We start from the raw sequence: 64531 nt of genomic DNA, 5'->3' as shown, positions 1-64531 counted from the left end.
TATGTGTATTCAACTATCAGTATTCAACCAAATAGTCAAGCAAAACAACAACAACAACAACAAAGCCTTTAAGTCCCAAATAAATTAGGGTAAACTAGAGTTGAAACCCAACATAAACAATCAAGGTTCAGGCACGTGAATAGCTGTCTTCCAAGCACTCATATCTAAGGATAAGTCTTTGGGTATATTCCATCCTTTCAAGTCTCCTTTTATTGTCTCTACCCAAGTCAACTTCGGTCTTCCTCTCCCTCTCTTCACGTTACTATCATGGTTTAGGATTTCACTACGCATCGGTGCCTCTAGAGGTCTCCGTTGGACATGTCCAAACTATCTCAACCAGTGTTGGACAAGCTTTTCTTCAATTGGTGCTACCCCTAATCTATCATGTATATCATCGTTTTGAACTCGATCCCTTCTTGTATGACCGCAAATCTAACGCAACATACGTATTTCCGCGACACTTATCTGTTGAACATGTCATCTTTTCGTAGACCAATATTCTGCACCATACAACATAGCATGTTTAATCGACGTCCTATAAAACTTGCCTTTTAGCTTCTGTGGTACCATTTTGTCACATAGGACACCAGATGCTTGTCGCCACTTCACACAACCTGCTTTGATTCTATGGCTCACATCTTCATCAATATCCCCGTCTTTCTGTAGCATTGATCCTAAATATCGAAAGGTATCCTTTCTAGGCACTACTTGACCTTCCAAACTAATATCTTCCTTCTCCCGAGTAGTAGTGCCGAAGTCACATCTCATATACTCAGTTTTAGTTCTACTGAGTTTAAAACCTTTGGACTCTAAAGTCTTCCGTCATAACTTTAGTTTCTGATTCACTCATGTTCGGCTTTCATCAACTAGCACTACATCGTCCGCAAAAAACATACACCAAGGGATGTCCCATTGTATGTCCCTTGTGACCTCATCCATCACAAAGGCAAACAAATAAGGGCTTAAAGCGGACCCTTGATATAGTCCTATCCTAATCGGAAAGTCATCCGTGTCTCCATCACTTGTTCGAACTCTAGTCACAACATTGTTGTACATGTCCTTAATGAGCCCGACGTACTTCATTGGGACTTTATGTTTGTCCAAAGCCCACCACATAATATTCCTTGGTATTTTATCATAAGCCTTCTTCAAGTCAATAAAAACCATGTGTAGGTCCTTCTTCTTCTTCCTATACCGCTCTATAACTTGTCTTATTAAAAAATGGCTTTCATGGTTGATCTTTCGGGCATGAAACTAAATTGGTTCATAGAGACCCGCGTTATTGCTCTCAAGCGATGCTCGATAACTCTCTCCCATAGCTTTATAGTATGGTTCATCAACTTAACTCCCCAGTAATTAGTACAACTTTGAATATCCCCTTTATTCTTGTAGATCGGTGTCGATGCGGGACCCACAGGATACCCTACAAGGGAGAGAGAAGATCTAGTCCAACTAGAATTCTTCCCATGTAATCTTAGTAGTAGTATTATTCAGTAATCCTACTAGGAAATCTCATTGTAAACCGACTAGGACTCTGGCCTCCTGACTATATAAAGGAGGGCAGGGCTCCTAAGAGTTCAGAGAACAATTGTACACGATACTTCATAATCAATCCAACGCAGAGGCTAACGCCGGCTGGACGTAGGGTCGTTACTCGACTATAGTCGAGGGCCTGAACCAGGATAAATCGACTGTCTCTCGCATTCACCGTCGAGTTCCACATACGCTGAAGCCCGAACATACTGCCTTGGGTATCCCCGTGGCAGGCTATCGGTGGTGAAACATCGACAGCTGGCACGCCAGGTAGGGGCTTTCGACGACTTTGCATCCGAGAGCTCGATGGACCTCGATAACATGATCTTCCCAACGGGATCAACTTTCATCTTCGGCTCATGGATCTGCGAGGCGGACAACTACGGCAAGCTTCAAAGCCATCTCCTCAAAGATTCGGATCATCATGAAGAATTTCCTATTTCGATAACTACGACGGATCAGCTTACCAGAAGATTCGCGCAGCTCATAATATCCGATTCGAATAAGATTTCACGGCTACGCGCATCCGACTCGAATTCAAGTTTCGTGTCCAAGGTGAAGTCTTATTCGAGTGCTTTCAAGAAACCGAGTTCTTTTGGGACAGGATTCCAGAGCACAACCCAAAACAACTCAGATTACCCTCAGAGTTCTTTCAAGAAGTCGAGTTCTTTTCCATTTGGGCTCGACAACATGGCAAAATCCTATCAGGGACATTTCGAAATGTCTTTCAATCCAATGCTTGGGATACCACTGGTAGGAGCCCAGGAGGGTCTCGTGCTAACGATAACATCGCAAGATTGTATCATCCACTGGCCAAGTTCCGTTCCTGAAGATAGCTGAACCCAACTAGTCGGCACAACAACAACTATTCTACCTTACCAAGAAGGAGACTCGATCTGCGAACATCGAAACATCTACTTAAGTCATTAGCAACTCCGACAGTATGAAAGCTAACACCAATAACAGAACAGCTCACGCACGAGAAGTACTCATGGTTCGACGTCCTCGGTCACCATTAAATCCCCCAGAAGCACCCAATGTTAGGTCATCGGATGAATCAGAATCCAACATATCACCATTTGTCCAGGGCTACGATGGAGAAACAGAGAGTCAGAAACAAGCTAGAGAAAGGAAAAACAAGTTGAAGCAAGGACGCCAACACCATGCTAGGCAGCGCAGGGAAGCCTGGATCAGATATGAGTCAGAGTTGACTGAATACAACAGAAGAAAATCACGACGAGAAGTCGAAGGAAGATGCACGGCAAATACGCCTTACGATAAGATCCGAGAAGCATTAGAAGAACTCAGAGCAACTTCACATCTCGATGAGAAGTACGAACAGCTCCAAGACTTACTCCGGTCAACGATCCCAAGAACGCATGAAGATAGAGACCAATCAAGACTACCCGCCAGATCAACAACCCACAGGCAAGAAGATCAAAATCAAAGGAAGTCCGCCTTCAAAAGACTTAGGCCAGGTGGAAGCCATAACGGAGGAAGTAGGAAGGAACATAATCAAGGCCACCAATTTGAACAACCAAGAAAGACCAGGAGTAAGGTGCCTACCCGGACAGCCTCGCAGAGTTATTCCCATCAAAACAATAGTTGGCCAGAAGGAGGTGTCAAATCCGAATTCAAGGAAGCCGGAACACACGACAGATTCCCCTGTTTCGCGAACAAGCTTGCATCGGTACGATTACCCTATAAGTTTAAACCATCTAACCACTCCAAGTACGATGGCAAAACTAAACCAAGGCAATGGCTCAGAATATATTCACAATCAATTGAACTAGCCGGAGGAGACGACGATATCAAGACCCTGTTCTTTCCCATGGCACTAGAAACGATGCCCCTCCAATGGTTCGATAAATTAAACCCAGGGTCGATCAGAAATTGGGAAGACTTGCAAAGAGCTTTCTGTGAAAATTTCGCGGGTATCATCACACACCCGATCACTCATGCAGAACTGAAAGGACTCAAGCAAAAGGGAGGCGAAAGTCTCAGAAATTACTATCGACGATTCGGCGAACTATGGGCTCAAGTGCATGACATCACCGAACGAGAAGTAATTGAAGCTTTCTCTCACAGAATCATGGCTAGGTGGCAATTTCAAGACTTCTGCAAAGAAAATCCGAGAAACAATGAAGAGTTCAGACGAACAGTAGAAAAGATGATTACTGTAGAAGAAAAAACACGAGAGAGGTTCCCGGATAGAAGCAACCAGGACAACCCGGACAAGCAAAATCATCGAAATAGCAGACATCAAGAAAGAAAACGTAGACCAGACAATACCGTGGCAATGGCCGACAAATCAAAGAAGTTTTCCAAACCCAGAAGGATATGATGACATTGAAAACATACGTTGCCCATTGCACCCTAATGGGAGACACACCATCAGAAATTGCTACACTTTCAATGATCGATACACAAGAAAAGATAGTAAGGAGAACACCAAAGAGGACAATCAGAAAAAAGATGAAGACAACCTACGAGGACAAAGGATTCCAAAAACCCAAGGGGAACGGTAGCAGTGATCTTCTCAGGGGCTCCAGATTGCAGAAGCAAACATCAAGAAAAACTAGCACTACGGACTATCATGACAGCAGAACCGGCTACACCAAGATATCTCAATTGGTCACAATATCCAATCCAATTTTCAAGAGAAGACCAATGGACTAGCGTAGGGAACGCAGGCCACTACCCACTAGTTCTAGACCCAACTATTGTCCGGTATGACTGTCACCAAAGTACTAATCGACTGGGGAGCTGGACTCAACATCATCTTTTCGGAAACACTAAGGAAGATGGGACTACAACTCGCCGGGATGATTACACCAACAAGCACACCTTTCTACGGAATAGTACCCGGCAAAGCAGCCATGCCACTCGGACAAGTTACTTTACCCGTTACTTTTGGAACTCCTTCGAACTACCGAACAGAGTTTATCAAATTTGAGGTCGCAGACTTCGATTCGTCATATCATGCAATCCTCGGACGCCCAGCACTGGCAAAATTCATGGCAATACCACATTATCCGTACTTATTGCTTAAGATGCCAGGACCCAACGGTGTCCTTTCTCTTCGAAGTGATTTAAAGCGTGCTTTTGACTGCGACGTTCAGGCAATCCAAATTGCAGCCAGAGCACAAGCCGACAATGGAAGAAAAGAAATAGCCACAATTGCTGCAGAGATGAGCCAAGAAGAATTAGAAATACCGGCTAAAAAGCCCAGCATCATCACACCACCAAAAGAAGCCGACGTCAAGCAAATCGACTTGGGCACTGGCGATACCTCCAAAACAGCAACCATCAGTGCTCACCTCTCGGCAAAATAGGAACTCGCGCTCACCAACTTTCTTCGGGACAACAAAGATATCTTCGCTTGGAAGCCGGCCGACATGCCAGGTGTCCCAAGAGAGTTGGCTGAGCACAGAATTGATGTTAATGAAAGCTCCAAGCCTGTAAAGCAACGGCTACGACGATTCTCACCCGACAAAAAGGCAGCGATTAAAAAGGAAATCACAAAACTGATGGCAGCCGGATTCATCAGAGAAATCCTTCATCCAGACTGGCTAGCTAACCCGGTCCTTGTGCAGAAGAAGAACACGGACGAGTGGCGCATGTGCAGTCGACTACACAGATCTCAACAAACATTGCCCAAAAGATCCGTTCGGGCTACCACGCATTGACCAGATAGTCGACTCAACAGCAGGGTCTGCACTATTATCCTTTCTCGATTGCTATTCAGGGTATCACCAGATCGCATTAAAAGAACAAGACCAGAGCAAGACGTCTTTCATTACTCCGTTCGGTGCTTACTGTTACAAGACCATGTCGTTTGGACTAAAGAACGCTGGCGCCACATACCAAAGAGCTATCCAAACTTGCCTTGGGGATCAAATCGGTGAAAATGTGGAGGCATACGTGGATGATGTAGTGGTGAAAACAAAGAACCCAGACACTCTGATTGAAGATTTAAAGCAAACCTTCGAAAACTTGAAGAGATGGAGATGGAAGTTGAACCCAAATAAATGTGTATTCGGAGTTCCCTCAGGACAACTACTCGGATTTTTGGTCAGTCAGCGCGGGATTGAAGCCAGCACCAAGCAAATTCGAGCTATAACAGAGATGGGCCCACCTAGAAGTATCAAAGATGTGCAGAAACTAACAGGATGCATGGCGGCCCTCAACCGTTTCATATCAAGACTCGGCGAAAAGGGGTTACCTTTCTTTAAACTACTAAAGAAGACAGAAAAGTTTGAGTGGACAAAAGAGGCCGACGAAGCTTTCAAGAAACTTAAGGCATACCTCACATCCTCACCAATTCTCACACCCCCAAGGAAAGACGAAGATATGATGCTATACATTGCGGCGACTACTGCTGTGGTCAGCACGACAATAGTCATAGAAAGAGAAGAAGAAGGACGCGTGTATAAAGTACAACGACCCGTATACTACATCAGCGAAGTATTATCTGAATCAAAAATCCGGTACCCGCATGTACAAAAACTACTCTACGCTCTACTTATCACCTCACGCAAGCTTCGCCACTATTTCGAAAGCCACAAGATTACCGTGGTGACAGACTTCCCGCTCGGAGACATCTTACACAACAGAGATGCGACGGGACGCATATCAAAGTGGGCAGTTGAACTCGGAGCTCTTAACATCGATTTCACCCCGCGGAAAGCAATCAAATCTCAAGCCCTTGCCGATTTTGTGGCCGAGTGGACAGAGATTCAACAGCCTTTATCAGATACAATCCTTGACCACTGGAAGATGTACTTTGATGGGTCACTCAAACTAGGCGGAGCCGGCTGCAGGCGTTCTCCTCATTTCTCCAGAAGGAAAACAACTCAAGTACGTCCTTCAGATATTGTGGCAAGCTACAAATAACGAAGCAGAATATGAAGCCCTCATCCACTGGGCTACGAGTGGCAATTACCCTCGGAATAAAGAGATTACTCGTATATGGCGATTCAGCAGTAGTCATCAACCAAGTCAACAAAGATTGGGATTGCACAAAAGAAAACATGGGTGCTTACTGTGCTGAAATACGGAAACTTGAAAAACATTTCCAAGGATTAGAAATTTTACACGTCCTGCGCGATTCCAACATTGCAGCAGATGTCCTTGCCAAGCTCGGATCAGACAGAGCGAAGGTTCCACCCGGCGTATTTATAGAAGAGCTATCAGTTCCCTCTATCAAACAACCCGGTGAAACAACCCATGAAATTCAGGCTAAAGGCGTTCAGATCTTGGTAATCAACACTTCATGGAGCCAAGTTTTCATCGACTATATCAAAGAAAATAAATTGCCAGCAGATAAAGCAGAAGCCACCCAAGTTGTTCGCAGAAGCAAAAACTACGTTCTAGTAGGAGATAGACTTTACAGAAGAGCAGCATCATCAGGAGTACTCCTAAAATGTGTCTCATTTGAAGAAGGCAAAGAGATCCTAGACTGAAATACACTCAGGTTGCTGTGGAAATCATGCCGCTTCAAGGACACTGGTTGGCAAAGCATTTCGCACCGGATTCTACTGGCCAACCGCTTTGAAAGACGCAGAAGAACTTGTCAGAAAATGCAAAGGTTGCCAAATGTTTGCAAGACAAGCCCATGTACCAGCTCACAATCTTATCTGCATCCCACCCGCTTGGCCCTTTTCCTGCTGGGGGCTGGATCAAGTAGGACCCCTGAAGAAAGCAAAAGGCGGCTTCGAGTACATCTTCATAGCAATCGACAAGTTCACCAAGTGGATTGAATACAAACCACTCGCGAAATACAGCGCAACCAAAGCAGTCGAGTTCATCCAAGACATTACACACCGCTTCGGCATGCCCAATCGAATCATCACAGATCTAGGCTCCCCCTTCACAGCTACAGAATTCAAAAGCTGGGCACAAGACTATGGTTTCAGTATAGACTATGCGTCTGTTGCACATCCAGAAGCCAACGGACAAGTAGAAAGGGCTAATGGACTCATACTAGCCGGATTAAAACCAAGGTTATACGAAGAACTAGTGGACTATGGGTCCAAATGGATTGAAGAATTACCTAAAGTAGTATGGGGGCTACGAACTCAAATAAGCAGAGCAACAGGCTACTCACCCTTCTTCCTAGTATACGGGTCAGAGGCCGTACTGCCTGCCGACTTGATCTGGACATCACCAAAGATAGAACAATACGATGAAGGAGAAGCAGAACACACAAGAAGATTAGAACTCGACAGCTCAGAAGAAGTCAGAGTAAACGCTACCCTCCAATCAGCCAGATACCTACAAGGTTTAAGACGACACTACAACAAGAGTACCCATCCTCGATCATTACAAGTCGGAGACTTAGTGCTAAGAAGGATACAAAAGACTGACGGACGACATAAGCTACTCAGTCCATGGGAAGGTACCGTTCATTGTCACAAAAGTCACCGGACCAGGCACATACAAGTTAATAACCGAAGATGGAAGAGAAGTCAGCAATACATGGCACATCAGCCAGCTAAGAAGATTCTACAGCGTAAAAACAACTCAAGAAAAAACAGATATGCAAGCCACAAGGGACCAACGTTCACAATCGACGAAGGACAATATTCTTCGACAACATATGTATTAGTTTATATTCATGATCAATAAAGATGATATTCATCCACAGCATGTCTTGTCATGACTTTCAACGAGTTGTTTTCACGAAACAAAAAGCAAAATGGCTGAAAACATGCCTGAGCATCCCGGCCGAGAGCAAAATAGCTGAAAAGACGCTTGAGCCCGCCGATGAGGGTAGCTAAAAGCTAACACCCGAAACAAAAAGCAAAATGGCTGAAAACATGCCTGAGCATCCCGGCCGAGAGCAAAATAGCTGAAAAGACGCTTGAGCCCGCCGATGAGGGTAGCTAAAAGCTAACACCCGAAACAAAAAGCAAAATGGCTGAAAACATGCCTGAGCATCCCGGCCGAGAGCAAAATAGCTGAAAAGACGCTTGAGCCCGCCGATGAGGGTAGCTAAAAGCTAACACCCGAAACAAAAAGCAAAATGGCTGAAAACATGCCTGAGCATCCCGGCCGAGAGCAAAATAGCTGAAAAAGACGCTTGAGCCCGCCGATGAGGGTAGCTAAAAGCTAACACCCGAAACAAAAAGCAAAATGGCTGAAAACATGCCTGAGCATCCCGGCCGAGAGCAAAATAGCTGAAAAGACGCTTGAGCCCGCCGATGAGGGTAGCTAAAAGCTAACACCCGAAACCAAAAGCAAAATGGCTGAAAACATGCCTGAGCATCCCGGCCGAGAGCAAAATAGCTGAAAACACGCTTGAGCCCGCCGACGAGGGTAGCTAAAAGCTAACACCTAAAACTAGTCGACCGAAATTGAGCTTCAAAAGACCCTCCAGCTCTTCGTTCCGAAAAGCAAGAGGCTCGGGGGCTACATCCAGATAGGAATACTTTTTCCTCAGAAAAGCACAAGCGCCACTCAAAAAAGCACTCGGATGCCGAAGTTTGTCAAAGCAACATTCCATGCCGAGTCGTTTTACATAGCGCAGACGAAAGGTTGTCAACACAAAGATCTACATCTAACAAGTCATAGGCACGGACAAAGCACTCGATGGGTCACAAAAGAGGAAGAGAAAGAAAAGTACTCGACAAATCGAGGGATTTCGTCAGGATAACGCACAGAGTTGTTTACAGAGCAGAGACGAAAACGGGACAAAGTACTCAGCAAGTCAAGTGACTCCAACCACACCCGAGCAAAGAATACATCAACGAAAATAAAGAATCTTCATTTAAAGAGGAGTATAATATTACAAGAGGCTGGTCAATTGGATCAGGCATTGTCATCAGGAAGGGAAATATCAATATTAAGACTGTCTACAACCCTACTGGCTAAATCTTCGACTTCAGGCTCCATCCTCTCAACGGCATCAAGGTATTCTTGACTATCAGCTTCCTCCGCTATCTTGGACAGAGGCGCCTCTGGAGCAAGAACCCGGACCTGGGCCAGCACATTCTTGGTACATACTTGAGCGCACTTCTTCGCGAACTCTTGGAAACGAGCCGGAATCCGAGGAATGAACTGAGCCCAAGATTGCCCGTCATCCGCTGGAGTCCGGAGAACATCAGCTACTGAACGGAAAGATTTCCACAAAACGTTCCAATTTTCAGTAGCCGTCGCCAGCTTCCCAGGACAAGCCTTCAATAGTTTTTTGGGCCTGCACAAGATCTCTGTCAGCTCCACGCCTAATCAGCTTAGCAAGGGCGAGTTCTTCCTCAGCATGAGTAATTACCTCCTCAGCCTTGTTATGACTAGAGCGGACAAGAGCCTTCATTTCATCGATACTCTCCGAGAGCTTCTGCTTTTCAGCTCGGAGAACTAGACAAGACACCGAAAAACAAGTCAGCGAAAAAAGGAGTCAAAATACAAGAAGAAACAAGCAGAACCCGCGGCACCTTTGCATTCTTTCTTCGCAGATTCCACCGCGGCATCCCTCTGCTTCTCCGTCTCTACTACCCGGGCACGAAGGGTCTTCTCCTCCTTTTGGTAGCATTTGACGCTCTGTCTCCAACTCAGCCCGGAGGAGGTCAAGATCGGCTTTCAGAGCGTTCACCTCAGAAGACAACTTTCTCTCATTTTCAGATGAGAAAAAGAAGCCAGAATGATCACGAGAGAAAGACTGAGCAAAAAGAGACAAAGAGAAAACAAGGCGTAAGGACAGAAGAAAAACGAGCATGCAAAAGAGGAGTGGCAGTAAAACTTACCTGGAGCTTTTCACCAAAAGAAGTCGCGAGGGTACGACAAGCTCCCCCAGGCTGCGGTCAGCTCCGATAACCGATGGGTGGCATCGAACTGTTGCACCACGTCACCGGAAAAAGAGGGACCGCCGGAAGCAAGAGAAGGGGAAGGAGAGGCCGGCTGGGGCGAAGAAGGAAAGACCAAAGCAACCTCCAGGGAAGCCGGAGCCAAACCCTCAGAAGGACCCGGCGCGACGGCTACAGTCACCTCCGGGGCGGCCAAGTCCGCAACTTCGCCAGGTAGCTCCGAAGCCCCCGCAGCAACTTCATCAACAGTATGTTGTGAGTCCTAGGCTCGGAACTCGATGGCACGGCGGAAGGCTGAGAAGAAGTCGATGAAGAAACGAAAGAAGACGAAACACTGAAAATTGATAAAAGGAAGCACCGATGAGAACCAGAAGAAGGAAGATAAAAGCAAAAAAGATGAAGCCAGAATCTACTCACCCAACCACTTTCTTCTTCGTGAAACCAAAAGAAGGCCTCGCAGGGGGAACCACGACGGCGAAAAACATCCCCGCCACCCGGCGACGGGAGCAGGGATAGCAGGATAACGGAGCCACGGAAGAAGCCGGGGCTGGAGCCGCGGAAGAACTCCGCACTGGAGGAGCGGTAGAGCTAGGTACCGAGGCTACCAAAGAACTCGACACCGGAGCTTCAGAAGAAGTCGGCGCGGGAGCCTCAGAAGAACTCATACCCGACGTTCGATTACTTCAAAAAAGTTCAAGACTAAAAGTCAAGACAAAGAAGAGAAATTCAATGCAACAGGAATATGAAAAACAACTCACCGCCGCATGATGAGGGGTACTTCATCATCCTCCTCTTCCTCAGCCAAGGAAACCAGAGCACCTGCTGAAAAAAGAATAAAAAGTACTCGGTTCAAGAGAGAAACAGGAAAACAAAGGAACAAAGAGTATTAAATGTGCTCACCTAAGAGCATGCTAGCAACAACTGGAGTACCTGAGGGAGTACTTGGTTTGCGAGGCTTCTTGGAGACAGGCAGGCCAGATGAAGACCCATCCGTTCGCCCCCTCTTCGGGACACTGCGAGGACCGCGAGGGACTAGACGAGGAACATATTCTTCATATACATCAACAAATCCGGAAGAAACCCCAGGAAGGGCTGTAGAGGTTTGGGACTTACTAGTTGCAGAAGTTCCAGCAAGTTTTTCCCCAATCTCCGCCGCGGCGGGGAGAACATCAAGAGGGATTGGGTCGACAAAGTTCCGCCCAAGCTCCTGCGAAAAAGGATAAAACACCAAGACAAGGAAAAGCTAAGCAAAAATGAATGCAGCGAGAGTACATAAAGTACCCAAACAAAGAGATAGACAACTCACAGCTGGGGGCGGGTTGTTGGCAGAGAACTCGAGACAGCAGGAGGAATAACGCTCACTCCTTTCAGCATCTTCTGGAGACGCTCGAGTACCTCCTCACCGGTCAGCTCAAGAGCTGGGACCATGCGTGAAGGATCCTCGGCCCCAGAATACTCGAAGCCAAGGTGCTCCCGCTCTTTCAAAGGCTGAACTCGGCGACGAAGAAAGCTCGAAACAATACCGAAGCCGGTTAAACCCTGCTGTTTCAGCATACTAATCCTATCAAGGAGTGGCTGGATCACTTGAATCTCAGCAGGTGACTCAAGTTTCTTGTCCCATCGGTCATTCACCACAGGACCAGATCCAGAGTGGACGACAAGGGAAGGGATCAAATTGGCAGCGTAAAACCACTCGGCACGCCAATCTTTTACAGAATCGACCAGGTCATAGTCAAAAAACTTAATCTTAAGACCCTGGCGAAACTGAATCCCGCAACCGCCAAGAACGCTGGTTTCTTCGCGGCGGGGTTGAGGGTTTCAGACGAAGAAAAAGCGAAAAAGAGATAGAGAAGGAGGGATTCCAAGGAAAGCTTCACAAAGATGAACGAAAACGGAAAGATGGAGAACGGCATTAGGGGTTAGATGGTTCAGACTAACCCCAAAATAACCAAGAAACTGATGAAGGAAGGCGGAAGCAGGAAGGCAAAGTCCGGCGCGGACAAAGGAAACGAAGAGGACAATCTCACCAGGACCCGGAGCTGGAACCCGATGCTCGCCCGGAACTCTCCATTCAGCGATGACTTTACTTTGGATCAAGCCGTCGCTGACGAGCTCGCGCAGCTGATCTTCGCTTGTTGTTGGAGCCGGCCAAACCTTCTGAGCAGCCCTCATGGCCACGAATTCCTGGTTTTCGATCAAAGAAAGGGATGACTCCTCGTCCACGAAGGTCGCCTAGGGACTTGCTTGCGGTTTTCTTTTTTCCCATGAACTAGCGGAAGCAAAAAGGCACTGGGGAAGATGAAGCTAGGATGGTGGTGCTCGGGTGACAGCGACGATGACGGCGGCGGATTTCTGAAAGCTAGGGTTTAAAGGCAAGAGCTGGGCAGCAAAGGAAAGGAAGATAAAAGGTCTTTAAATAGATTTTTCAGTAATAAAAACGGCCCACAAGGCCCGTTAAAACACAGTGTGAGAACGCAACGGTCCATTTACCGACGCAGCTAAAACGACGGAGGGCACAAATCCACACAACGGTACAAACCAACGGGCAGATTTCAGACTTATCCGTCCAGCACCACGGCAGGGTTATCAGATCGCTACAAGAACAACTCGTCAAACCAAGAAGAAAGAAAGAAGCTACCTCGCAAGGAACAAAGAACCCGGTTATTTAGGAAAGAACTCGGTAATCTCATGAATGACAGGGATCACAGCAGAAAAGTAAAGGACAACTCAGAAGACAAGATTCGTTCCATTACAAGCGGACTTCAAAAATAGAAGATTACAAATCTTACAAGACCCAACGAACTCGGCACCACGAAAAGCAAAGTAGCAAAGAGGAACACGGACACGGCTAGGCTCTGGAACGACTACGTGTCCCAAATTGCTACTCGGAAGGACAAACCGCCATCGGCTACACTGTTTTCTTCAAAGGACGGACGCAGTGCATCCCAAGGCAGGAAATCGGCAGCACGGCAAGGACAACATGGAGCAGAGAAGGCCGGCGGGCATCTGTCTACCCAAGACCGATGTGATGCTGGATATGGTGTTGATCTGCACCGGACAGTCTCAAGACAGGCGACGAGGATCAACCCAGAACTGCCAGATGAAGGAACGAAGCCCACATCACAAGACTTCCTCCAACTACCGCCACGTACATCCTGGCACAATGCTGTCGCGGGATTAGCCTACCTCTAATCCCTATCACAAGACTTCCTCCAGCTACGACAAGACACACAGGAACTACAAAATATGCCCGGGGGCTGCTCTACTTCACAAACTACCATATTCATGACCACGAAGGTTTCAACAGAATGTCCAATGGATGAAAACAAGCACTCCGGGACAGTATTTATAGATCAAAGGAGCGGCGCACATGGACTAGGAGTACCAACGAAATAAGACTAACCAAGGACACAGTGAAAAGACAGGACTCAATAATGGATGACTCAGGCGAGAAGGAACAGTACTCGAAGACGGGCATATTCGGAAGAATATACCAGCACAGTACAACCCGTGAACAAAAGGCATTTACACTCAACTACCACCATACAACTACATCTGACAACAGCAGACTATCAAAGAATACGCCAAGACCTCGCGTCCGAGTTCTTCCTGAACAAAACAACAAGGATATACGCTCGGAAGCTGCATGCTGCGAAACTACTCGGATGATGGTTTAATCCAACTAAGGGCTGCTTCGGAAAGATGCCGCAAAACTACTCAGATGATGACATAATCCAACTCTCAGGGACTACTTCAGAACACAAATTTTCGAACAACATAAAGATTCAAGACCCTCCAACTTTTTGTTCCAAATAGCAAGAGGCTCGGGGGCTACACTCAGTGAGTGCACTTTTTCTTCGAAAAAGCGCACGTCACCAAAAGACTTCCTCAACGCAGACCACTTCAAGACATTACGACAAAAAGAACCCGGAACGAGCCATATTCGAGTTCTTTTTGATAAAACTTCAACGAACAAACAGAGCAACTTCAAGACAAGATCCTCCAGCTCCTTGTTCCAAATAGCAAGAGGCTCGGGGGCTACAACCAGATGGATGTACTTTTTCTTCAAAAAAGCACTCACCACTCGAAGGTCCCAAGAAGCGCTACAAGGTTTCACTCCAGAAAGCACTCGGATGACATTTGTTCCTACTCAACAAGACTTGAAGGAGCAAAACGAGACTTTCGGAGCTCAACCATGAAGTGCTCGGGGGCTTGTCGATGCGGGACCCACAGGATACCCTGCAAGGGAGAGAGAAGATCTAGTCCAACTAGGATTCTTCCCATGTAATCTTAGTAGTAGTATTATTCAGTAATCCTACTAGGAAATCTCATTGTAAATCCGACTAGGACTCTGGCCTCCTGACTATATAAAGGAGGGCAGGGCTCCTAAGAGTATAGAGAACAATTGTACACGATACTTCATAATCAATCCAACGCAGAGGCTAACGCCGGCTGGACGTAGGGTCGTTACTCGACTATAGTCGAGGGCCTGAACCAGGATAAATCGACTGTCTCTCGCGTTCACCGTCGAGTTCCGCATACGCTGAAGCCCGAACATACTGCCTCGGGTATCTCCGTGGTAGGCTATCGGTGGTGAAACATCAACAATCGATGCCAATATACTTCTCCTTTACTCATCAGACATCTTGTTTGATTGAAAGATATGGTTGAACAGCTTGGTTAGCCATACTATAGCTATGTCCCCGAGGTATCTCCACACCTCGATTGGGATACCATCCGGTCCCATCGCCTTACCTCCTTTCATCCTTTTCAATGCCTCTCTGATATCAGATTCTTGGATTCTCCGCACAAAGCGCCTATTGGTGTCATCGAAAGAGTCATCCAACTTAAAGGTTATGTCCATATTCTCACCATTGAACAATTTGTCAAAATACTCTTGCCATCGATGTCGGATCTCATCCTCCTTCACCAAGAGATGCTCTCTTTCATCCTTAATGCACTTAACTTGGTTGAAGTCCCATGTCTTTCTCTCACGAACACTAGCCATCCTATAAATGTTCTTCTCTCCTTCCTTCGTACTCAAATATTGGTAAAGATTCTCGTACGTTCTACCCTTTGCCACACTTACAGTTCGTTTTGTAGTCTTCTTTGCCACCTTGTACTTCTCTATGTTATCCACACTCCTGTCATGGTACAAGCGTCTATAGCATTCTTTCTTCTCCTTAATAGCCCTTTGGACTTTCTTGTTCCACCACCAAGTATCTTTAGCCTCGCCTCCACTTCCTTTGGTTACTCCACACACCTCTGAGGCCACCTTCTGAATGTTGGTTGCCATCTTCTCCCACATGTTGTTTATGTCCTCTTCTTTCTTCCAAGAGCCCTCTTTGATAACCCTTTCCCTGAATATCTCTGACGTCTCCCCTTTTAGTTTTTATCACTTTATTCTTTCAATCTTAGCTTGTTTATTCCTACGAGCATGCACCTGAAAACAAAAGTCTACCACCAAAAGCTTTTGTTGAGAAACAACACACTCCCCTGGTATCACCTTGCAACCCAAGCATGTTCGTTTGTCCTTTCTTCTTACGAGGACAAAGTCAATCTGGCTAAAGTGTTGTCCGCTACTGAAGGTCACTAGACGAGATTCTCTCTTTTCTAAAGAAAGTGTTGGCTATCATCAGGTCAAAAGCTACCGCGAAGTCTAGAACTTCCTCTCCCTCCTGATTCCTACTACCATACCCAAAACCTCCATGAACTGTCTCAAAACCTGCGCTTGTAGTACCTACATGCCTATTAAGATCTTCTCCTATAAAAAGCTTCTCACTACTAGGTACAGCTCTAATCAGGTCATCTAAGTCTTTCCAGAACTGTCTCTTAGCACTCTCGTCGAGGCCTACTTGGAAGGCATACGCACTAATTACGTTCAAGACCATATCACCAATGACAAGCTTGACTAAGATAATCCTATCTCCTTGCCTTCTCACTTCCACCACACTATTCTTGAGGCTCTTATCAATCAAAACTTCTACTCCATTTCTATTCGCGACTGTCCCTGTGTACCAAAGCTTGAAACCTATATTGTCCAACTCCTTCGCCTTCTGACCCTTCCATTTAGTCTCTTGAACGCATAATATATTTACACGCCTCCTAGTCGCGGTATCAACTAATTCTCTTAACTTACCTGTAAGCGACCCTACATTCTAATTACCTAAACGGATCCTAGTTGGTTCGACTAGCTTCCTTATCTTTCGCACCCGTCGACTCAGATGCGAAGACCCTCGCTCATTTTTCACTACACCTTGACGCCGATGTAGTGCGCCACTAAGGATGCGATGACCCGATCCTTGCTCTGTTGCTCACTTGACACCGTACCCAGATCGCGACACGGCGCGTCACGGGCCATGTTTCAAAGGCGTCGCCTAGGCGTCCAGGCGTACCCAGCTCGCCTTGGGAAACAGTGGCGCCTTGTCGCCTAGGCGTCGCCTAGGCGTACCAAGCACTCGCCTGGACGTCTAGCCGCCTTTAAAACATGGGTCACGGGGGTGACGGCCCGGCCCTTGCTCATTTAACACCATACCCGGGTTCCGATATGGCGCGTCGCTAAGAGGGTTACGCCCTAACGGTTTTCTTTCGGGTTTCATCTCCATTAGAATGACTAGATTTAATATTGGCTCGCCACGCCTATCACAATCCTCCTCCTTTACCAAGGCTTGAGACCTGCTATGTTGAGACAACGTAGACGGAGTTCAAAGTCAAGCAAAACAATAAAAAAAATGGTGCTTGTTACCAATTGCTAATGAAAGCAATAGCACTATGTGTATATCGGAATTAATATAGTGGAGCCGCCACTACGCTTGCTTATGTATAGAGAACACTACCTCAGCCGCTACCTGTGCAAACGGCAAAAATGCAACCGTGCAAACAGATCAGCTGCTCAGACATTGCAGTCGATTAAAACAAAGACCCATACGCCTAGGACACAAATATGCGATAAGTTCCATTCATTTCATAGATTTAAAGCTAACGATGACAGATAACTTGTCGAGTATTTCATAGATTTAAAGCTAACGATGACAGATAAGGCCGCATTTAGTTCTCAAAATCCAAAAATTTTTGCGCAGTCTTGTGCTACGTGCATAGAATACTAAATATAGACGGAAAAAAAAACTAATTGCACAGTTGGGTGAGAAATCGCGAGACGAAACTTTCGAACCTAATTAGTCCATAATTAGACACTAATTACCAAGTACAAACGAAATTGCTACAGTACCCAAAACAAAAAAAATCGAATCTAAACACGCCCTAACTTGTCGAGTTCACAGGCACGACAAATGCCTTGTTTAGCTCGCGAAAATTTGTAGGAAAGGGTACTGTAACACTTTCGTTGTTATTTGGCAATTAGTATCTAATCATAGTCTAATTAGACTTAAAAGATTTGTCTCGTGAATTTCGTCTAAACTGTGTAATTAGTTTTATTTTTTATTTATATTTAATGCTTCATGTATTCGTCTAAAGATTCGATGTGACGAAAAATCTTGAAAATTTTTACAAAATGAAGTGCAACTAAACAGCACCAAAGCCAACGACGAACACCTTAGCACCATCAAGGCAAGTTCCATCCCACTACACTAAACTAGACAAACGGCAAATGCTAAACTTGGAACGATAGAGGACCAGACACTACTGATAATCTGATATAGATAACTGGCCCGCCGTAAGCCTGACGCCCTGACCACGGCCAGGAGCCGGCCTGCTCGGCGCGGCTCACGCCCTCCAGCGGCGGGAGCGCTGGTTCGCCTCGCTGACGGATATGGTGCGTCCGCCAACCTGCTGGCCGTTCATGCTCTGGATGGCGTTGTCCATTGACTTCTTGTCATCGAACTGCACGAACCCGTAGCCTTTTGACCTCCCCGTGTCACGGTCATACGCGACCTGCAAACAAAAAGTGCAGATTTTAGCAGCAATACAGCACGTATATATCCAAGTAAAATGAACACACTGCCCTGGAAACAAGTACAGATCTAAACGATCGACCCAAAATTAAATGAAGTTCAGAACTTTTAATCTGTATGTAGTACTACAGTAAGTACTGTATTTAGCAGACGAAGCAAAAGGGGAAACAGCTGAAGACAAGCAGATCTGAAACCGACATGGGCTGGACCGCAGGAGGACAGATCTAAACGATCGGGATTAAATTAATTAAAGTTTAGAACTTTTAATACTAGGTATTTAGCAGGCGACGAACAGCTGCATATGAGCAGATCTAAAACCGACATGGGCAGGGGGATATAAAATTTGAGACATCAATATTCAATATTTAATACTAACAACAGAAAAGGCACAAATATAAAATATAGGTTCAAATTTAGTGTTGGGGATAGGGGAACACAGATCCAAAACACATGCCGAGACAGGGACCAACAAAGAGAGAGCGACACCCAAAGACTTGAAAAGGAAAAAGTCTACTGGACCCCCCACCTATCATACTTGGTCTACTTCACCCCCTCAACTATGAAACCGTCTGTTTTACCTCTGAACTTTTCAAAACCGCCTATTTTACCCTCTGGGCGGTTTTTTCAGCGGCGGTTTTACTACAGTAACGGCGGGTTGCTACAGTAATGCCAGGATTGCTACAGTACCCGTGTTTTGAATTTTTTTTAATTTATTTTCGATGAATTTTTGAAAAATCATAGTAAATCATAGAAAAATCATAAAATAAAAAATCTAATTTTATTGGACTCCACATGAGTAGATCTACACAGTGAATATATAATACGGTATGCTTTAGTACAAATTTTTTTTGTAGCTTTAGATTAATTGGAAAATCTAATTTTTTCTGTAATTAATTGGAATAATTCATAACTGCAGCTTCTATGGTCCAATTGTGGTGAAATTTTTATGGTACACTAATTATTGTATGCTTGAACTATAGTAAAAATTTCGTACTCATTGGACTATGTATAACTTAGTTATAGATAAATTCTAATTAATTACAGACAAAATTGGATTTTCCAATTAATCTAAAGCTAAAAAAAAAATTGTACTAAAGCATACCGTATTATATATTCACTGTGTAGATCTACTCATGTGGAGTCCAATAAAATTAGATTTTTCATTTTATGATTTTCTATGATTTACTATGATTTTTCAAAAATTCACCGAAAATAAATAAATAAAAAAGAAAATTCAAAACAATGGTACTGTAGCAAACCGGCGTTACTGTAGCAAACCCGCCGCTGAAAACCGCCAGGGGGTAAAATAGACGGTTTTGGAAAGTTCAGGGGGTAAAACAGACGGTTTCATAGTTGAGGGGGTGAAGTAGACTAAGTATGATAGGTGGGGGGGTCAAGTAGACTTTTTCCGACTTGAAAACGACACCCAAACACGTGTAGATTCATCCGAGCCCTTGTTTAGTTGGACCCTAAAATCCAAAAAGTTGCTACAGTACCTGTCACATCGAATGTTTGCGGCCCGTGCATGGAGCATTAAATGTAGACGAAAAGAAAAACTAATTGCACAGTTTGGTGAGAAATTGCGAGACGAACGTTTTAAGCCTAATTAGTCAATGTTTGGACACTATTTGCCAAATAAAAACGAAGGTGCTACAGTAGCCCCAAAATCCAAATTTCGCGAACTAAACAAGGGCCAAGACAACAACTGATGAAGCCATCTGTCAAGAAGAGACACACTCACCTCGGAGTTGAGGGGGCCGTAGGGGGCAAAGGCGTACGTATTTGAGGGAGGCCCCGTCGGTGCTGTAGGGTAGGTTCCTCACGAAAGCGCGGTGCTCCGGCCCGGAGCGGTCCTCCCAGGTCGAGTTCTCCCACGGCGCCGACATCTTCGCCGCCTCTCGAACCCTAAACCACGAGCTAGCTGGAGTGGGGGATCCGCTTTCCAGATCAGAAATGCAACAAAGAGCAAAGGAATGCCGAATGCTTGATGGAATGAGGCGCCGGCACCCGGTTATATAGGAAGCAGCGGCTGCCATGTTGGACCCACAGTCACGGGCTGAATCCTGCTAATTTTCCATATTCCTTTTTTTCTTTTACTTTTAGACTAGGAAAAATATCCGTACGTTGCTACGGATGACCGTATATTAAGAAAATATATGCCACACCTTATTTCAACTAAGTAGTCTGGATTTCAGCAACTTAAAACATCATTCGTTCAGGACTGAAAAGTACAAACATACCATCCACTCATTCACCACTATCACTAATTAAACTTTTGCTTTCCATAATCGGCATAAAACAATTGCATCAATTTTTTATTAGCATAGCTAAATAGTGTTGAGTGCTGACATAAAAGAACACATAGCATCCTTAGAAAAAAAACATGACAAATCCACAATCATCACCTCTTACAAAAAAATGTCTTACCCAATCTCTGTAAAAAAAAGAGATGGAACAAATCTACGTTGCCACAAAAAATTGACAGCATGCCGGTTCACAATTTGTCAATATCCAAAAGAATCTATAAGAACACGCAAACCGATCCTGATCATTATGATAATTATGCAGAGGACCACCCGAAAAGAAAGAAAAATCGAAATCATAAATATACCATGTAGCAATTTCAGCTTACAGGGTTGGTATCCGCTGGTGTTTATGTCTGTTTCGATTTCGTTACTTGTTACCTCGCACAATGGTACTGCACCTTTCTTGAGATATCATGCACATGGGAGTATCAGAGCATGTAAATCATCAAACAAATTTCTAAGAATAATTTGCTCAGTTGGCCGAAGAAAAATCCATGGCAATGTTTTTTTGTATGCAATGGGAGAAATTAGCATCTTCTTGTACTTACGAAAACATGAGCATAGAAGGAAACTGTGAGCGCTCATAAAGGCCAATTGGTACCACAAGGTGGGTATAACTCGCAACAACAATGGTATGGTGAAACCCAATTTGTTCTCCAATGCCAACCCAGAGTAGGAAAGTGACGACTATAATTGTCACAGCTCTAGCTGTGAAAGTTGAGTACAAAGATGGTCAAGAATAATTCTTCATAGACGGAATGATTATTGTTGTTGTTCATAAACCAACTAAAATATAGCACTGAGTCAAGTTTCATACTGTCATTCTTTAGAAAATTTATTCTGACTCTGCATTGCTCTTAAAGACTACATTTTTACTTACCAGAATGACATACGCCTAAATAAATTACTAAACCATGTCATGAGTATCATGTTTATGTGATAATGCATGTGATGGAATGTGTGGATAAAATTTTTGGAATCTAAGATGATCAATAAAAATGCTAAATGAGAGGCCATTCCATAACACATATATATCAAGTAGGGTTTAAAACCAATTTTTATTGAACAAAAATACTATAGAACATATATGTGGCAATTAAATAAAGTTTGGAATATAAACTTTGTAGATGACAATGAAATCCTTGCTATTAAAAAATAACTTCGCTAGCCAACATTTCTAATAACCTAGAAATGCAACTTGGAATCAAGTTCAGCTCAAAGACTTAGAATATTTTCTAGTTTATAAACAGAAAGACAATGCAATGTTTGGCTATTTATTTTATAAAATTGAGTTAGGAGGTGGTGTCGTGTTTTAGCTCGGGTTGGTAGCCTCATATTTCATCTTGAGCATGGTGAAGATGGTTTAGGTCCAGAAGCAACCGTTTAGTTGTTATAGACACTTTAAAATGCGTACACGACATGTTCTCGGGCTGGCTCGCCGGGTGGATGCGGTCACCAGGCGCTCGGAGTCACCGCGCTGGTCGTGCGTGCGCGTGCTGCCGCGCATGGCCGGCCATGGCTGCCTCTGGCCTGGCTGTGGCTCGACCGCCGCTGGACCCACCATGCGGAGCGGCCTGCCCCGCCCCGCACTGCGACAAAGCCACTACCGGTGCCATCACCTCATCGTCATGTCCGCACACTGCTGCCCTGCCTTGCGTTGCCGCTACCGACACCACCGCGACGCCATGCTGCGCTGCTGCCGCTTGCTCTGCCACCACATGCATGTGGGTTGTCCCGGTTGCGCTCGCGCCGTCGCCTCGCCTTAATGGTGCTGCGGCCATGCAGGCCGCGCCCCCACTTGCCTCCCCACGCGCGCATGTGGTCTGGTCGCGTGTCGCGTAGCGAGTACGCAGACACGGTCGTGAGTCCGGACGACCACTAGCTGCCAAGGTGAGGACAGCCAAGCTCCAATTTAGAGTTTCCCCCCTCCCCCGACATGCCGATAAGGCCGAGCTCGATTGCCGTGGACAGTCCTTCATCTGTCCACCCTGACCCAATCCAAGTGCACCGCTAGCTTCGCTTCCACTTCTACGTCGCCCTGCGCTGCTTAGCCTTACCTCTACCGCTACCCCGGTGCTACTGACGCGGTCGTGTCTACCACGGTGAGTCGCCGTGCCGCTCGGTAGCACGTGGTCGGCCTCGCTCGGGTAGTCCCCGACCGTACCGTCACCTCGGCTAGGTCCACGGTGAGCCCCTGCTGCTCGTACGCTAGCTGGTTAAGCCAGTAGTTATCCTAGTTCACCGGAACCGTTGCGCCACCGTCGTGGACGGCCGCGCGCCGCTGCAGCCTTCCCCAATGAGCCCCGCCACCCCTCACCGCCGCTTAGCGTAGTCATCTAGGTCAGAGATGGTGATCGACCCGTTAGATAGGCTCGCGCAGGTCCCAGGTGGCCGGCGTAGTCACCCGGTGTCGCCGCTCGCCGCACCGTGGTGCACAGAGTTGCCGAGGGTGTGCGTAGGTGAATTAGGGAAAACTCATGGAGGTTAAATGAATTCACCAGAGAGAGAAAGAAATAGTGTTAGGACTTAGGTGTAGTTCAAGAGAAGTTTGAGGTCTCTTTTGCAAAAACGCCAGCGCGCGCGGGCTCCTCCGCCGCGGGCCGCCTCATGGGTGGGTCGACGCCATGTGGGCAGCGTCCGCGGGTCGTTTCGCATGTGCGCCGTGCGATGGAATTCGTTTTTCTTTTTCTTAGAAAATTAGTAATAGCTTTTTATTTTAAATTCTGAGTTGATCTTTGATAATTAATATAAAATTATGTAGATGCCCAAAAATTACGAAACTAATTTTTCTAGGTTTCTAAAATTGTGATCTATCTGTTGGTATAGTGGTTCATACATATGCGTGTTGATACTAGGAGCTATTAAATTATTTGAGAATGCTTAATATTATTAAGTTAATCGTTGCACGAATTTTTGTGGTGAATTGGTGATAACTTTAGTCCTGAAATTTTTATAGTAGCTTCATTGTATTATTATATGGTCACTGTAATTTTTGTAACCTTAGAATAGACTAAGCATTATGGTAGTTAAATGCTTTTTGTTTCAATATACATTAAATCCTTAGTAGAACTAAAGATATACCCTTAAATTGCAAAGCTACGTGTTTGTTAGTTGAACCCAATACTTTGCTCGATGAAGATGATAGTTAGCTTAATATCTTAGTCATTAGAGCTATATTAGTAACTTAGTATGCGTATTTTTATTTTAAGAGTTGTTGTTACCTAAATACTAAATCGTTGCATCATTATCATCGCGTGCATATAGAGAACGAGTCGACGGAGATCGTGACCACCGGCGAGCACGAGTTCGAGGAGATCGTCAAGGAGTATGAGGAGGAGATTCTCGTGCAGGAGGAGGTCCCGGAGCTGCCACTGACTGACGCAGTTGACACCATGCCTGCCCAAGGCAAGCCTCGGTATATAACCTCTATTTTTTATATCCAGCGTGTGTATGTATATATATATATATATATATATATATATATATATATATATATATATATATATATATATATATATATATATGTGTGTGTGTGTGTGTGTGTGTGTGTGTTGTGCATTTACGTTGTAGGAATTTTATGAAAACCACATGCATATATATATCTACCTTATGAGTCTTACTAGTGCAGGTTCGAGTAGCTGCTATGCTTAGGTTTTCGATAGCGTGAGTAACCTACCGTTACTCACAATAGGTGATTATTATAATTACTCTCATAATAAAAATGATGAAAGGAAAATGGAGACCCGACAGGGATATGGTATGGGTATTGGTGTGTGTAACGAGTTGTGTCCCACGGCCACAGGGCTTAGCTTGGTTACACTATTTTCTCTGTCCGTGTCGATTGAGGACCGTCCGTTGATGTGGATGGTAGTCAGATCACAGACTTATTATCCTAAGCACATACTTGCTTATGGAAGCGGGAAGGCTCGTTACGCTCTTATCATGGGTTTCGGCTCTTTTCGGACCGACTGATTGGAGGCAGAGAAAGGTGGAGGTCCCAGCACTATATTGAGATCGGGTCTCAAGTGTGGGGGCTTGGAGTCCAAGTTTGGACGGGGACTTGAACCCCGTGACAGGAGTGGAATGGGTTGGTCTTGTTTGTGCCTGGCGTATAAACGGGGCATGTGTTTCGGGGTACCCAACTGGGATATATTGGTTTGCGAATCGCCGTTTTCGTGAGACGGTACGACTTGGCTATGGTTTAGCATCGTAGTAAGAACTGGAATATGAAAGATGGCAAATTGGTTCTGATTGCTCAATCCTTGCTTAAAAGTAGAACATATGCTTACTTAGAATGGTTAGCTAATGAAGTAATCATGACTGCTAATAAAACATGATCTTAAGGACGTACTATTAGTAATGCCTTTCGCAAACAAAGAAAACAGCAAAGCATATTGCCTATCATACCCTTTGGAGTCGAAAATTTATTCCCACTAGTCGGGTAAGTCTTACGAGTACATTGTGTACTCAGAGTTTATTTTACCCTGTTGCAGGTGCAGTTTGAAGAGTAACTCTTGTGTGGGGGATTCTTCTGTAGGCACAGACGGATCCTTGTATCATTTCCGCTATATGTTTATTTTCATTCCGCTGTTTAATTATCGCACTCTGAACCCTAGTATTATAATAAATAATTTTCAAGAACTCTTATTGTATGAAATGGACTAAGAATTGTAAGCCCGTACTCATTATTGAATTCTGGAGGTAAAACGTGGATTGATTCGAGTTCTCCCGTGGGGTGTGCTCGACCGAACTGTCCGATGTAGCTAACTTTCGGGGTGCTTAATGTCTAGTGGAAGACGAACACTTCCGAAAACGTGTTATTTCGGATGGTTCTGCCACATGAGGAGACTAAAGTTCAAGACATATACTGATGGGATAATTGCCAAGCTCATTATGATTGTGAAGAAATTATGCATGTAGGTTGATGTTGGTAGAAGCTTAATCGGCTGAGGGGAAATTTTGATGGTAAGCTATCTTCTAGCAGCGTGATGTACTGTGCACAGCTTGTCTGAAAATATAAGAAGCTATTGCTTATGTTCAACAATTGAAGGCATACCGACCATACAGAATAAGTTTCAAAATCTAGAGTAACTACATAGAGCTTGAATAACACTTGTAGCTTATCTTCATTCTCAAGTGGTGTATACCGATACTTGAAACAAGTTGGCAGCACCTAAAAAAAATATGAGTTAAATGCATCAGTGGTCCATCAACTTATACCCAAGTTTCACTTAGGTCCATCAACTCTGAAAGTGGGTTTTTGGGTCCATCATCTTTGTTAGTGGCGCATTCCTAGCCCATACCGCTTTGTTCTAGTTTTTTAATCGACGTGGCACCTCGGGGACGCCGCACACACGCATGCATGTGCATGCATCTGGAGCTGGAACACCGCCGCGAACGCGTTCCGCTGAGGTTGAGCGACGCCTGTCAGCCTGTGTGGCCACGGCAGCAGCTCGCCCGCGCCCACAGCGGCGGCGACGGCACCTCCTCGCACGCCCGCAGTGGCGGCTCGCCCGCGCGCCTGCTCGCGCACCCACGGTGACCATGGCCACTCCGCTGACCGCCTCTGCAACCACGATGACTGACCCGGCGGCACCTTGTGCCCGGCCGCCGGCCTCGCCGACGCGCCGTCGTCTCTCCTAGCTGGGACAGCACAGCGGTCCAGGACGCCCGCAGGTAGCCGGTCTCGTACTGTCGGATCTGGCCGCGGTGCCGCCGGAGCCAGTCGTCGCCGACGAGCTCGCGCAGCGGCGGGGACTCCCGCACCTTCTGCACCACGTAGTAGAGGTTGTTCATCAGGAAGATGTTCTGCAGCCCGGCGTCGTCGTACAGCCGGGACTTGTCGTCGATGTTGCGCAGCAGCAGCAGTGAGCAGCTCGCGGATGCAGCGCGCGGACGGCGTCGAGGCCGGGGCGCCGTCGTCGGCGGTGGCGGCTCTGTCGTCGGGGCCGGCGTCGCCGAGGACCGCGTCCAGGGTGCCGCGGCAGTCGGCGAGGAGGCCGCAGTAGTTGAGGACGTAGCGGGTCATGGGGTGGATCTCCCCGCCGTGGAGGGGCTTCCGCGACGCCTCGCTGTGGATGGCGTGGCTGAACTCCTCGATGGTGTGGCGCACGGCGTCATCGGCGAAGAGCGCCTCCAGCTCCCGCTGCACGTCGGCGAGCGCCTCGTACATGCCGAGCGTGCGGTACAGCTTCTCGGTGGCGACACGGCGACCGCGTCCGCGAAGGCGAGCAGCTGCAGGACGCAGCCCCTGGTGACGTCGGCGAAGCACTCGTTGCCGAGGTCCTCGTCCGACGCGAAGACCTCATCGCAGAGCCAGCGCTCGTCCGCGAGGAAGGTCCTGACCACGGCCCTCACGGCGTGGCTCCACCGCCGCATTCTCTGGTCGAGCGCCGACCACTCCATCCGGAGGACCTCCTCGATGGCGACGGCCTCGACGCCGAGGAGCGCCACGGACTCCGCGAGCGCGTCGCGGCGGGCGGCCACGTACACCTGCGCGAGCTCGGGCCCGTACCCGGCGCGCAGCATGCGGGCCGCGACGGCGCCCACGGAGGCCAAGGCGGTCGGGGACAGTGTGCCGTGGCACGGAGACGCGTCGGGCGTCGCATCGCCGAGGTCGTCCGACGACAGCGAGAGGCGCCGCAGAGAGGGGGAGGAAGAAGAGAGCAGGGAGCGCGCCTCCTCCTCCAGCCGCAGCATGGCTTCATCGACGGCGTAGAGGTAGTCTACAATCATGCCGCCGGACGACGGCGACGAGGAGTTGCCCCGGAGGATGACCTCCTCCGCAGCGGCGATCTCCTCTTCTAGCTCTTCTTGATCGTCATCACCGCCGGACGCCTCCTCCTCGACTGTCTCCGGAGAGGAGAGCGGGTGCAGGCGCGGGTCGAAGGTGGACAGGAAGTGCATCATGTCGTCGGCGTCATTCTTGGACACAGCCAGGCTCTTCAAGATCTGTTTGGCGGCTGCCATGACCCTCTCCTGCCTAGCGTCCTCCGGCGACACGCGCTCCATGGACGCAGTCGTCGTGGGAACACAAGGAGCAAGCTGACTCGTTCGCCTCGGACGTCGGCCGGCCTCGCTCTCGACAGCTAGCTGGCTTGGCCATCGCGTCGCGGTTGGCTAAGGTCATGGCGTGTCCGCGGGCTGGTGATTGACGTCGTGGCCTCGCTGGTCATGCAGCGGTGCGGCGAGGGCGAGGCGACGCAGGCGTTCGGCGTGGTGGTCGTCGGTGCACCGGCATAGCAGCAGGGCACTGCGCGATGCCCTCGGCTTGGCGTTGTGGATGTGCAGCATCGGGCGACGTCGAAGGCCGGGCGCCCATAGCAGAAGCGGTCGGTGGCGCAGGCTTAACAGAGCAGGGGCTCACGGTGCAGGGCGAGGTCGCGACCAGGCCGCCGGGTCAGTCATCGTGGTTGCAGAGGCGGTCAGCGGAGTGGCCATGGTCACCGTGGGTGCGCGAGCAGGCGCGCGGGCGTGCGAGGAGGTGCCGTCGCCGCCGCTGTGGGCGCGGGCGAGCTGCTGCCGCGGCCACACAGGCTGACAGGCGTCGCTCAACCTCAGCGGAACGCGTTCGCGGCGGTGTTCCAGCTCCAGATGCATGCACATGCATGCGTGTGTGCGGCGTCCCCGAGGTGCCACGTCGATTAAAAAACTGGAACACAGTGGTATGGGCTAGTAATGCGCCACTAACAAAGATGATGGACCCAAAAATCCACTTTCAGAATTGATGGACCTAAGTGAAACTTGGGTATAAGTTGATGGACCACTGATGCATTTAACTCAAAAAAAATATAATACAAACCGGCATATGTTAATAACTTCATATACCCATCCAAGATGTTAGAACTGAAAAAGGATCATACTTTTTTTAGCCATGCAAGACGTTAGCACTAATTAAAGATCATACCTTTTCTTTGCTCTTCCTACCGATCATCACCGGAATCATCACCAGCCACTTTTAGGATCCCTCTATAGGCCGGATGCATTTAAATTCAATGTCTTCCATGTTAGATATTAGATAATTGTGTCTCAGAGTGAATGCAAGCAACATGTGCGTGCATTAAATTTAGCCTCTAGGTTAGTGAATCAAACTCTATTCAGATATCTCCTAGATCCAATATTGCGAGCAGCTACTCTTCCGAGCAAATATCTATGAAAATGTTATCCTGGGCTGCATCCCACTTCCCACACTACTCTGCCATTTTCCATCTACAATATAACACATGCTTGTCCAATTGATAGAAAGTCAGAAGTTGACATAAATATTTGCTAATACAACACCTAGCTAACCCCCACACTCTAGCTAATTGTAACACCTAGGACATAACAGATGAGTAATTAAACTGATCCTCTGCTATATTATACTCCCTATCCATCCATCCATCCGTTCTACGGTCAGTTCGCTGGGTCGTATTTGGCTTATAAGCCATAGCTTATCAGCCAACGAATAATATTTTTCTCTTACACTAAATCAGCCAACAGTACTATCAGCCATGCCTTATAAGCCAAACTGGCTCAAACGAACAGGGCCCTATTCATCATGAGTAAGGACCTCTTTAGCAGGGCTCCGGCGCCTACACTGTAGCAGGGTGTCAGCCGCTCAGCGGTCAACAGGTGTCTACCGGAGCCAGAGCCGCGGAGCCAGAAAAACGAGCTTCTCCGGCTCCGGTTGTGTCAGTGAGAGAGCAAAAACGAGCTTCTCTAGATCCGGTTGTGTCAGTGAGAGAGCAAAGGAGAGGAGAGAAAAACGGCTACGGTGAACAGTAACCGGGTGTCGGCCCTGGGCGGCCGACAGGCCGGAGCCGGAGCCGCCGGAGACAGGCCGCCCTAAGCACCGCAGTGCAAATTCATTTTCTGTTCATTCCAAACATCCGTACTACTGCCACGGGTCGATCAAGCACCAGCAGCAACTAATTTGGGACATGGAAAATTGGACATAAGTAAGAAGGATTAGAGGGACGCATGAGTAAAAGAACAAACCTTTAATCAATGGGCTAGAGCAGATCCACACGTTACAGACCGGCGCCGGCTGGAGTCGTCGGAGGTAGTCGGCGTCGCCGGATCTTGGAGGGGGCAGACTCCTACGCGTGCTCGAGGTGGCGGGGTGAACTCCAAGGATGGCGATGGCAGCAAACTCCAAAGGCGGCGGCGGCGGCGATCCGGCAAGTGACCTGATCTAGCGAGGCTGGCTCGTTTCGCCACCAGCGGCACGAACCGTAGAATCGGCAGGCGAGGGGCGGCGCACCCGCGAGCCAGGCAGCTCCTCTGTTCTTCCTCGCTTCGATCTCCTCGGACCTGCGCGCGGATGGGAGGAGCGGAGATGAAAGTAGCGGCGGCGACCTCGGCCCCGTGCGCGTACGGGAGAAGCGGCGGCACTGCGGCGGCGCGCGGCGTCTGGGAACGGCGGCGTATCGTGCGTGCGTGCGGATTGGAATACAAAGAAGGAAAATAGAAGGAAAGTCATGGGCTGAACGCGACTTTGTATAGAATCAGGCCCAACGAGAAAATTAGCTATTCACCATTCAAGTAATGGGCTTCCCAAAATTGCCGTTCAAAAAATTAACTTCGTAAAATTACCAGCCTAAACATGTATTTGTTGCCATAATCCCTATTTAGCTTCTTTATTTCTTTTTTTTTGGATTGTCCTCCATGCGAAAAGACATTTCTACCCTTGGCTGCTGGGAGACGTCGAGCGGATCATCGTTCGCACCTTGGCTGCGTCAGACGTCAGAAAGATCAGCTGATATCTGAATCAAATGGCCTGCATGCTTCTGTATGAGCTATTATGCATGCATTTTGCCGGTTTTTGAAAAAAAACAATCAGGTGGGCAATATAATTAGAAAACATGCACGCATATATCTGTCACACAAATTCATAAATTGAGAATAAAATGAGTTCACATCCGAATTCATAAGCTGAGTATAAATGAGTTCATCTCACACATGCATAGATTGAGCCTAAATGAGTTCATCTCGCAAATCTATAATTTAAGTCTAAACGAGTTAGCTTTCTCTTTGGCGTCAACTTCTTTGGTGCAGCTGTAGTAGGCATTCTCTCTGGAGTAGTGGCCATAGATTGTGCTGAACCGCCCTGTGCTAAACACAAAGATAGTACTACACTTAGATAAATATTTTTGGACCATATTTGTACATCAAAATAACATAGATTATTTGTGTGACTGTTTCTCACCTTCTAGTCACCCTTCCAGGACTATCCCGTATTATTTGCTCTCTAGTTGATCTCTGTGGGGTACTGACCTCACCTGGCTTAGCCTTTGTGACATTCTTTCTAGGCAGCCTCTTTCTACAAGAAAAAGGGAATTAAATTTTATAATGACATTATAATTAAAGGATTGAATGTAAAAACAAAGGTTTATCTTTTTTCTTTGTCCCATTGAGCGGGCACTTGGAACTAGCTTGCCTGTGACCCTTTTCACCGCATCTCTTACAAGTCATTGGGCCTCTAATTATTTTCTTTCCCTTAGCGTTGGTTAGAGCAGTATCACCTGCATTAGTAGCATTGTCACATGCATTGGTAGCACTAATGGTACCATCACCATCTTTCCTACCTCTTTTCTTGTGTCCACCTTCGAGACATCCTTTTATCCTAAGTTTTCTTTGTCTTCCACTTTCTCTAGGATTAAGAGGTGCACCAACAACAAATGGCAGCTGCACATGTGGCCATTGTGATCTATCTGTCATTGGCTCAATCTCTCTACCATAAGCAGCCTTAAATCTATCCAGTGAGTAGCAGTCATGCACAAATTGTTCAAGGTCCACTCCCCGTTGTGAGGTTACAAAGGCCAATACATGTTGACATGGCTTACTAGTATGCTGCCATTCAAGACAAGTACAGGTCCTTTGATGCAACTTGACAACATGCCTTTCAGCAATATTCTTACTGTGGTCCCAAATCTCTACACTCCAATTAGCAGCTGACACAACTTTCAAGTGTCCCAATCCTCTAGTGTTGGGCTTTAGTTGAACCATAACACTTGGAAGTATCCTCCCAACTAGCACTCTATCTGCAATATTTCTCCTCTTGTTCCATAATCTCATAATCATCTCTCGAACCTTATCAGCAAGTTCAGCAACAGGTAAGTCCTTAATGTCTCGTATCCAATTATTAGTGATGTAGTTACACTTGATGTCTAGATTAAAGCTACACCTATACCACAACAGGTTATGGTAGTCAGTTAACCATTTCACCACTTCTTGTGATTCACATTTGATTGCAGCCATATGCTCAAAGAATATATCTTGATTGTATGCCCTTGCTGCAGGATACATCCTTCTGAACCCTCCAAACCTTTTCTAAAAAATTTTCATAAGATGAAGAAAGCATTCTCTTTGCTCTATCTTTGGGAACACACGCTTCACTGCATTCTCTAAACTCTTGCTCGCATTTGTGCACACTACGAGGAGTGGAGGATCACCTATGGTCTTCTTTAGTTGGGTCATAAACCAAGTTCAGTTGTCCTCTGTTTCAGAAGCTATAAACCGGAAAGCAAGTGGGTACATCCAATTGTGACCATCAACTGCTACCACTGAGGCTAAATGGCCATTCCACCTTCCATTAAGTGATGTATAATCTATGCTCAAGTAAGGCCTACATCCTTCCAAGAAACCATCAATACATGGTTTAAGAGCACAGAAAAAACGATGGAAATAAACTTTACCATCCACTTCAAGCACCTCAATTTCCACCACACTTCCAGATGACCTCTTCAATACCTCAGCCTTCCATCTGTACATCAGCTCAAAACTCTCTTCTCAACTACCATAAACCTCCGCGAGAGCTATTTCTCTACCCCTCCAGACCGTGTCATATGAAATTGTAACAGAGTGCTCTTTCTGCAACTTTTCCTGCAACTCTTTAGCACCCATATGAGGATAATCCCTATGGATACTAGCAGCCTTGCTAGCTACCCAGTTACGAGATGGTGTAATAGTTTTCACCCTCATTATGGAAACACATGTATGGTGATCAGTTAAAACTGTGACCTGCAATTACATAAATTGTGAGAACTATATGAAATAAATTCAACAAATTAAGTAATCTAAATCTGAACTACATAAAAATATTTTCACCTCTACAGTGCTTGCGCCCTTATGAAGGGTCGAGATGGCAGACTAGAGGGGGGGTGAATAGTCTTTTCTAAAACTTAATCGCGTCGGCTAACCGAAACAAGTGCGGAATTATAACTATCGGTCTAGCCAAGACTACACCCCTCTATCTATGTTCTCTAGCACCTTGCAAAGATACTAATTATGCAACTAAGGTGCCGGGCTAGCTAGAGCTCTCCTAAACAATTCTAGGAGCAACATTACACAAACATATGCCACTAGTACTTTAAGCAACAAGGGAGCTCCTACACATGCTAGTAAGCAAAAGCACAAAGCCAACTAAGCTCACTAGTAATGCTCAATAACAAGGCAACCAATGCCTAATTAGAGAGCGCAAATACTTAGCTACACAAACTAAGCAATGTGACTAACAAGGTTACACAAACCAAATTTGCCACGCACGGAAGCTACTTCTATGCTACACAAGCAAGAAGGTAATTAGCAAGCTACACAAGCTATCTAATTACAAGAGCAACTACACAAGCTTAATATGTATAAAAGTAATTGCAAGCTTGTGTAATGGGGATGCAAACCAATGGGAAGAACAAGGTTGACACGATGATTTTTTTCCCGAGGTTCACGTGTTTGCCAACATGCTAGTCCCCGTTGTGTCGACCGCTCACTTGGTGGTTCGGCAGCTAATTAGCATCACCCGCTAAGCCCGCACGTCGGGCGCCGCAAGAACCTACCGCGGAAGTGAGGGTAGCTCAATGACACGCTTTACTAGAGTTGCTCTTCGTGGCTCCCGCAGGGCGAGCACAATGCCCCTCACAAGCACTTCTCCGGAGCGCCGCACAAGCTTCTTGCGCGCTTCGACAGAGACCACCACCAAGCCATCTAGGAGGTGGCAACCTCCAAGAGTAACAAGCACCACCGGCTTGCAACTCGATCACCTAGTGCCACTCGATGCAACCTCACGATGCAATTGCACTAGAATCGCTCACTCACACAATCGAATGATCACTATCAAGTATATGTGTGATGGAGGGCCCTCAAGCACTCACAAGCATGGACACTAAGTCCCTTGAGGTGCTCCACACCAGCCATGGCCAAAGGCCACTTCTATTTATAGCCCCAAGGGCTAAACTAGCCGTTACCCCTTCACTGGACAACGGTCGGGCCGACCGGACGCTCTGGTCGTGTTGACCGGACGCTGGACCTCAGCGTTCGGTCGCCCGCAGACGACCACGTGTCCCGATTCTAATAGTCACTTGACCTGACCGGACGCAGCAGCTTTCAACTGACTGGACGCTGAACCCCCAGCGTCCGGTCATTTCCAGTAAGGTACCGACCTCGATCGGACGCGTCCGGTCACACTTGATCGGACGCAGCCAGCGTCCGGTCACACTCCAGCTTCTGCGTCATCGTACGTCAGCCTGACCGGACGCAGCCAGCCAGCGTCCGGTGCGTTCAGACCCAGCGTCCGGTCAGTTGACCGACGCCAGTGTCTTCGCGATTAACTCGTTTCCACTTCTAACTTCTTCACCCTTGCTCCAATGTGCTAACCACCAAGAATTTGCATCCAGCGCAATAGAAAATAGGCATTCCATTTTCCCGAAAGCGCCAAACCCATCTCACCCCTGCAAACACCACCTCCTTTGTAAATGTGCCAATACCACCAAGTGTACACCACCAAGTGTATGTGTGTTAGCATTTTCACAATCATTTCCCAAAGGATGTTAGCCACTCAACTTGCCACGCCACTTGATCCTAGCGACAATGCAAAGTTAGATCACTCGAGTGGCACTAGATGACCGATATGCAAACAAGTTTGCCCCTCTTGATAGTACGGCCATCTATCCTAAACCCGGTCATAAACTTCTCTACACACCTATGACCGGTAAAATGAAATGCCCTAGGTTATACCTTTGCCTTGCGCATTCCATTCCATCTCCTCCAATGTCGATGCAACACATGCACCAACACGATCAACAATGATATGATCCACTTCATATCATCACATGATCATATTGGTTCATCGATCTTGACTTTACTTGCTCTTCACCGTTGCCATCGTCCATCGGCGCCAAGTCTTTCTCAAGCTTCACCGCCACACGGTCCATCACTCCAAAGCCTTCGACTTGCCCTTCACGCTTGCAACCGGTTCATCAAGCCAAGTCTTGTCTTGATCTTCTCCACCTTGATCACATGACTCAATGTCATGTCTCATGTGCATTTAAGTTCCTTCATCATCACATGTGCGAGCTTTGCAACATCTCCAAGCCATTTTCACCTTCATGGCATGTGTTGCTCACACACATGTACCTGTGGACTAATCACCTGTGTATCTCACATAAACACAATTAGTCCACCTAAGTTGTCACTCAATTACCAAAACCAAACAAGGACCTTTCACCTTATGCTTTGAACCATTGATTTTCCCAGGGCAGTCACCAGTAGACTTGCAGAAACCTCTAAACCTGGTCGGATCAGACTTCTCAGTTCCCAAATCAAACTCTTCGTTGATGGCAAATTGCCGCAGTGCCATCCTGAACTCTTTCATAGATGGGTAGATAGTGCCAAGGTCCATCTTGGGGTGGTCCTTATCATATGAAATCACCAACTCACTTGGTATAGCATCACTAGTAGGAATTGCAACATCATTATAATTATCGACACTCTGCATATCCATTGCTCGATCATTTGGTGCAGCCACATGTGCACTCTCCTCATCTCTAAGCCCTAAAAGCACAAATATTTGATTTTCACTTAAAAGTTCAATTCTTCCTTCCTCATCGTGTGACTCTACTATTTGCAAGTTGTCCCAATCAGCTTGTGGTATAGGATCATCAACCTCCATATCAAACCTAAACCAAATATCGTTTGCAGTTTACGGTTTACACAAAAAATTGAAAAAAGAAACAAAAAGCGAAAAGGCTACATCACCACACCTCGGAGGCAGTGCACGTTGCACCATGTCAGGCAGCGTCGAGGGCGCAGAGTCTCCGTCGAGCGCAGGGGCTAGCGAAGCCGCATCAATGCCGGTCAGCGAGGGCGTGTCCACCACGAGGGGCGGACTAGGACCCGGCGGGGCGCGTGACGACGTTTGGGCTGCATCTAGCCTACCGAGCGCGTTGGCCGCCTGCAGCAAGCTGAGTGCGCCTGCTATCGGGGCCACGACGAGGGGTGGCGAGGTCGCTCTGAGTTCCACCGTGGTCGTGCCGACAACTGCCGAGGTCGCCTCGAGTTCCTCCATGGTCATGCCGACAGCCACCGTGGTCGCGGCAAGCGCGGGTGACGACGTGGCGGCACTGAGCACGGGTGGTTGTGTGGCGACGGCGAGCGCGTCCGCGCGGTGGTGCCGCGTTGCGGCCGCCCTGCATCGTGGACGTCTAGGGCACGCGAGCGGTTCTTCGTTTGCGAGTGGTTTCGTATGATGCGAATAGTCTCGATCTCATCTCTTCACGTCAATTAAGCAGAAGGGCAACAATGTCTTTTCGCGTGAAAGGGATTCCCAAAAAATATTAACAAAGCACCTAAATATGGAGTATGACAAGAAAATCAATGTACACATGTTTAGAATGACAATTTGGCGAAGTCAATCTTTTGGATGGCAATGTTGTGAAGCCCATTGTTTGCAATGGCAAATAGCCATTTTTCTCAAGCCCAGCACGAGTCCGAGCAATTTTAGGCCGAAACAAAGCAGATGATTGGGGTGGACGAAATTCTAAAGTTACCAAAAATTTTGCCAATTTATTATTAGGGATAGATAGAAGGAGAAGATATCGATTTTTTTGCACGGGAAAGCTTACCCATTTTCAGATTTTCTTTTTGACTTTCAGGATAATATCTTTTTTTCTCTCCACGCGAACGCTTACAGTTTTTAATATTTTAGAAACTTCTAGAACCTCCACCGTTAGTTAGTCATCCCTCCTAAGTTTTCTCTTGTTCATAGGAAACCGATTTCCTTTGCGGAATACAATGCAAACATAGGCACTAATATAGAATGTACATACATTCGTGGCCGTCTATAAAACGCGCACATTTGTACTCTTATTAAAGTTTTCCTCTCAGTCAATTTTTCTGCGAAACACGGTGGAACACAAACATTCACACCGGCTACACATACATACATCCTACCTCTATAAACATCTTTGAAAAACTAAAGTAGACTTGTAGTCTTAAAATTGACTAACAAGGTTATCGAAAAAAATAAAATTCACTAACATATATAAACATCTTGTTATTAACAGATACATTGTCTATCGTACAAGGTTATCGAAAGAATACCATCATTAAATCATAGAATAAATCTAAAAAAAATAAAAACACCCATCTTAAATCGAAGATTTGAATTTGGATTGGTTTGTTCTGCTTTCACCACAAGAAATGTAAGTAGGTGAGCTACCGCCAGTTCACCAAAAGAAATAAAAAAACTGAGATTATATATTTCTACTTTTGAAAGCATCGAACTTAAATTCTACTCTCTCAGTCCCGTAAAGAGTGCCATTCTCACTTTTCGAGAAGTCAAACATTTTTAACTTTAACCAATTATATATTAAAAAACATTAATATTTTTTATAATAAATTTATTTAGTGATACAATATTGTTAATATTTTATATAAACCTAGTCAAATTTTAAAAATATTTAATCAGCACGCATCTCATAGAGTTGTTCTTTTTGGGACCGGGGGAGTACGCGTTTGTTCGCTTTTGCTACACAATAAGTTGCATCACGGCTGCAGATCTACAGCAGCAGCACTTCTAGCTAAGCTGCAGCGTTGGTTGCCCTAAGAGCAAGTATAATAATAGTCTTATAGCTAAGCAAGAGCTGACGTGGACAAGAGAATAGAGGGGAGAGAGGAGTTTAGCTCTCATGCAAGTAAATATCTTGACGTATCAATGATGGACCTAGAAATAAAGTGAATGTGTAAGGCTTAGGAAAGAGAAGTATGGAACATTGATAAAAAAAATAATAATAATTTTTTTATAGATAAATAAGAGATCATTATTATATAGTTTGGGTCTCACGACTTGATTTAGGGCTTATTTGGCAGGGTTCCTCTTCGGCTCTGGCTCTAGCTCCTCCAGAGGAGCCCTGCCAAACATTTTCTTGAAGGAGCCGTTTTTTAGTAAAAAATAGAGAAACCAAAACTGTTTTAGATAGGCTACAAATGGTTGTTCCTCCAAAACGGTATCCGGAATGCGTGCCAAACACCTCCTTATATTAGCTAAAAACATTTGGCTTGCTCTAAGCGCGAGCATCCAACCAGCCTTGTTTGTTATGCGTGGGTTGGAGGTTGGACCCACAGTCACGGGCTGAATCCAGCCAAGTTTCCATTCCTTTCTTTTTTCCTTTCAGAAGAATCTTTTGTTTTTTTGCACGTGAAAGCTTACCCATTCTTCAGATTTCACTTTTTTTACTTTCAAAAGAGAAGATATTGTTTTTTTTTGTACGGAGAAGCTTACCCACTTTTTTTTAGTTGCGCGGTCGTTGATGCCGTCGAACTGCAGAGTTTTAGTCGTCATTGTTTTTTTTTCTAGGTAGTATCTTGAGGGCTATTTATTTGTATTTTGTGGTATATATCAATATGATGAGGCAGCTGGTTCGTGAGAAAAAAAATAACTTACCCATTTTTAGATTTTTTGAAACTTCTAGAATCCGTCAAAGCTTCACGCTTTTTAAAAGTTTAAAGCTTCATTACATCATAAACATATTACATAGATGGAGATTGTGTTACCCCAATCTATATTTTCTAGAGAATTTTTATGATGGTTGTCGAAAAATGGACGGCTCACGAGGACCGATCCGACGGCTAAAAAGGCAGAGGAACCAAGAAGAACCAATTAGATAGGCACCGAGTGCGTACTAAATGGTGCGACCATACTCATTAAGTGCATACTGAAATTGGTGGGATGAGCCCTTAAAAAAGATGGGATAATTCTAGTTTCGAAATTGTTTTATGTAATTAAGGGTAGAATAGTAAATTTATAATAGTAAAATAATGTTTGAGTAGTATAGGAATGATTGAAGTAGTATAGTTTGTCACACGTTTATTTCTCAAATTCAACCAAAGCCACTCTCTCGTCTGTCTGTTCTTCCTTCTCACCGAGTGTGTGTGCTGCGGCGTCGCCGGCTACCAGGGTGAGGGCAAGGCAGGGTTGTGGCGGCGCCGACTACCAGGGCTAGGGCGGGGGCGGCAAGAGCAAACGATAGCTTCTCACCGGTCCCCGGCGAACGGCGTCACCACGTAGATCCGGCGAAGGCGGTGGCGAAGGCGAGATCCGGGCCCCGCGGCGACGGCCGTCCCAGCTGCCGGGATGGTGCGGGCGGCGTGGTGTGCGAGTCCGCGACGGTCTGAGGTCGCTCAAATCGGCCGCCACAAAGACGGTGGAGGAGGCGAGATCCGGGACCAGCGGCGTCCGTACTCCCGTTCGTCCGCTGGGGGGCGAGGCCTGGCTCAGCCACCGCGCGTCAACCACCGACTGCGAGCGGTTCCTGGAGGGTCCCGTGATCACGCTGGGGGTGCTCCTCCTCGTGCTCTCCCTCACTGGCCTCACGGGGGTGCTCTGCCGTGCCTCGTGCCTCCTCTGGCTCTTACTCCTTATCCTGCTCGTCTTCGCCTTCACCGTCTTCGCCTTCGTCGTCACCAACCACGGCGCCGGGTGGGTCGTCTCCGGCAGGGGGTACAAGGAGTACCGCCTCGCGGACTACTCCACCTGGCTGCAGAGGAGGGTCGAGGACTCGCAGAACTGGGCCAAGATCTGCAGCGGCCTCCAGGACGGCGAGGTCTGCTAGTAGCTCACGACCAGGAAGGAGACGGTCGCCCAGTTCGTCAACAGCAACCTCTCCCCGATCCAGGTACATACACCGATTCCCTAGTTCTCAAGTTCTCCACGTTCTAAGTATTCCTGGATTGTTGAATTTGTATAGAATTGCTGATTTTGTTCTGCATTTCACTTCATGTGCCAAATGTTCACTAAATATAGGAGTTCTGTCAGTTTTGTCTAGCAATCACTGCATTAAACCTGCAATTTCTTATTGATCTGAACCTACAATTTCTTATTGATCTGAGCTTGATTGGCTTGGTCATCTCGAAGTGATGTTAGACTGTGACGAGTCGAGCCCACTTAGTACTTTGAACCCTCTCATTGGGCTATTGTATATGTCTGATAAGCACTATCAGTCTGCTATCATGTCCGATTTTGTAATTATTAGCCTTGTCGATTATCAAATAGTCAAATTAGTAATGGTACGTACCCATATTTATAGTGAACTTATCCATACTGCATTATCAGCTTGTGTACTTTTAGTTATGTCCAATGTTACTGATAATGATTTGGTGGATCATCAGTAAAAATAAAGTGATTGCACTATTTTTTTCAGGCTATTGAATTAGAGGCTGAAGCTTACCCATTACAAGATGAGCTGACAGCAAAAATTATTTCCATCAATATGGAACGAGTCCGACGCTGATAATTTGGCAAGCTAGTTGCATTGACAAGGAGAGTCCAGAAGGTAAAAGTATGGTCATAATGATGCTTTTGCTTACTGCGATCCTTTTAAAACTTTTTTTTTCAATATTCCAATCCATATTTTCACTTAAGGTCAGAGATGAGATAGAGCAGCTGATGGATGACGATGGTGATATGGCTGAAATATATCTCACTGAGAAGATTGAATGTTGCTTTTTGTTTTTTATAGTGGCATAATAAGTTAGCATGGTTATGTTAGGTGCACGACTTAGCGAGGTTGAATACTCCTTTTTGTTTGAGAATGACATGTTAAGTTGGCTTGGAAATGTTAGGCACACTACTTAGTGAGTCTGAATGCTCCTTTGGATTTGTGAGTATAGCATGGCAAGTTTCAGTGATATGATGTGACAATGAGCCTAAACTAGCGCCAGTAGCATGAGCCTCGTTGAGTTGCAGCATTGTGCAAATGAGTTTAATGTTGGCACATACAGAGGCTTTAGGCAAACTCTAGTTGGCTTGCATATCAGATGTCTGCAGGTGGGTGCTTGCCTTCAACTGCAAATACCTTCCATGTTGCTGTAATCATAAGGATTTTTAGATTTCTGTGTGGAAAAAATATTTCCTTTGAACCACTAGATGGAGTGCAGTTGTCATGTGTGTGGTCCTTGATTTATGATGAACCTGCATCTGAATGTGATGCATGCCAGCCCCGCAGGCACCTTTTAAGCACCGAATGGAGTGCATTTGTCAACAAGAAGAAGCTTGTCTCAGGGGACGCCAGATGCATATCTTTAGAGTACCCAAAGAAATGACAATTTATGAAATGACTAAAACTTGTGGGATCATATATTTAGAGTACCCAGAGAAATAACAAGTTCGTCAATTTGGGTCAACTGGAGCACTTGTCTCAGGAGTTGAAGAAAAAAGTGATGATGTAGAAGACTATATGGCATTTGCTGATTTAGTACTTCATTTAGAAGACTAGTTTTTCTATGAAGCCTAGCTGCTGTTATTTTCCTGTTAGTAGTATTGCATGCTTGTATAAGGGACACATTCCATACTTTTAGTTAGACATGTATCATATGGATGTTTGTATGAGGGACACATTTCGTGTTCAGTTTTTTTTTCAGAAAGAAACAGGAGACGCTTAGTTTCTTCTTTAATTATGCATGTTTGGTTAATGTCTCAGTGATTGTTTCCTTAATAATATCAGTAAAATTCATAGAAAATGCTATCTGCTTGATCTGTTAGAGGTGACATCCAAATTGTTTCATGTCCATAGGTCCATTAGATTTGGGAAGCTTCAGGGTATCCAAACTAGCATGTTATTTTATCAGACAACTGCTGGAGAAAAAAAAATTATGAGACAACTAAACACAATGTAAGTTTGAACTCTTTACTCGCTAGTAGTTTCACACATGAATTGTCGAAGAAAATGTTTGACTAAGTATTTACGCCTAAACACACATGAATTTAGTTCAGCACATCGTTTAGGTCTGAACACACATCATTCTAGCCATCTGGACAAACTAAAGATCAAATATAGCTTACTAAATAGACAACACATTAGTTCTAAAAAGGCCTAAAAGGGCTGGTCTGCTGTTTCCGTGGATGCTTGTCCCTTTGAACTCGTTTAGCGATAGATTCGCTACTAAATTCATCTGCAACAGTAGGAGGAGCATTGACAACTAATTTCATCGGTGGTCGTCCTCTTTTCCTATTTTGAGCTCCTATTCATTTTTCAGATCCTGTTCCTTTCCCTCCTTTCGTCCATTTCCCTTATTGGTGCTGGCCTCAGGGTTTGGAGTTTTAGTCTCTATTATTTGAACATCGCTTGAATTTTCAGCCTGTTCGTGCTGGCGTTGTTCATCCGGATTGTTTGCATAGTACTCTTCCTCCTAAGAATCATCAAGAAAAATGTTAGACCCAGCATATTTTGTACAGTCTGGTATAAGTTGATGCAACTGGATCATTTTTAATATGAATTAAAAGTTCAGACCATGATAGGATTTTGGTATGATTGTTATCGTCTCATGTTGCGATCAGAAAGGAGCAACCTCGTGCATATTCTCCGTTTAAATCCTTGCATTTGTGTCTATACAAGTGAAAATAGTGCACTGTCATATAACAATTATTGATTGAGTCTGTAGTTATTTGAAATTAACAAGGATTGAAAGACTCACGTTTGTGAAATGATTGGCCATTTTTTCTCCATCCCATGCCAGCATATAAAATATTATGAATGTCCCGCATAAATGACTGCAACGAACATAAGAATTAGTAATTGAAGTAGAACATTAATGTAGAAAAGGGAAAAGGAGTACCCATCTGTTTGTTGCGGTATGTTATGATAAGGAATTCTTTTCCAGACACGCAAGTTAACCAAGCCATCATTGCCCGAAGAATCAATGCATTCTTGTATGCTTTCCACCTAGTGGATGGTGAGATAGATGTTAAATTTGATCGAACTGTAATTGTAATTGAATAGGTGGTACGTGTTACGTGGTACGTACCAATGCCTTCTCTTAGTTTTCATCTCGGGTTGAGACTAAGGAGTTAAGTAGTTGTACCTCTTTCTTTATAAAATTTAGCACTAGGAGAGCCCAATGGTTTTTGTTTATATGCATAGGCACAAAAACCTGAAAACAATAATTGCAATAGAGATTACCAGAAATACAGTAAACCATCCTAATTGACAAAACTTTGAAAAATAAATACGAATATTATCCTGAATGCAAATGTCAAGTAAAAGTGTCCAAACAAAATCAGTATTACATACCAAATGCCTTCAAACACATTTGTCGGCAATTAATTTCTTAAATGTCATGCGTTGGTCACCCAGATTATCTGTAGCCAACTTCTAGGCTTGGAAAGTTGTTATGAATGATGCCTCTTCAGTCTCCACGTTGCTGAAATCAACATAGGCATTTATGACCTGCAAATGGTGGAGTTATTAGTACATAGTAGGTGTTTGCATGTTATTGTGGACAAAAAGGATCTGAAATCAGTTTACCTCATCTACTATAAAGCCATCTATGAAATTAGGGCATAGCTGTTTGGCTGTAAGAACATGGTCACCTATTTGTACAACCTTAGCATGGTCGTAACTCATTACTACGAAGCATCCGACTTCTGTGTCTATTGGACTCACTTTGTAATCGTTGTCGACAATTGGCTTCCTTGGTGTGATGTGTGTAGAGGCGTTGCCTTGGTGCTGTGTAGAGGGGCTGTTCTGCTGCTGCGTGTTCTTTTCCATCTTAACTTTTATTTCAGTGTGTGCTTCAGCATTGATTCTCGTCGATGCATAGGAGAAATACAGTGGGCCACCTAGTGCTGACTTCTTGACTAGTATCTGTGGTGATTCCTGTAGTTGGTATTTTTTGTTAAATTCCAAAATATCAAATCCAACATTAGACAAAGGAACTGAAGATACATTTGTATACCCGAACTTGTGCAGATGTAGGCATAGATGATCGAACTTGCGAAGATGTAGCCATAGAAGGTTGACCTTGTGCAGATGTTGGCATAGATGGGTCAACAATACTTTGCAATAGCTGTAAGATTTGTTGTTGTACCTGTTGCGTTTTCTATTTTTTTATAGAAATTGTGTTAGACAATGAAGCACGGATGGGAACCGAAAATGAGTATTCACGCTGGTTACCTTGATATCCATTTTCATTTCTGCAGTATCGTCTTCTATCTTGCTCACCTTTGCTTCCAGTCTTTTGTCTAGCCTTTTCTCCTTTCTAATCTTAGCTAACTCCTCATTTTGTGATAATATTTTCCTATCATATTTGTGGTCTATATCCATAATTTTTTCCATTGCTAGTGCAATGCCCGTCGGGTGTCGTTCGCCCATTCTTCAAGGAATTACTTCTACATAAATAGGAAAGAATGAATTAGGCACACAAACGAGGTTGTGCACATAAATAGATGTCATACATACTTGTCCGTTGCTTAGACCCTCCTCGCGCATTGGAGCTTGTTCTGACATTGATGTTTCTGTTTTTATATTTTTTGGCTTAGTGGTTTGCTGCAGGGTGGTCTGACCAGTAGTGCACGTCATAAGCTGGAAACAATTAATAAGATAGTTAGGATGTATGCATATGAACAACAACATATTGATGGTATGTTTCGAAACTTGCAGTTCCTCCATCTAGGTCGGCCTGATTAAAAGCATGCCATCGAAGACCAGCATTGTCTTCAGTCCACCTCGCCATCAATGGTGGTTGAATTGTCTCGTAATTGATCCCGTACTTGGTGTACGCAATGACGCGTTCCCAGTACCAAAACTATGAACACAATGCAAAAAATACATAAGACCAAAAGTAAACATTGTTTATAGGTGGTTGTAGCTTATAGAACTGACCTGCAACAAAGTCAAATTGCCATGTATGTTGACTTGTTTCTTAACTATGTAATTATTACATGAGGTTAATAAATGGGTCAGAGTGAATTGACCCCAATTGAATTTCGGAATGTCTGATACTTTTCTAACCACAGGTAGATAACTAGCTTTAACATAGGGCTTCACAGTTGGTGCTAGAATGACACCAATTGTGAACAAGACAAATAGTCTTTTGAAGTCATCATCCGGAGTGTCTAATTTCATCATCATTTGTTTCAACTTGCTTATCGTGAGAAGGTGGTCTGAATCTTCATACCTCTTCATCAATTCAATGTCCACTTTTTTATCTTCATCTTTGACCTCCTCTTGGTTTACATGTTTAAAAACATCTATGCCTTCAATCCGGAGTCCCATTATGTCCCTAACATCCTCTAGATAAATAGGAACATTCTGACCACATATAAAGAAACATTGGTTGCTGATTTTGTATCTATTTGCAATTTTGTCAATCATTTATCTTCGGAGACACGCCCCTGGCATACGAAGCAGCCCCCTAAATCCCATAGACTTAATAGCATCCTTGTGGTCGCTCGATAAGTCTTTTATAGCGTTTACAAAACTCATAGTTGAGTTTATTAAATGCATGTATTTCTGCAACAACCAGTTAGTCGATGATAAGTTGCTAACAATGCACATGCAACTTGCACAAAAATAGGAACTGGATATTGGATATAGAAATTACCTGCTTCTTGGTCCCTCCCTGCACTTTTTTAGTATGAACCCTAGTACCACTGTCAACTGCATCAAATGATGTGAATAAGAAACGTTAATAATGAATGCTGCAGTTGTAATCTGGTTATGTGTAAAAATAGGTTTTCACTAATTATAGAGTTTCACTGAGTCTGTTTTTATTTTTAGGGATAGCAGCAATGCAACAGCAGGCGAGGAATGGCAGTTCAACCACAGTGATAGCAGCAGGGCATAGGTAAATTTTCAGACTGTTAATCTTTTGACTTTATAGATTTCAGTTTGTAAAGATCAATTCTTTTGGCAATTGCCCTTTGATCCGGAGAATGACCAAGAAAAGCACGTGAGGGACCAGCTAAACAAAGGAGTTGTACCTGAGAACATTGATGTTCACTGCTTGGCCGGCCTGATTAAGGTAGGACATCTGAAACTATGTTTAAATTGGACATTTAAATTGGACAGGCATGGTTCAGAGAACCGAATCTTCTGTACATTTGAATTGGACAGGCATGGTTCAGGGAACTTTCAGAAAGAGTCCTCGATGAACTGGAGGCTCATATGAACTCAAACATAGCAATGATTTGTTCCCTGCAGGCTTTTACTAGAGAGGAGACCGGAGGCTCATATGAACAGATTGGACGGTTTTACATGCTCAAACACCTCTTGTTTTTTTTAAAAAAAATTAAGCTCAATTCTGGTCGTAGCTAATTTCAATGCACTACATCTGTCAGGCATAGTAGCATTGCCGCAAATCAAGAAAATTACTCTTTACTGTTCCTCTCTATATGTTGACACTAATGCTCATTCTCAGTCTGCGGGTGCGTCGTGTTTGTATGTATGTGTGTGTGTGTGTGTGTATATATATATATATATATATATATATATATATATATATATCATGCATGACGGGCGTATTAAGCTAAGCCTCACAAATCAGAAGCCATGTCTAATACCAGTAGATCTTAGTACTAATTGCAATGATGTTTATGTGGCACAATAGCAGTACATGGTTTTCGTCCTTTAATCGTGGAGATCGTAGTAGTAGCACAAATGCATACATCAAATGAATACGAAGGAGAGATGTATATCAGTTACCTTCAACCTGGTGCCGTTTGCAGGCGATGAATTATTGTGCCGTCTTCTTTCTCCTGTGCTATCCATGGCGCCGAGTGGTGTAGCCATTGCCGCCGAGAGAAACTGTGCCGCCGAAAGAAACTGAGAATGCAGAGAGGGACTAAGGATGGCAACGGGTCGGGTTCGGATCGGGTGGAGTCTCCGTGCACCCAAAACCAAAACCCGAAATCGAAACCTGAATCCGCCCCGAAAACCGATTCGGGTGGAAATCCATCACCAAAACCAAACCCGTGGATACCCAAAACCCGAACGGATACCCGAAACCCGAATGGATACCCGAAATCCGCGGATATATATACACATATTCACATGTATAAACAAGAGGCAACAAATAATAAATATTTTCATGAGTCAACTTTAAATAAATTTAATAATCTAAGTAAACAAATTATTATTAGTATATTATAAAACATGAGTTTTAATTTCAAATGATTTATTTCGGATATCCATTAGATATCCACGGGTGGAAAACCAAACTCGAAACTGAACCCGATTGGTTTCGGGGCCCTGAACCCGAAAACCGTGGGTGAAAAACCATCCCCAAACCCGAACCCGCAGAACCCGAAACCCGCAGATATCCGCCCCAAACCCGATCCGTTGCCATCCTTAAGAGGGACGTGGGTTGTTGAGATCCTATAAATTAGAAAAGTGGAACTGAAATGGCCACGGTGAGTCACGGTACCCCGTTTTGAAATGGCGGGCACGTTCTCTAGAACAGTCAATGAGAAGAGACGGTAAGCCCATCGCTGGTATGCTATTGGGCCATATTGGGCTGACGTGGCTCCCTACTGTGGTTAAACTTGGCTTTGGCAAGTTGCCCATTTGACCTATTTTCCATTTTTTTAGAATTTATTTAAAAAAATTATGAACTTAAATTTTAGAATTGTTTGCTTATCTTTTTATAAAAATTCATTTCCCTGTATTTCCCCCCTTTAGATGCTGCCCCACTAAACGTGCCACGTAATAAGCACTACATGATAGGAACTAAGCCGATATTCTCACTTGTCGTCTGAGTGGACTAATAGGTCTAACACGATAAGAAGTCAACCGATAACTCTAATGTCTCATATTAGTGGACTTGTAGTATTGGCACGACAGCAACTGAACCTCCACTCTGACATCTCGTCTGAGTGGCACTAATATGATAGTAGTTGGACATGATGGGGCACTCGGTGGCATATGACATGGTACTCCATAGGACGAGACTGCATACCAAGTTGTTGGTCATGACATAGCACTATCAGTACGACACCACGACATGTACAATAGCAACTGAACCGAGTTGTTGGTCATGCCGTGGCATTATCAGTACGACGCCCCGACATGGTAGTATTTTCCATTTTTGGCATTTATTTAAAAATAATTTTCTCCACTAAAAAAATTAAAAAATAATTTTATCAACTTACATTTTAGAATGGTTTCCTTATCCTTTTAAAAAAGCATTTCCCTCTATTTTGCCTCTATATATATGCCACCGTAATAACCAACTACTTGTTGCTATGTAGTCATCATATGCCACTGAGTGTCACGTCATGCCCAACTGCCTTTTAATAAGCACTATATGATAGGAAGTGAACCAATAGTCCTAACATGATAGGAACTAAGCCGCTATTGTCACGTGTCGTCCAAGTGGGACTAACATGGTAGTAGGTGGACACGATCGGACAATCAGTGACATATGACATGGCACTCGATAGGACGAGACTGCAGGCGAAGTTGTTGGTCACAGCGTGGCACTATCAGTACGCCACCACAACATGTACCTACGAGTGAGACTACCAAGTTATTGGTTATGACGGGACAATATCAGGATGACATCAGGACATGTACGTACTACCGAGACATGATTGGACGAACATGTCCTACTAGCGAGACATGATTGGATGAGGTGCCACTCGATTTGAGCCAAACTTGTATAATGTCACGGAAGTGTACGCATTCTTGGGAGCATATGAGCATGATTTGTCCTAAAGCTGCCCATCCTAAGATTATGCCCTCAATCTAAACTCATGCTTATTAATTTTCAAATAACTTTAAACACGTAATCGTTGACTCGTTGTGACGGAAAATTTACAGCACACCTTGTCTCCGATACTCGCTACAGATTCTTGTTGTTCAGTGTTGGTTTTTGCTTTGAACTTAGTTGAAAAAGACAGAAAAGTAAAAAAAGAATTGCATCTTTTCACAGCGCAATATAACACAAACTTCCCTACACACCCAACCTTGCAGCCTCCAGGAGCTCAGGCTTCAGTCAGTGCTCGCACAGGCAAGTGAAGCGATGCGCTAGCTGCTTCCGGCCTTCACCCTTCTCAGGGACAGGTAGGCCAGCACCCAGTACCCGATGATCATCGCGACGAGAGCTGCCACCTCAGTGGCACCGTTGTCCATGTGTTTCGTGGTGGTCAGGATGTCCTGCACGGGATCGTACTGCACCTTCAGCAGGAGCCTGTAGGTGTGGTAGTTGAAGGACAGGTAGCGCAGCCAGGAGATGAACGGCGGAACCCTCTGCAGACCATCAGAGTCGAATGAAGGCAATGCAGGGCACAGAAATATTCAGTGGTCCAAGCCACACACATTTCCACGTGTGGTAACTACTTCAGAACTGAATTATGTAGTGCACTAACCTTTACAAAGAAGCCTCCTGCTAGCATGAATGTCAGGATAAAGCACAAGATTGATGCGTGCAAGCCATCAGACAACAAGAATCAATTTGGAATTCAATATATGAATGATGAATCAAGCTTACAAAGTTATCTATGTAACAAGTAATTAAAAAAGAAGCATTCATCTCATTTATCATCTATGGTGGTGAGTTAAGCTATAATCAAATAAAATAAATCCCACAACTCAACAAAAATGGAATCAAAGCAATTCAAACTTCTGTAAACATATAACAATTATGAGGATTTCAGATACAACTCAACCAAAATAGAGCCCATCAGTGTTCAGGGTATTTTTTTTCAGACAGCAACCAATACAAGCAGCAAAGGAATTCATAGCAATTGCACCAAAGCACTGAACTGTCTGAACAACTTAAATTTTACTTCAAATTTAAGATAATGCAACCACAAATTTTACTTAGAGATCAGGAAACCTCTACCGCAAATCTCCACTACACGAACAACACAACTACCACTCCAAAATTACAGATCTAAAGTTCCAAACAAATGAGAAACCGCTACCTCACCATGCCACCACGACATAACACAGGCTACTACCTCACCATGCCACCACGACATAACACAGGCTACTACAAAGCACATCTCTACATATATCCGAACATCAGGCAGGCGCTACGAATTAAGCTATCAGTTTTCAGCTGTGCAAAATAGCAGCATGTCAATTTGCAAAGATGATGGAAAATCATAAGTTGTTCACCAGCGTACCTATAAACAATAGGCAACAACAAACTTATCATTGGCAAATCATATATCAAGCACATCTTCAGAGAGCTTTGATTCCTACAAATGAAGAGGACAAACATCAGTCATAACTACACATGCCTCGCAGATGGCCTGTTTTCAACTTAGATGAACTACCTCTTTTCTCATGGAGCATGTTCGCCGATTGTGACCCTTACCTTACACAGGCTACATTTAACCTTAGATTTCTTCGTATTTGAAATTGACTTCAAATTTTTCTTCGGGGGCCCTCTTCCAGGCACATGCAAGGTATCCAACACATTACTGAATGCTACAGAATCAACATCGGGAGCTTGTGGCAGCACCGGACCATACCTCTTGCCTCTGTTATCTCCTCCATTTGGCAGGTTCATAGCAGCTTCATCCCACAGAACGTTGTCGACAAAAGATGCTCAGCAGTCCTCCGAGGAGTATCCCACAAAGGTAGATTGATCGGTAGAGGTGCACGTGATAGGAACCAGATGGTGACACAAGGCGCAGAGACAGTAATTTAGACAGGTTCGGGCCGTCTGATCGATGTAATACCCTACATCCTGTGTCTTTGGTATATTGTATTGATCTGGATGACCATGTAGATATCGACTAGGGGACCCCTGCCTCTCTTTATATACTCTGGAGGGGTAGGGTTATAAGGAAAGTATCCTATTTGGTACTATACAATATCTTGCGGTGCACGTCGACCAGTGCCGTGCACGTCTTGATCTTGTGGGCTGGGCCACCTTTGAGGGTGCGGCCCATGTCTTGTCTTATGAATACCGAGGGCCATACCCTCACAACTAGTCCCCGAGTCTGACAGTAGATGATGTAGTCACGTGGTGCCAGGGTTAGAAAGTAGAAGAAAGGCAGAAGACCGGCCGAGTAGGCAACCAGTCCACGGGCGAAGCCCTGAATCAAAAAGCGCACATTCACCGCAAGGTGAAGTGTGCCCACTTAGTCCCTGAGCCTGCTGGAAGATGAAGAATGAATCTTATAGCAGGGTCAAAGAAAAAGAAGTCTGAAAGCTTACCGACGTCATCTGACATGCGCGTATCAAGACCCTAGACGTGATGCCCAAGATCAGCACCCCGATCCGAATAGCATGGAGCAGCTTGATAGCACACCGATAAGACGTAGCAAGATCCGACCACCAAGGGAGCCCCCGACGTAGCTGGCGAAGTCCGAGCACCGAGGAGTCCTCGGCGTAGCTGGCGACGTCCGAGCACCGAGGAGTCCTCGGCGTAGCTGGCGATGTCCGAGCACCGAAGTAGTCCCTGGCGTAGCTAGCGATGTCTGAGAACCGAGGAGTCCCCGGCGTAGCTGGCGATGTCCGAGCACCGAGGAGTCCCCAGCGTAGCTGGCGATGTCGGAGCACTGAGGAGTCCTCGGCGTAGCTGGCGATGTCCGAGCATCGAGGAGTCCTCGGCGTAGCTAGCGATGTCCACCGAGGAGTCCCCGGCATAGCTGGCGATGTTCGAGCACCGAGGAGTCCCCGGCGTAGCTGGCGATGTTCGAAAGGTGAAGTGGGGCGAAGTGTGCCCACTTAATCCCCGAGCATGAAGAATTCAAGCGCCGAGGAGTAACCGACGTAGTTGGCGATGTCCGAGCACCGAGGAGTCCCTGGCGTAGCTGGTGATGAAGCACGAGCGACGAATAGTCTGGTCAACTGGTTAGTGGCGAAGTGAGCATTGAGTAGAAGCGACTGGTGAATAGTCCAATCAACTGGTCGACGACGAAGTCCATGAACCTAGCGGTCCGACCAGTTGATCGGTGGAGAAGTCCGAGCACCAGGTGGTACGATCATCTAGATGATGATCCTGCAATACAAATATGTAGAACAGGGAGTACATGATGTAAAAATATATGAACTCTGGAGAAAAATTAGCAATGGCGATTAGTTGGTGTAAAGATGTATTTATATTTAATATAAACCGCCCGACTAGTTAGTGTGTAGCTGAGTCTCCAGCCCTAGCTAGCCCGTTAACCATAACGCGGAGCGTGGAGCCCGTGTGTGTGTAGGAAGAACAAAGCGTCGCTAAGGAGCCATTGCCGACCACCCATAACGCAGAGGGCAGACGCTCATGCACGTGTAGAGAGGAGTCGGAGACAGGGCCGTCTCTGGGGACATCCGAACGTCAACATGACTGTTCGGGGGTTCCGAAAATTATTTGGAGAGCAAACACGGAGAAAACAACTTGGAGAAATATTATGGCAATATACGAAGATTTGAGAATATTTAGAAAAATATTAAAGCTTGACTTAGCTTTAGACAGAACGTCTGGTCGGCGGCGTATGGTGTTATCTGGTCGGCGACGCGTGCAGCTCGCTTAGCGGCTCGCTTGACGGCTAGAACGAAGTTAATCTTGTGTTGGAGTAGGACGGACGTAGTCCTAGCTTGGCGGTGTCAATCCATGTATGAAGACGTGCGCCGTGGTTGTCAAAGGATGTCGATGCAATCAACCGAGTTGCCACGAAGGATGTTGATCTTGAGTTACGCCATCTGGTTCACCAGGGATTAGCGCGCACGAGCCCCACGGTGGGCGCCAACTGTCGACAAAAGATGCTCGGCAATCCTCCGAGGAGTATCCTACGAAGGTAGATTGATCGGTGGAGGTGCGCATGATAGGAACCGGATGACGACACAAGGCGCAGAGACAGCGATTTAGATATGTTCGGGCCGTCTGATCGACGTAATACCCTGTATCCTGTGTCTTTGGTGTATTGTATTGATCTGGATGACCATGTAGATGTCAACTAGGGGACCCCTGCCTCTCCTTATATACTCTGAAGGGGTACGGTTACAAGGAAAGTATCCTATTTGGTACTATACAATATCTTATGGTGCACGTCAACCAGTGCCGTGCATGCCTTGATCTTGTGGGCTGGACCACCTCTGAGGGTGTGGCCCATGTCTTGTCTTGTAGATACTAGGGGCCATACCCCCCCCCCCACAAACGTGTTTCAGCCGCTCATATGATTCAAATGAACGAGATGCTGCGAAGGCTGCAACGTGTCTGATATTGCGTAGCTCTAGATACCTCTATAAGCTTTCGAAATAGTCATACATGGTGCTCTTCCTTTTTGGAGGAAATGCACTCTTCGCCCCCATTGTCCACCTTTTCAAAATACAACAGTCTGGAAGCTTGTCTTCATCCAGATCGCCCAATACAAAGAAGATATGTGAGCAGGGGGTTCCAATCGATTGTAACTTACCACAAGAAAAAGAAATTCCCTTCAGATTGCCTTCATTACAAAATTGACATTTGACATAGTACATCATGTCTCCTTTATCCATCCTGCCAAAAATATACTCACTCATATTATCGCCATCTAGAATGTCAATCGAAAAACACTTCTTGGCTGCCTTTATGCTGAACTGCATCGTGGCGAAAACTGTTGGAGTGAACGATTTCATGGCTTCTATCTCAATAATTGGAGCATCTGGTTCTATGCATGCCTCAGATTGCAATGCATCAGTGTCCAACTTTGCCTCATTTGTGCGCAGCCCTGAAAGGCAGTGCTCCACGTGCTTTACCATGTCAAGCAGTGCCATTTTACGATCTAGACGCATATGAAGCCTAGAGTTTAGGCTCTCACTCCGTTGATTGCTCCTCAGTCCTAAGTAGCACTTACCAGCATGATACGAAGCACACCAGATTTTCCTCATATCATACATCTGATACAACCATGACTCCTTATTTGTAATCTTATGCTTATCCAAAAATTCCTGCCATTTTCTCTCGGTCTCTTCTATGGACCAACAATCATAAAGAAAACTCCTGAATTCATCCTTGACAACATCATCCTTAAGATTACGCACAATGTTCTACTCAATATGCCATATGCAGAGCCTATGCGATGAATTCGGCCACACCAGCCTGATTGCTCTCTGCATAGCAAGGTCTCCATCAGTGATCACGGAGATCGGATGCTTCTGAATCATGGCCTCGGAAAATGTACTCAACAACCACACATATGACTCAATATTCTCATGAGAAATAATTCCACATTCAAAAATAATTGTGCTTCGATGGTGATTCACCCCAACAAAAGAAACAAGGGGTAGGTTGTACCGATTAGTTTTGTAGGTGCTATCAAATACCACGACATCACCAAATGCTTCATAATCAAGTAGACATTGACTATCACACTAGAATAGTCCCTTTAGGTGTCCTTCTCCATCAACCATGTACTTGAAAAAGAAATCAGGATCTCTGTGATGAAGTTCCGTCAGGTAACTGATGACTGTTTGAGTGTCACCGACAGCAATTGTCTCCGCCTTATAGCGATGGCAAAAATTATACAAGTCCCTTGTTGTACACCCAACCTTATCATACCCACCATACTGCATTTCTAAAATATCCATTATCTTATGTTTGCGGATCCCAGAACTCTCCATCTCCACAATCTCAGCTTTCTGCTCATCGCTGATTCTTCTATGTGAACGTAGCAGACAAGTAAGCTCTGCTGGCGCCATCGGATGGTTGTGTTCATCGATGAAATCCTTCACATACCACTGCCCTGTGATATGATCTCGTGCAATCACAAATTTAGCAAGGCATCCGCTTCTTAATCGCCCTCTTCAGCTGCTTCTCTTCACGGAAACCTTGACGACTGCAAATGAACTTCCGAAGAGTTATCTCATTGTGGCCATTGTCCCACTCACAATAGCTTCTCCTCACACTAAATCTATTATCAAAACCGTAGTTGTTATAGAACTAAAATCCTTCTTCTTCATTAGCAAACATCTTCCTAACAATTTCATTGTACTCCAGCAAAGACTCAAGATCTGGCATTTCCTCCTGTATCCATCAACAACATTAAATAAATTAAAATTCCACGAAACAAATTAGACTAATTGAAGAAAGACATGGCTCCTATCAAGCATATGGACTAATGTTGTAGAATAAGTACAAGTTTAAGGACTGCCCTTGTATTTTACTAATAAAAATAAAAATATATCAGCTTCAAGAATAATATCAATTCTTTGTAAAACTGCATACATGAAGTTGTAGATTCATATAAGTCAGGGCATAAATAAGCTACCTAATGTGTTACCTGCACAGGTTTAGTAAGCTCAAATATATTCAATTAGTATAGAATTATAATTGAAGAGGCTGTGGTCTTAGGAAGAGTATCACATGATCACCAAGTAGGTAACCACCCTAAAGCAGTGCTTTCACTAAAAGGTGCATGCAATTATTCAGAGTCCAAGCTCAAATCGCAGTTGGCTATTACTCTAATGACCAGTCACTGTCAGCTGCTAGTGGCCCATTAGGTGAGATTTTCAGAGTTAATACCCAAAAGCATTGCTTTAGCTAGGAAGATGTATGCATTATTCGGAGTACTACATGGGCGAGATTTTCAGAGTTACTAGTATTTACGGAAAGATAGAGCAAGTTGCCAACAAATAGTGAACTAAGTGGAGCAAGTTTTGTGCAGGAAAGTTTTCAGATTTACGACAACAACTGGGGGTGGTGCTAACCATTCTCCACATATTTTCCCTCTTATCTTGAGAAAAGGATCTTCCATTTTTTCCTCGGTAAATAAAAAAATACAGCTGGCTGTGCTACAGGAATCTGCAGTTTTGAAGCTGCGGCGGCAGCCGAAAGTAGCTGAAGCAATGATCTTACACAAGAACAAACTTATCAGACAACCATTCCGCTACTGGTAACGGTAAGCAAATGTGAACGCAAACTCAAACAAGACTAACAACAATGATCTTACATGGTGAACAAATTTATTGGACACAAACGTATGCTTATAACTGATTTGTCACAACAAAATACTAGTTCTATAGAAGTTGGGGCTCACTAAAATCATGATCCAGTGGCACAAGTGTTGAAAAGTATTACAATCAGGATTGCGCATCCAAAGTTGCATAACAGGAGAGAAGGAATCCACCAAAGAAATGATGTGTCAGAATCTAGCCATCTTGTAAACCTCTTGAATAAAGTTTGAACCTTATTTACGAAAAGGCATGCATTCACTAAAAAGATATATGCAGCATTGAGAACTGTCAAGAGATTTTCAGCAGCAAGTCACATTTTTCGCATCATGATTCAGGATCACTCTAAGGCACGCAGTGTTCAAATGATAAAATAAGAAAATTGCAATGAGTAGTGTCTGGAGAGAACTATTATATTGGACTGTAGTAACTACCAAAATAGCAAGTTAATCAGAAAATTCTCAATGCCAAGCACAAATTGGTCAGTTGAATCTTAACAAAGAAAACCCATCTTGTCATTAACTATACAGAATCTTAGTGTAGCTTCAAGCAGATAAGACCTATATCTTCTTCATTAGAAAACATCCATGTTCGAAACACAGCTACTTATCAATCATCACTTTGACTTATGCTAAAAACTGTAGACTACAAAATAGGATGCGGCCTCAATGGTTTTTGATTAAAAAATTCTTACTCCCACAAAATCAGAACATTTGAGAAGAGACAAAAAAAAAGACATACGAAAGCCATGTCATAGGATCCTTAGTCTAATCTTATATACTATTTTAGTACCGCTGCATCATCGAATTCAATTTCTCATCAACTGTTTATATTTAATCGTGGACAGTACATTAAAACTTAAGAAATTAAACACCGTTCTAAATAAACAACTAAAGTGGTGGATAATAAACACTAAACATCCCACGCACAATAGCATGTTGTTCTCCTCCTCTAAACTGCTACAAACATACACTACTCACTCCATAAAAAAAATCTCAATTTGTGCTATGAATCTAAACAAAACATACGGAAGTGTGGAGCATGGATCGAGCGAAGGTCTAAGTCGAGTTATTAAAATTCGAAACGGTTGCCATAAATCTAAACAAATAGTAGGAAAGCGTAGACCACAGATCGAGTCAAGTCGAGTTATTAAAATTGAAAACGGAATTGAGGAGCACGGCGTGGTATGTATGATACGGAAGCGAATAGCAGTACGTAGGCACGTACTAGATCCGGTGAGGACTCGACTCGGGAGAGAAGACGGAAGCCGGGACCGGAACGGAGTTCCTTCCCTTCCCTTGCTGCTGGCACCTAAAGAAGATGTCGATGAAGACGAAGATGGTGGCAGTAGTCGGTGCTGCAGGCCGAAGGATGGTGGGCACGCACGACGGCGATGAGGCGGAGTCGGTGCTGTAGGCCGGCAGACGGTGGGCACGCACGACGGCGATGAGGCTGAGATGCAGATGCCGAGCTGTTGCGATGGGTGTGGACCGTGTCAGTGGAGCGGCAGCTTGACTCTTCTATGCGGCAGGCAGGCAAGCAGAAGTCGGACCTCTTCTCTCGCTTCGGGGCCGCCCGATTGCTTTATACGGCATGCACTTGGCTGGGAATCGCCGCGATGGGGTTCAGGTGCACGTGGGCGAGGGGTGCCGGGGGGAGGAGGGAGGAGTGACCAGTGGTGGCGAGGGCAGGCTGGTGGCGGCGCCGCCGCGCGATGGCGAGGTCGAGGGCGAGGCGGCCGCGGCTAAGGCCAAGGGCAGGGAAGCCTCGCGTCCACGGACCTGCTCACGTCCTTCGGGTGCGCGTGGGCGAGGTGTGCGGGTTCGGGTGCGCGTGGGGGAGGGGTGGTGGGGGGAGGGTGAGCCGCAATTACCATATTAACCTTCCACTCGTAAAATTAATTAGCGCTAATTAATTGCTTAGGAACTAAGAGGAACCAAGAAGTACCCCCAACCACTGTAAAAGAGCTCTATTTTCTAACACATGTTTGATATTACAAGTTGGAGAATAATCAAGAACCTAATAAGAGAAAAGGCACGAATTCGGGATCCTTGCAATTTGCATATCTTGCCTTTTTAGCAAAGAATGTAAATTTTTTTAGGAAATTTTAGCGAAGAATGTCGGCAGCCTTTTTTTGTCTCTCTACGCATCTATTGTAAAAACAGAAGAACCCTACTAGCTTATTTTCTTTACGATTTTGTGAAGCCACGTCATCCAAGGGCGCTACTACCACAAGTCCTCGTGCAGCCACATCATCATCATGTTCGTACACGCACAACTTAATTGTCACTATCGTTTTGCCGTTTCTCCTTTCCCATATGCACATGCAAAGTACTGTACCAATTGTTGTATGCATGTATCAATTGTTTATCATAAAACTGCTTCCCACCATTGCTAGCCAACTAAGATCAGTCGCATCGTCTTGCTACCAGTGCAATGCACTTAGAAGCCAAAGAGACTGCCGTTAACTTTAGCTTTGAAACTGATAAAAAACCTCTCCATCTCCCTAATCATGTCCTGCTTCTATAAAAGCACAAGCTAGCATGGTTCAACTATGTACGTGACCCAACCATTCACCAAATTAAATAAGAAATCAGGAAGCAGCAGCCTGTGGATTTCATACATGGCTTACAAAAGACCAAGGAGACATGATATCGATGAAGCAAGGTGCTGCCGGTAAATAGTTTTATCAATTTTGTGCTAAGCCTCCTGGTGTGTTGCATTGGTGAATGTACCAGAGTAAGGACCATATGTGCGCGCACGTCATAGCAGCTGCCGGGCGCGAACAAGGCGAAAGCTGTAGTCGGATGCGTCGAAGCGGAAGGGCGCATGCCCACACACTGGTGATGCTACCGTCGGCGCAGTTACGGGCAGCCGCTGGCACGGTCAGGATCGAGATGTTGGTTGAGATAGCATTACAGTCGAAGGTCACCTGACCATCGATACTGTCCTAATTAGTATGTAATGCATCCTCCTCTATTGCCGCGCCAACACAACCCAAGATCTTTGCATATTCTTGCCTTTCTCGCAAAAAATAGTACATGTTAATATCTATGTCCCTAGCTAATTATTGTTTTATCCATTTGGTTCTACAAGAAGGATTAGAGCAGGCATGCGCTGATGGTCAATTTGCATGATTTTTAAACTAACATATCGGTAAATTCTTTTTAGGGGTGCAAAGAAATCTATTTAATCGTACTCCATTTTATGTACTTTTTGCATAACATATTTAATCTAATTTATTTGAAAGTTTTCCCGCGCAGGATATTCTCTAGTTTTGATCCAAGAGTATGCCTTGTTTGTCTCTCTACACATCTTGATCAAAGAATATGCCTTTTTGCTTATTTGGTATCATGCACTTCATTAATAAAAGGACGTAGCAAGCAATATGTAGGGCGTACATGACGGTGGCCAACACCTAGTTGTGGAGTTGCATTTCGTTGATTGAGAGTTGTAGCCCATATTGGCTCTGTTCGGCTGGCTGAAAAAACAGTTGATACTATTATTTCACTGAAATAGTACGACTGATAAGTTCGAGCGAATAGAGCCATTGGCTCCCAGAAAGAGGGTGTGAGCTTCAGTCTCCAAGGATTTCAAGACCCGAGGAATGCAGCGTCAAAAAAATCCTAAAAGTATCCTGAACCTGCAAGGCAGTAAAGTGAGTAGCACCTAGAATGGTAGGAGGTATAGTATAAAGTCATCTCCAATTGCTATATCGAATAAGCACCATCAGTAGCCTCGTGCAGTACCCTTGCAACCGAAGAAATGAGTTAAGGTTCTAGCCTCTACATCATTTGACAATATACACGGTCTAACCGACCAATTGATGTTGCTGAATATGTGATCATTATAATTTTTTTTATAAACATAGACACCATCAGCGACGGATGCAGAACAGGATTGAAGGGAGGGCTAGTCTTTTTTTCTTCCTCTCTCTTCATTTTTCTTCTTTCCTTCACCTCTTCTTCTCTCTCACCGTTCCTATATTTTCATCGATGCATCAGGGGCTCCAACCCCCCGGCCCCCCTGGGATCCGCCCCTGGACACCACATTCATGCATACAGTAGCTTGAGGTGACCCTTGCTGCAACATAGCATCAATTTAGGAGTGGAGCCATAGCTGCTTGTGGTAGGAAATCAGCTTAAGTTCCATTTCATAGATTTCAAGCAAACAACGACGAAATAACTTATCGAGTTCACAGACACGACAAAGCAAACGACGAACAGCTTATCAAGGCAAGGTCCATTCCAAATGCTAAAAAAAAAAGGCAAGGTCCATTCCATAACACATTAACACTAAGCCACACAAACGGCAAATGGTAAACCTGAAACGATAGAGGACCAAACACTACTGAGATAGAGCTAACGAACGATAAGGGCGATGATAACCGGACCGCCCGGCGGTATCACCGTATCACGCACCCTCTACCTCCAGCGGCTGGAGCGCTGGTTTGCCCCTGCTGACGGAGATGGTGCGGCCGCCGATCTGCTGGCCGTTCATCCCCTGGATGGCGTTCTCCATCGACTTTTCGTCGCCGAACAGCACGAACCCGAAGCCACGGGACCTCCCCGTCTCACGGTCGTCCACGATCTGCCAAAGAGCCAACAAAGTGCAGATTTTAGCCGCAAATACATTATTATATCCAAATAAATAAACACAATGCCCAAAAACAATTGCTCCCTCCATCCTAGGATAGAATATAGGTGCATCATGACTTCTAAAATCTATACTGAAACATAATGCATTTTATGTAGTGTCCTTAGAACATTTCCAGAGTTCATAACAATTATTTTCTAAAACCATAAGTTTTTCAACTCGCTAAAAAATATTGGGAAGAATAAATAATACCATCTCCAACTGTTTCCAATAATTTATTTTCATATATTTTTTTTCTCTTGTACATTTGCATCAGAAATCTTTTCCTACTCTTTATTTTTTCTCACGTCCTACCACCTTTAGATTGGCCGATGGATACGCGCGTGGAAGGCGCACGGCGATCGGTCTATTCTTTCAAACGCGGAAAGATTGAGAGGTGGGATTGAGAACTGTAGGAGATGAGTTTTTTTCCCATTCTTGTTGGAAATCCTAAATTGGGAGGCTTTATTGAGTACTCTTGGAGATACTCTTAGATTGAGTAAAGTTTGTTAAAAAGAAAGCCACAAGGAGAATTACTTCAATTGGGTTTAATCTATAGTTACGTGCACCATTTGAGGATTCTCTTAAGTTGTATTAATTTTTTTTAAATGCACTGTATTAGATGATGGAGGGAGTATGATTAAAAACCCATCGCACCAAAACTGATTAAGTTTAGAATTTTTAATCAATATAAGTATTTACTGGAAACAACTACAGATCTAACAAACGATCAAGCTTACAATAAATAAAAATAAATAAATAGTGTTGGGGATAGGGGAACACAGATCCAAAAACACGTGCTGAAAGAGATGACAGATCAGCAGGAAAATGCAGTGATCAACCAAGGGCCAGTTTAGTTCCACCCCATTTTGTAAAAATTTTCAAGATTCTCCGTCACATCGAATCTTTAGATGCATGCATGAAGTATTAAATATAAATAAAAAATAAAACTAATTACACAGTTTAGACGAAATCCACGAGACAAATCTTTTAAGCCTAATTAGACTATGATTGGACACTATTTACCAAATAACAACGAAAATGCTACAGTAGCACTTTGCCAAAAAAATTGGCATCCAAACAAGCCCCAAGAGAAAGCAACATCCAAGACTAGAAAACGACGCCCAAACGTGTATATGTAGACTCATCCAAAACAAAAATACAGTAACTCGTACGGACCAGATAGTAATCAACTGTACACCAACTGATGAATCCATTTGTCAAGAAGACACTCACCTCGGCGCTGAAGGGGCCGTAGGGTCTGTTCGGCTGGTATTAAAATCGGCTGAAGCTGTTTTGTTGTGAGAGAAAAATATTGTAAATTCTAGCTGATAAATCGGCTGATAAGTTCAAGCGAACAGGGGCGTCCATGAGGGAGCCCACGCTGATGTTGTAGGGTAGGTTGCTCACCTAACAACGGTACTCCGGCCCAAAGCGGTCCCTGGTCTTATAGTCCGAGTCCCAGCACGGCGCCAACATCTTCGCCACCTCTCCAACCCCGAGCTAGCTGGAGACCTGGAGTTGGGGATGAAGATGAATGTTTGTGGAAGGAGGCCTGAGGCCTCGGCATCCGGTTATATAGGAAGTATCGGCCGCCATGGCTCGGGAGTTGGACCCACAGCCAGGGGCTAACGCTAAACCCAGTCAATTTTCTCATTCCATTTTCCTTCCAGAGGAGAAGATGAGGCACCGTTTGGGAGAGCTCCGCTCCCTAATTCTTTAGCTCTACTCCTTAATTCTCCGATGGAGTGATTTTACTATTTCTAGGAGGGGGCAGGGTGAGGATCAGATGAGAATCAATTCTCAGTTGATCCCCACTAAAATATAACAAGGAGCTAGAGAGAATATGGGGAAGCATGTTTTTTCGGCTCCCTCGCTTGTATACAAAATAAAGGAGTGATTCACTTGGATTCCTTGAGGAAGCTAGGTTAATTTTTTTGCGTTTGGTAGCTGAGGAGTGATTCTCTTTGAGAATCTGCTCTAAGTCCAGCAATAAAAATAAAAGATCGTTTTCTTTTCATAGGAAAGCTTTTCCATTTTTTCAGATTTTATGAAACTTCTAGAACCTGTCCGACCTTGACATTTGGTCAGATCGGGTTTTGGGCACGGGAAACAAGGAAACGACTTGGATCCTCTGCCGCACTGTGTCATGCCACCGTTATTCCGTTAACCCTGAGACCTAAGTTTTCTCTTGTTCAAGAGAAATCAAAATTGAGACTTATATATTCCTACTTTTCAAAGATCAAGCTTTAGTTTTGTGTCTGTTCGAGCGAACAGGGAGTGTGGTTTGCTTCGTTGTGGGAAAAGGCCTAATCGTGCTTGCTGCGTTGGCATACAATTTACGATTGGCAGCGAGTGCTGTCGCTTGACCATGCATAATTTCAATAGAACGGGCAATTTTCTCTGCCGAAAACGGGAGGCAAGTTCAAATTCCAGCATCACAACGAGTGACAGATTCTGTCGTTCATTTGATAAGCCTGTTACTCCCATTATAAATTATAAGACGTTGGCTAGGCAAAATGTCTTATAATTTAAATTAGAAGAAGTGCATGCTAAATTGATTTCTATTTTGAATTCACCATTGTAGTATGTTTTTTTTAAATCGCCATTGCATAAGAATGGAGAGAAAAAAAATCAATGACATACGAGAATGGCACCACGAGGTTGTGTTTGATTTGAGGACAAAAGAGGATGAGATGGGTTCGTTCAAAAAAAATTAGAAGGAATTTGATCCCACTAATCTGTTTGGTCTAGGGATTAGGATGCCCTTGTTTCTTGCTTGGTTCGTGGGATAGACATCATGAGGATGAACCTGTTGATACCATCGTTTGTCACTACCATTAGTGCGCCCCAGGTGTCATCCACTCGAAGCATAGAACATGACATGGATGGGACCTTCGTCGGCCCGGATCGTCGGGCGCCCTCGCCGCAGTTGCCCACCTTAGCCACACACCCCGCCCACAAAGATCTCCGTGCAGGAGCACATGTTGTCCCACCATATCGGTTCTTTTTAAATTGATAGCCAAATTTAGAAAATTTTGACTTAGGACAAACCAAATAGGACATGTAAAAAACGAAGGGATCAAAGTAGCTTTTAGTGGGGGACAAAAGGTTAGAAACTCATGATATTTAAGTACTTGCTAACTCAAAGCACCTCTTCCTAAGACACCGATGTGGCAACACAATCTTCTCATGTCCTCTTCACCATGCATTTTGGGCCTTATAATAATGTCAGTGTTTCGGATCACCAACAAGTAAATTTGTATCTGCGCGTCTGGCTCGAATGGTGTGCTCGGAGGACACAGGGATTTATACTGGTTCGGACGGATGTCCCTACGTCTAGTGTGTTGCTGCTCGTGTTACCGGCACTAGTTTATAGTAGGGGTTACAAACGGGCGAGAGAGGGAGAAGTTCCCAAGTCTCTAGTGAAAAAGGTCGAATGGAGTAGAGTCTTGCTGAGCTCGTTCAGTTGTGTGCTCGTTTTGCTGTGTGTTCGCCGTCCTCCTCTTGGGGCGTCCTGCTTCCCCTTTTATAGGTGAAGGGGAGGCGCCGGTTACAGAGAGAAAGAAACAGAAAAGTCAGGTAGAAGAAGGCCCCTAGGGCCGCCGGGTCCTTCTTCTCCTTTATGCGGGTCCCACCGACGCCGTAGATGGTGATGGGGATGGCTCCACACCGAGCTCCTGTTCACCACTGGTGCCATGTCCCGACATCACCAGTTGGTCGTGGTGTCCCATCCTATCCCGGCAGAAGGCGTGGTGAACCGACGTGCCGGTCAGCGGCCGTACGGGGAGTAGGTAGTGCAGTGACCATGCACCCGTCACTGTTGGCGATGTGAACCCCTAGGCATGGCCTGACGTGGCCATGGGTCACGTCGAGACGTTCTTGCTTCGTGGCCAGTGTCAGAAATTTGACCCCAGGGTCATACCTTCTGACCTGTAGTGGTTAGAGGCGGTATGGGTCCCCGTCGGGCAAGACAGAGCCCGCGCCCAGGGGTCAGGTGAGACAGCTCCCGTACCCTGGGGGTCAAGCGATATGGAGACTGCACCCCCATGGTCGGGCAAGATAGCTCCCGTACCCTGGGGGTCAGGCAATACGAAGCCCACGCCCCATGGTCGGTCGAGACAGAGCCCGTGCCCTCAGGGTCGGGCGAGACAGAGCCCGTGCCCTCAGGGTCGGGCGACACGGCTCCCGTACCATTGGGGTCAGGCAAGATGGAAATACATCTTTGATCATCTAGGCAAGTCATTATCCACGGTCCTCAGATCCCTTCTTTGGGTATCCCTAGCACGGATACCCGACAATAGCCCCAGAGCCTACGGAGGAGTAGGATACTCCTTCACATGCTTTTTTGGATGGAGGGACTTCGAGGGCCTCGATCTTCTACTGCCCATGGGATGCCTTGGTGGGTTGCGATTCCCCTCTGTCATGACCGAACTCCTTGGGAG

The 64531-nt window shown here is 45.2% G+C and overlaps 1 protein-coding gene and 5 pseudogenes across 1 annotated transcript; 1 reads left to right on the top strand and 5 right to left on the bottom strand.

The window, feature by feature from the left end:
* Positions 1–17869: 17869 nt before the first annotated feature.
* Positions 17870–21494, bottom strand: LOC136540054 (glycine-rich RNA-binding protein GRP1A-like; annotated as a pseudogene).
* Positions 21495–24262: 2768 nt separating this feature from the next.
* Positions 24263–27943, bottom strand: LOC136539974 (exocyst complex component EXO70A1-like; annotated as a pseudogene).
* Positions 27944–30520: 2577 nt separating this feature from the next.
* Positions 30521–32073, bottom strand: LOC136451848 (uncharacterized; annotated as a pseudogene).
* Positions 32074–38941: 6868 nt separating this feature from the next.
* LOC136451840 (tetraspanin-8-like) lies at positions 38942–39419 on the top strand. Its single transcript, XM_066452526.1, has 2 exons — positions 38942–38958; positions 39086–39419. Exons 1-2 carry the CDS (start codon positions 38942–38944, stop codon positions 39417–39419), a joined length of 351 nt encoding a protein of 116 aa, XP_066308623.1.
* A 13344-nt stretch (positions 39420–52763) lies between these two features.
* Positions 52764–53912, bottom strand: LOC136451831 (protein FAR1-RELATED SEQUENCE 5-like; annotated as a pseudogene).
* A 361-nt stretch (positions 53913–54273) lies between these two features.
* LOC136451823 (glycine-rich RNA-binding protein GRP2A-like) lies at positions 54274–61565 on the bottom strand (annotated as a pseudogene).
* Positions 61566–64531: the final 2966 nt, after the last annotated feature.

The sequence above is a fragment of the Miscanthus floridulus genome, chromosome 1 (genome assembly GCF_019320115.1).
Source record: "Miscanthus floridulus cultivar M001 chromosome 1, ASM1932011v1, whole genome shotgun sequence".
Taxonomy (NCBI): Eukaryota; Viridiplantae; Streptophyta; class Magnoliopsida; order Poales; family Poaceae; genus Miscanthus; species Miscanthus floridulus.
The sequence above is the reverse complement of the archived record's forward strand: the minus strand, read 5'-3'. Positions and strand labels throughout refer to the sequence as shown.